The following is a 72,089-nucleotide window of genomic DNA, read 5'->3' on the forward strand; positions in this document are numbered from 1 at the left end:
CTGCCTCATCATCAGCCCCGACCCCATTGTCTCTCTTTCGGCCATCACTAACCTTTCTTTTTCTTCCTACCCTCTCTACTGACAACAGCAGTACCCCCAACCCTTCACCAAAAATGGGTGAAATAGATTATCACCGGGAACCCACTCATCCGTCGCATTCTCTCTTGGCACCTTAAACCTCTTGCATAGCGAAGTGATTAATGATATAAACATCAAGATGGCACTCCCGACCTTCAAGAACCCCATCCACTCATCAACCACCAGAGCACCTACATTAACAGGAATGTCCGCAAGGACACAAGCAACAACCAAGGCATGCGAAAAGGTCACATCGTGAACATTCTTAGACGGCCAAACTCTGCGGGAAACAATATTTAACCACCATTTCTCCTTCGTAGTAAAGTACTCGCTGGTAATCGCAACCTTACTATTAGCCCAAATATCATGTTTCAACTCGCTCTCCTGAACAAGTGCTGAAGCCAACCACCTCGAATCCTGCTCTGCCGCCTTAGCTACAAAGGGCGCCTCTGGATGGTTTTCAAGCTTGTACACCCTATTGATTGCTTTTGGCCCCACTCTGACCCTAGTACACCGAATTACAATCTATGGATTGGGAGAATACCTGTCCGCGCTAGGCAGCATGGCGTAAGATTTCTCTCACCCAGGTTTCATTACAAAACCCGGAATCCTCAACCAAGTAGTATGGCAGCTTGGTATGATTTTTCAGAGTGTTAATGGGTTTAGAGCTCCTGTGACTAGATATTCACTTCAGAAGCATATTCAGTTAGACAAGTTTATCAATGAGCCTTCAAGGGTGAGGGTCACATGTAGGGATGGTTGTCCTTGGTTAATTTATGCTAAATTGGACAATTCAACCAAGAATTTTCAAATCAAAACATATTATCCTAAACATAAATGTGTTCAGACCACAAGGAACTATATGTGAAATTCTAAGTACCTAGCCAGCCACTACAAAGATAGAATTACTAAACAACCAAACTCAAAATTTGCAAACTCTGAGAGGCAATTAGGAAGGAACTTGGTGTACATATTGGCAGGTCCACTGTTAGGAGAGCTAGATCTAAGGTTTTACTAGAGATCATGGGTGATCAAGTAAAAGATTTTGGAAGAATACTTGATTATAGATATGACGTGTTGAGAACAAATCCTGGAAGTACTTGTGTGGTGAAAGTGTCTACTACAGAATTTGCTGAAGATAGTAGGTCTTTCTTCTTAGGTTTCTACATCTGTTTTGATGGCTTGAAAAGGTCATTTTTGAATGGTTGTAGAAAATCCATTGGGTTAGATGGTTGTTTCTTAAGGAGTTGTAGCAAGGGTCAACTGCTAGTTGCTGTGGCTAAGAATGGCAACAACCAGATGTTGCCAATTGCTTGGGCTGTTGTAGAGTATGAGAACAAAACCACATGGACTTGGTTTATGAAAATATTGATTGAAGACTTGAACTTAGGGGATGGGACTGGTTACACAGTCATTTCAGATATGCAGAAGGTACTAAACTCTTGATTTATATTGTTTATGTTGTTACACTTTGCTGATTTAAACTATTCCTTTTTTAGGGGCCTCTTTCCACTATAAAAGAGCTGCTACTAGAAGTGGAGCAGAGGCAATGTGCTAGACACATCCTTGCAAACTGGTCAAAAGATTGGGGAGGCCTTGAAAGGAGGCTGATTTTCTGAAGATGTGCTAGAAGCACATTTGTGGAGATATTTGGACAAATTGGAGCTGCTTGGTGGTGACAAGATTGTTGAAGATTTACTCTACTACAAGGAACACACTTTTTGTAAGGTATACTTTAATACTGAAATTAAGTGTGACATCATTGACAATAATATGGCAGAAAGCTTTAATGCTTAGACCTTGGCTGCAAGACACAAGACCATTATAACTATGCTAGAAGAGATTATGATGAATGTAATGACTAGGATATGTGTGATGAGGTATTTTGCAAACACCTAGGTGACAAGAATATCTCAAATGGCATTAAGGACATTACAAGAAAACATGGGGAAGTCAATGAACTGTAATATTGTGTTTAATGGTGAGCATGGGTTTGAGATTGGTGAGGGTCCATATCAGCACACTGTTGATATTGTCAATGAGAAATGTAGTTGTAGGTCATGGCAGCTCAAAGGAATACCATGTCCACATGCCATTTATGCCATGTTGTACAAGAAGTATGAAACTATTGACTATGTCCATGACTACTTCAGCAAGGAGAACTAGTTGAAAACATATTGACACTACATTCAACCAATGACAAATATGGCAATGTGGCCTAGGTCTGCTAATCCTGCTATTGCACCACTAATCATCAAAAAAATGTTAGGCAGGCCCTCACAAGCAAGAAGGAAAGAGGCCAGTGAAACAAAGAAATCCGGAAAAATGCCAAGAACAGGCATGTTGATGACTTGCAGCCAATGTGGAGGTAAATGTTACACTACAAAAATTCTGTATGTGTTGCCTTGCGGATAGGCTAAGGTGAGAATAAGGAGATTATGAAATCCCTATGAGGTTAAGCAAAGGATTAGATAGCTTGAGGTGCATACAATAAGATTTCGAGGTTCTATGAATATGTGAATTTTAGTTTGTTGAAGGAAGCAAAATGTAAGTCGTGTTCGGAAAGGTTCCGCTATTATTGAGATAATGTTTATGTGATGATTTCTTGAAGGGATGATATAGAGCCTAATGTATGGTTAATGAAGTATTAAACAAGTGTTAAGAAGGTTGTATAAGGATTGGAGATCAAACGAAACGACGAGAACAACTTCGGAAAAGTTGTAAGTTCCACGGCCATGTTTCACGTACCGTGAAACCTTCCACGGACCGTATAATGGTCCGTGGAATACCCAGCAAAGATGATGGCTGGCCAGTGGTGAACCACGACCAGTTCCACGAACCGTGAAGTGTTCCACGGACCGTGAAAGTGTCCGTGGAAGTCCCGACGAACTGATTTTTCAGTGTTTGTATAAATGGATGCCTTGGGTTCTTTTATTTCATTTTTCATCTTCCACAAGTGTTGAGAGCTCAAAAACCCTTCTCTAAGCATATTCCACTCAAGTCTAAGAGAACTCAAAGATCAAAGACAAAAACCAAGTGTTTATGTGTTAGAAAGCTTCCAAGGGTTAGAGGACCACAAAAGATTCCATTGGAGAAGAACTAGGGTTTGGTTCAAGAGAAGTATTCCCACCCAAAGCTCGTTCCTAAAACATATAAGGTAAGTTTTATGGTATTTACATGTTGTTTAAGGTAGTTGAAAGTTGAAACACTTGGATTGTAAAAAGGATATAGAAAATGGGTCTTGAACGTGAGAATAGTGATGGTTGTGAGTAGTAGCTTGAATTGAGTCGTAATTCTTGATGTGTTGTGAAATGAATATGTTATAAATGACGTTAAGAACATGAGATAGACATTGTATGTGAATGAACGTGATATTACCATGGATATAGGTGATTGGAAGCGAATTGAGAAATATTGATAATGTGGATAAATAAAGACTATTGTTATGATATTGTGAATGTATTGTTGACGTTTGGAGTGGATTTACGATATGGAGGAATGTCGTTTAAACAAAGGAGACGCTGTCCGATTTTCTCTAGCTTTAGTCGTGTATGCTAGCCGTCGATTTCTAACAATAGTATGACATTAATGAAGGTAGAAACGTGAGCTTCGGAGAAGAACGTGCAAGTGTAGAATAGTTGAACGGAAAGGTATATATGGCTAACCCTATCTTTCATAAGGCATGGTTCTTTGGCCAATCATCTAAATCATCTATAATTCCATGACGTATTCCAAATGATTCTATCTTCAAAAGCTACTAAGCTTTTGACTCTCGATATGTATTACGATTTTACTAAGTTCCTCATATGACGAGTAATCCCGTAATGATAGTGATAACGATAATGATAACGATGGTAATAGCGATGACGATAACGATGACGATAATGATAGTGATGATGATAGTAAGATGCTTATGAGCTATTATGTAAGTGTGTCTATGTATGACTATTATGGAACCCCGAGCTTATGAGGCCGGTAGTATATGTATCTATTTGCGCAACGCGCGCACACCACTGCAGATGGTACGAATAACCCTGAAGCCTTGGTAGGTCCAGGTAGATATAACCTTGAAGCCTTGGTAGGGCCAGGTAGACATAACCCTGAAGCCTTGGTAGGGCCAGGTAGACATAACCCTGAAGCTTTGGTAGGGCCTGGTAGATATAACCCTGAAGCCTTGGTAGGGCCAGGTATGTGTAACCTTGAGCCTTGGTTGGCCAAGTATGTATGAAACACCGAACCTTCGTGGTCGGGCACGCTATGTAAATGCTATGTATATGCTATGGTTATGTATATGGTGTAAATATGTTCATGATATGGATATGTACATAATGTGGATACGTATATGGTATAGATATGAGTATGAATAAGGATATGTATATGAATACGAGTACGAATGTGAAACGGATACGGGTACGGATGTATGTACACAAATATGCGTTAGAAATGGAAAGTCCCTATGAAAGGCAAGTAAGTGCTTATAACGATGATACTACTGTCTCCCATCTTATGTTATTTCTCATGTTGCCTATTATGCTTCTATATTGATATTGATCATGCTTTACATAGTCAGTACATTCTTCGTACTGACTTCCTTTTGTTTGTGGACGCTGCGTCATGCCCACAGGTGCCCAGGGAGACAGACTTGATCCATATCTACATTTCTCAAGGACTACATTGCGGAGCTCCATTTCATTCGGAGCTATAGCTTTTGGTATTGATTATTTTGTGTATATAATTATGGGCATAGCGGGGTCCTGTCCCGCTTATATGTTATGACATGCTCTCCTTAGAAGCTCCTAGACATGTGTATATGGTTAGACGTGTTTGGCCTTGTCGGCCTATATTTTGTGTATCATTTTTTTTTAGGCTTGTCGGCTTATCTACATTGATATAGCATGGATGCCAATGATGATATAAAGGTATTGTTGTCTAATAGGACTAGTATGATTGATGATTAGGAATGTATGATTTAATATGTGGCTCACCTAGATGTAAGTGTAAGTGTATGATAAGGGGTGCCCGGGTGGGATAGCACCGGGTGCCCGTCGCGGCCCTCCGGTTGGGTCGTGACAAAAGTGGTATCAAAGCAGTTCTGTCCTATGGTGTGTTTACGAGCCGTGTCCAGTAGAGTCTTGGTTATGGGTATGTTGCGCGCCACACTTATAAACAAGAAGCTGCGGGCATTTTAGGAATGATTGACCTTCCTCTTCATAAGATCGTGCGATAGAGTTATGATATAAGAACTTATTTCTCCTTATCCGTGTATTGTGTATTTCAGAGATGCCGGTAAAGAGAAAGGCTACAACAGCCCAAAAGGGCAAGACAGTGACAGAAAAGCGGGCTGAAAAAGCACTGCCAACAGTTGTAGAAGAAAGTGAGTCCCAGAATGCGGCTCAATCTCAGTCCTCCCAGTCAGTGCCTGTCTCTGAGGAGCGTGAGAGAGCCTCATCCCCAGCTCCAGCACCTCCGGCTCCTCCACCGGATGCTTCAGGCCAAGATGTAAAAGAGGCCATTTATTTGCTTACTCAATTGGTTGCTGCCCAAACTCAGTGGCAAGGTACACAGCAAGGTGATAGGGCTGTTAGTGCAAGGGCCCGTGATTTCATTAGCTTGAACCCTTCGGAATTCTTTGGATCAAAGCCGGATGAGGACCCTCAGGACTTTATTGATGGGATGTTAAGGACGCTTCGTTTGATACATGCTTCGGACACCGAATCGTTGGAGTTAGCGCCATATAGATTGAGGGATGTCTCGATCCATTGGTACACAATTTGGATGGCTTCACGGGGAGCCAATGCACCTCCCCCGGTATGGCAAGAATTTATTGATGCTTTCCTCCGACACTATATGCCTCCAGAAGTTCGGCGAGCTAAAGCTGATAAGTTCTTGAATTTGAGGAAAGGTAGCATGAGTGCTTTGGAGTATAGTCTCCGCTTCAATTCTTTGGCTAGGTATGCTTCGGTCATGGTAGTGGATATGGGTGACCGAGTGCACCGATTTGTGAAGGCCTAGGGCCACATTTGATGGATAAGTGCTTGACTATATCCCTTCAGGGCAATATGGATATTGCACACATTCAGGCCCATGCTCAGAATTTAGAAGAAAGTCTACAACAGCAGAGAAGTGAGCGTGGGCATGATAGGGGAAATAGCAAGAGGGCCAGATCTTCGGGTCCGATGAGTGAGTTTAGAGGCGGGCACAAACAGCAGTTTTCTAGGCATTCAGGCCTTTCTATGACTAGTGCGCCTCTACGGTTTTCAGGCCAGAGATTTGATAGATCTACCCGTTCTGGGCCGAGTCAGAGTTTTATCGGGGTCTCAATTCATAGGTGATTCGGGTCAGGCGAGGCCACCGGTACCACGATGTTCCCAGTGGGGAAGTCACATTGGGGTCAGTTCCGATCGGGTTTAGAGGTTTGCTATTCATATGGTCGACTAGGCCATATTATGCGTGATTACCCCTCAGTTAATGGTAGAGGTAGGACCCAGCCTTCAGGGTCGGTAGCCGGATCTTCAGCATCTGTACGCCCTATGGGGCCAGGTTCACATGTGCCAGTCGACCATGGTAGAGACAGAGGGAGAGTCCCCAGTTCTAGCGGTCCTCAGCATCGTATTTATGCTTTGGCTGGACGCCAAGATCTTGAGTCTTCTCCTGATGTGATCACAGGTATATTATCGGTATTTTCTCATGATGTATATTCTTTGATTGATCTGGGATCCACATTGTCATATGTTACTCCATATATTGCCGGTCGATTTAGAGTCGAACCGGAGTCGATCAAACCTTTTTAGGTGTCTACACCCGTTGGTGAATCGGTAATAACTAGCCGAGTGTATAGAAACTGTATAGTTGTGATTTGTGATCATCGTACTATGATTGACTTGCATGAGTTAAAAATGGTAGACTTTGATGTTATTATGGGCATGGATTGGTTGGATTCTTGTTATGCCAACTTTAATTGTAGAATGAAAATGGTTCGTTTCCAATTTCTGGGAGAGCCAGTGTTAGAGTGGAAAGGGAATACTGTGTCGCCAAATGGTAGGTTTATTTCCTATCTAAAGGCAAGGAAAATAATCACAAAAGGATGTATTTATCATCTAGTTCGGGTTCAAGATGTAGAAGCTGAATCGCCAACTCTTCAGTCAGTTCCCGTGGTGAATGAATTTCCAGATGTGTTCCCGGAAGAGCTTCCAGGCCTCCCTCCCGAGCGGGAGATTGATTTTGCTATTGATGTGTTGCCATACACTAAGCTATATCTATTCCTCCTTATAGAATGACTCCCGCAGAATTGAAAGAGTTGAAGGAGCAATTGAAAGACTTGCTTGAGAAAGGCTTTATTAGGCCTAGTTCATCCCCGTGGGGAGCACCCGTATTGTTTGTCCGAAAGAAAGATGGCTCCTTGAGAATATGTATTGACTATCGGCAATTGAATAAGGTGACGATTAAGAACAAATATCCCCTCCCGAGGATTGATGACCTATTTGATCAATCACAAGGTGTCAAATGGTTTTCCAAGATAGATTTGAGGTCCGGGTATCATCAAGTAAGAGTTAGGGAGAAAGATATCCCTAAGTCAGCCTTCAGAACAAGATATGGCCATTTTGAGTTCCGGGTAATGTCATTTGGGCTAACTAATGCACCGGCAGTATTTATGGATTTGATGAATAATGTGTTCAGGCCCTTCCTAGATTTGTTTGTGATTGTATTCATCGACGACATCTTGGTATATTCTAGATCCGAGGCAGAACATGTTGATCATTTGCGTGCTGTCCTCAGAGTTCTTCAGACTCGAGAGTTGTTGGCCAAATTTTCTAAGTGTGAGTTTTGGTTGAACTCAGTGACGTTTTTGGGGCACATTGTTGCAGCCGATGGTATCCGAGTGGATAGCCAAAAGATTGAGGTCGTGAAGACTTGGCCAAGGCCCACAACTCCTACGGAGGTTCGTAGCTTTCTGGGCTTAGCGGGTTATTACAGGAGATTTATTAAAGGTTTTTCTTCTATTTCTACACCACTCACAAAGTTGACCCAGAAATCAGCAAAGTTTCAATGGACAGATGCTTGTGAACGTAGTTTCCAAGAGTTGAAAGATAGATTGACTTCTGCCCCAGTCCTGACATTTCCAGAGGGATTGGAAGGATATGTTGTTTATTGCGATGCTTCAGGCGTTGGGCTAGGCCGTGTGTTGATGCGACATGGTAAAGTGATTGCGTATGCTTCAAGGCAATTACGGAAACATGAGAAAAATTATCCAACCCATGATCTAGAATTGGCTGCAGTGGTTCATGCATTAAAGATATGGAGACATTATTTATATGGTGTCCATGTGGATATTTATATAGATCATAAGAGCCTTCAGTATATCTTCAAGCAGAAAGAGTTGAATTTGCGGCAACGACGATGGTTAGAACTGCTAAAAGATTACAATGATGATATCCTATATCACTCCGGAAAGGCAAATGTTGTGGTTGATGCTCTTAGCCGCAGATCTATGGGACGTTTGTGTGATGTACGACCAAAGAAGAGAGAAATGGCTCGTGAGCTCCAGCAGTTAGCTAGCCTAGGAGTTCGAGTAGTGGACTCAGGTAACAGGGGAACTACCATTCAGAACTCAGCAGTCTCGTCGCTAGTAGCGGAAGTGAAAAAGCGGCAATATGAAGATTCCATGCTAATGCATTATAGAGATACACTCCCTCAGAAAGAGGAGTCATCAATTTGTGATTTTAGAAGACGGAGTTCTTCGATGCCAAGGCAGATTATGTGTTCCCGATGTGGCAGGTTTACGCCACCAAATATTGAGAGAGGCTCATTGTTCCCATTATTCTATTCACCCCGGAGCAACGAAAATGTACCATGATCTTAAGTCTATATATTGGTGGAATGGGATGAAGAAAGATATAGCGGAATTTGTAGCTCAATGTCCCAACTGTCAGCATGTGAAAATCGAGCACCAAAAGCCGGGCGAATTGTTTCAAGCTATAGAAATTCCAACTTGGAAGTGGGAAGTAATTAATATGGATTTCATTACAGGCTTACCCCGTTCTCGACGTAAGTGTGATTCTATATGGGTGATTGTGGATAGACTCACGAAGTTAGCTCATTTCTTACCAGTCAGAACGACATATGTGGCGGAAGATTATGCAAAGCTTTATGTTAAAGAGATAGTACGAATCCATAGTGTCCCAGCATCTATTATCTCGGATAGAGGGACTTATTTTACGGCCAATTTTTGGAAGTCCTTCCAAGAGGGTTAAGGGACCCAAGTGAGCCTTAGCACGGCATTTCACCCGCAGACTGATGGACAAGCTGAGCATACCATTCAGACTCTTGAAGATATGTTGCGGGCATGTATGATAGATTTTGGAGGAAATTGGGATGATCACTTACCCCTCGTTGAATTTGCTTATAACAATAGTTATCATTCTAGCATTCAAATGGAACCGTATGAGGCTTTATATGGGCAAAAGTGTAAATCTCCAATTGGGTGGTTTGAGGCAGGAGAGACTAAATTGATAGGGCCAGACTTGGTCCAGCAAGCCATAGAGAAATTCAAGCTTATACAAGGTCGATTGTTGGCAGCTCAAAGTCGTCAAAAGTCCTATGTAGATAATCGTCGAAGGGACTTAGAGTTCCGAGTGAAAGATTGGGTATTATTGAAAGTGTCATCAATGAAGGGTGTAATGAGATTTGGCAAAAAGGGGAAGCTTAGTCCCCGGTACATTGGGCCTTATGAGATTGTGCGCTAAGTAGGCAAAGTGGCCTATGAATTAGATCTACCTCCGGATTTAGAGTCAGTCCATCCAGTTTTCCATGTATCGATGCTTCGAAAATATGTCGGAGATCCTACTAGGATCGTGCCAATAAATGATGTACAAGTGACAGAAAAGTTGACTTATGAAGAGGTACCCATTGCCATATTAGATAGGCAAGTACGGAGGCTTAGAAACAAATAAGTGGCCTCAGTTAAGGTTTTATGGAGAAGCAATAAACGAGAAGAAATGACATGGAAAGCGGAAGAAATTATGAAATCCAAGTATTCGCATTTATTTCAGCCCCTAGAAGAAACCCAAGACGAGGCGTCAAGATCATAAGGTATGCATGTTTTCCTTTTATGCTTTTGGGTCGTGTGTGGCCAAATTCTATTACTATTATGTTGGGGCCCTGTGAGGCATTGTTATTATGGGTTGTTGTGATAAGGTGGTAGTGCCATATTACAGGGGAAACGCTGGCGAAATTTTTATAGAATTCCCGAGGACCTAACATTCGAGGACGAATGTTCTTAAGGGGGGGAGAATATTACACTTCGGAAATTCCGTATGTGTTACCTTGCGGATAGGCTAAGGTGAGCATAAGGTGATTATGAAATCCCTATGAGGTTAAGCAAAGGATTAGATAGCTTGAGGTGCATACTATAAGATTTCGAGGTTCTATGAATATGTGAATTTTAGTTTGTTGAAGGAAGCGAAATGTAAGTCGTGTTCGGAAAGGTTCCGCTATGATTGAGCTAATGTTTATGTGATGATGTCTTGAAGGGCTGCTATAGAGACTAATGTATGGTTAATGAAGTATTAAACAAGTGTTAAGAAGGTTGTATAAGAATTGGAGATCAAACGAAACGACGAGAACAACTTCGGAAAAGCTGTGAGTTCCACGGCCATGTTTCACGGACCGTGAAACCTTCCACGGACTGTATATTGGTCCGTGGAATACCCAGCAGAGATGATGGCTGGCCAGTGGTGAACCACGACCAGTTCCACGAACCGTGAAGTGTTCCACGGACCGTCAAAGTGTCCGTGGAAGTCCCGACGAACTGATTTTGCAGTGTTTGTATAAATGGATGCCTTGGGTTCTTTTATTTCATTTTTCATCTTCCACAAGTGTTGAGAGCTCAAAAACCCTTCTCTAAGCATGTTCCACTCAAGTCTAAGAGAACTCAAAGATCAAAGACAAAAACCAAGTGTTTATGTGTTAGAAAGCTTCCAAGGGTTAGAGGACCACAAAAGATTCCATTGGAGAAGAACTAGGGTTTGGTTCAAGAGAAGTATTCCCACCCAAAGCTCATTCCTAAAACATCTAAGGTAAGTTTTATGGTATTTACATGTTGTTTAAGGTAGTTGAAAGTTGAAACACTTGGATTGTAAAAAGGATATAGAAAATGGGTCTTGAACGTGAGAATAGTGATGGTTGTGAGTAGTAGCTTGAATTGAGTCGTAATTCTTGATGTGTTGTGAAATGAATATGTTATAAATGACGTTAAGAACATAATATAGACATTTTATGTGAATGAACGTGATATGACCATGGCTATGGGTCATTGGAAGCGAATTGAGAAATATAGATAATGTGGATAAATAAAGACTATTGTTATGATATTGTGAATGTATTGTTGACGTTTGGGAGTGGATTTACGATACAGAGGAATGTCGTTTAAACAAAGGAGATGCTGTCCGATTTTCTCTAGCTTTAGTCGTGTATGCTCGTCGTCGATTTCTAACGATAGTATGACTTTAAGAAGGTAGAAACGTGAGCTTCGGAGGAGAACGTGCAAGTGTAGAATAGTTGAACGGAAAGGTATGTAAGGCTAACCCTTTCTTTCATATGGCATGGTTCTTTGGCCAATCATCTAAATCATCTATAATTCCATGACGTATTCCAAATGATTCTATCTTCAAAAGCTACTAAGCTTATGACTCTCGATATGTATTACGATTTTACTAAGTTCCTCATATGATAAGTAATCCCATAAGAATAGTGATAATGATAATGATAACGATGGTAATAACGATGACGATAACGATGACGATAATGATAGTGATGATGATAGTAAGATGCTTATGAGCTATTATGTAAGTGTGTCTATGTATGACTATTATGGAACCTCGAGCTTATGTGGCCGGGTAGTATATGTATCTATTTGCGTAACGCGCGCACACCTCTGCAGATAGTACGAATAACCCTGAAGCCTTGGTAGGGCCAGGTAGATATAACCCTGAAGCCTTGGTAGGGCCAGGTAGACATAACCCTGAAGCCTTGGTAGGGCTAGGTAGACATAACCCTGAAGTCTTGGTAGGGCCAGGTAGACATAACCCTGAAGCCTTGGTAGGGCCAGGTAGACATAACCCTGAAGCCTTGGTAGGGCCAGGTAGACATAACCCTGAAGCCTTGGTAGGGCCAGGTAGATATGACCCTGAAGCCTTGGTAGGGTCAGGTAGATATAACCCTGAAGCCTTGGTAGGGCCAAGTATGTGTAACCTTGAGCCTTGGTTGGCCAAGTATGTATGAAACACCGAACCTTCATGGTCGGGCACGCTATGTAAATGCTATGTATATGCTATGGTTATGTATATGGTGTAAATATGTTCATGATATGGATATGTACATAATGTGGATACGTATATGGTATAGATATGAGTATGAATAAGGATATGTATATGAATACGAGTACGAATGTGAAACGGATACGGGTACGGATGTATGTACACAAATGTGCGTTAGAAATGGAAAGTCCCTATGAAAGGCAAGTAAGTGCTTATAACGATAATACTACTGTCTCCCATCTTATGTTATTTCTCATGTTGCCTATTATGCTTCTATATTGATATTGATCATGATTTACATAGTCAGTACATTCTTCGTACTGACGTCCTTTTATTTGTGGACGTTGCGTCATGCCCGCAGGTGCCCAGGGAGACAGACTTGATCCATAGCTACATTTCTCAGGGACTACATAGCAGAGCTCCATTTCATTCGTAGTTATAGCTTTTGGTATTGATTCTTTTGTGTACATAATTATGGGCATAGCGGGGTCCTGTCCCGCCTATATGTTATGACATGCTCTCCTTAGAGGCTCGTAGACATGTGTATATGGTTAGACGTGTTTGGCCTTGTCGGCCTATATTTTGTATATCATTTTGTTAGCCTTGTCGGCTTATGTTCATTGATATGGCATGGATGCCAATGATGATATAAAGGTATTGTTGTCCAATGGGACTAGTATGATTGATGATTAGGAATGTATAATTTAATATGTGGCTCACCTAGATGTAAATGTAAGTGTATGATAAGGGGTGCCCGGGTGGGATAGCACCGGGTGCCCGTTGCGGCCCTCTGGTTGTGTCGTGACAGTAAAAAACACAATAAAAAAAGTTGTCTGATGGTATGTCCTTCCTATAATTCTCTTATATTTGCAGTGCACTATTGAATTTTTATAAATTTGCATTTTACTTGTAGAAAGGAACATGGGATGGTTTTGCTGCTTCTCAAACCACTACTGCATCTCAAGCATTTGATCCTTCTCAAACCTTTGCTGCTTCTTAAACAACTGCTGCTTCTTAAACAACTGTTGCTTCAAACAATGCCACAAGGCCAAGGGGAGACCAAGAAAAGCACCTGTGGTACCTGAAACTCCCTCAATACCAAGGGGTAGGCCAAGAAAGGAAGAAAAATGTGCCCAGTGATCCTCCAAGACCAAGGGGAAGGCCAATAAAAGAACCTGCAGTTGCTGCTAGTCCAAATCCTAGAGGAAGGCCAAGAAAGTTAACAGAGGTTTTGCTGCTAGTCTTGCCCCTGTTGTTTTCAAAAGAGTTGATTCTGAGGGTCCCCCTACTTACCCAAATAAAAGATCAAAACAGTTAGTATGGGAGTCTTTGTTGCTGAAAGTGGTTATACATCCCTGAATGTAAGTTTAATATTTTCTTTACAGTGGCATTGGTATGTGAAGTTGTGAAGTGACTAATTTTCAAAAAATTTTATTACAGCATAGCATGCCTACTAGCAGAGTGCTGAATTTTGGTGGTAAACATCAAGCAATCCAGCTTATAAGATCTGCTGAAGTCACAGGAGACCTTGGTCGCAAGGCAAGGCAAGGGATGAGGTACAAAAGAAAACCATGCTACTCAAGAAGCATGCTTGATGAGATTAGAAGGGACAAACTCAACAACGCCACTAGCAGCAAAGGAAAGGAGCCATGGAAGTGATGACCATTATTTGGATGACTAAAATTAAGTTGTTTTTAAATAATAAACACTTTGTATTATTTGGATTACTTGAATTAGGTAGTTTGGAAGACTTGAATTAGCTGTTACAATGACTTGAATTAATGTTTTCTGCTCAATTAAGTGTTAGAATGACTTATTAATCATACTTGTTAGTGTCTATAGTTTGTGCTCAATTAGCTGTGGTATTGCATACTGCATTTTGGTAAACATATTTGAGCAGTGATTTATGATTTGGGCAGTGTGTACATTGAGCAGTGAAGTTAGATGTGCAGTGTGTGCACATATAAATGTGGGCAGATTTCTGTGTAAAATCTTGAATTCATATACATTGACTGAAATGAATTCAGTCAGCCTTCATTGGACGATTCAATTCAATGTAATCGAATTCAGGCACGTTGACTGGTAGTTGGGAAGGCTAATGGGAATTGTAACCATTCAATATCATCAGCCTATAAAATGGCTATTAACCTGTCCATTTCAATTCATCCCTACAACATTCTTCCTTATTCAAACAACGAATTTCATAGCAAAAATGCCTTTTGGTGAAGATGAACTGGTTTACTTCGAGAAGAAACTAACCAAATCATACGTTGACAACGATGACTTTGTAAGTGTTATTTTTCAAACTTATTTCAATTGACGTGTTTCATTATGCATAATGCCTCATGTATTTTGTGCAGATCCTACCTTCTGACATACAGGATTTTCTTCCAAACACAAATAAACAAGTTGTTGTTTTCTATGAGGAGCGTGAATACAATATGACGTATAAGGTTGGCGTGCATACCCGCCTCTGCCAAGGGTGGAAGGATTGCATTGATGCAAACCTTCTAAGGGAGGGACATGTCTTATGCTTTAATGGTTGTGAACATAATGAGAAAGTAACCTTCTTTGTTAATATCAAGAAGGAGGTTATTGAAATAGATTAGGTTTCTCCCTATTATGTAAAGTTTATGAATTATCAATGAAATCTATATCTATGAACTTTATCTTTATCTATATATTTTGTTCTCAAATTGAATGAAGACAACTTGAACATCCATGACAAGAAACTCCTTCAACTTACATACATAAAGTGAATAACAATCACTTAAACATCCTTCAACATACAAACATGTAATCCTACTAGCGCAATCGACATTGGTAATGCTTGTTCAAGAACACCCAATAAACCAAATAACAACACCAAAAAACATACACAAAAACAAAAACTTGTTAATAGTAAAGCATCTACCCTTCTTCTCTTCTTCAAGCTTCATCAATTTCATCTTTTTTTCAAGCTTTGACATTTCCATTTCTTCTTCAACCTTCAACACTTTCATCTCTTCATTTGTAGTGACATTCTCATTACCGATGGCCATTTTACTATTGTCATTACCAATATCTCCATCAATGCAAGAAGACTCTCCTTCTTCCATTTCCTTTGTCAAACCAACTTCTTCCGCCATTTTCTTCTTCAATTCCACTGCTTGTTCTTCCATTTTCTTAATCAATTTGTGAATAACAAACTTAGACCTTTCATTAATAGGATCATCCCTCCATTCAAAGAACTTACATTTCTTAGCTTATATAAAAAAAAAATCAACTCACGTTAGGCACACTGTAATGTGTGGCAGAAATAAGGCACGAAACATAAAAAAAAATTATAAATTCATACCCCATAGAATGGGCATGTCCAAAATCTTCTTCCGGGATTATTACGAGACCAAGAAATCTGCATTTTTAATAATACTCCGTGCTGGCATCGCACTTGAGGCTTCATCTTTGGATCGTCATTTTCAGTACAAAGATTGTTAACTCCGATTTGAACTTTTTCATTAAGAACCCTAGAAAAAAAATAAGTGAAATTACAAGAAATCATTGAAATATAACATATAAATAAAAGATGAGAATAATAATTTAGAGAAAATAATACTTACCACTAGAATCCATTGCACATATTTCAACTTTTTTTTTTCTTCAATTTATGGCAACAATGGAGTCAATTTTCGAAAATGAAGAAAGGAAGAGAGGGGAAGGGGGGGGGGGGGGGGGGGTTACTGTTACTTTTGATCCACGTGGCAAAAAATAACAGGTCAAATACCCCCCCCCCCCCACGCGCTGCTTGGTCGTGTAGTCACGCACAGTGTCACATCAACACTTAAAGGTTACTAAAATACTGAAAAAATAAGACGGGGGGGGGGGGGGGGGGGAGGGGGGTAATAGGTCGCCCGCAAAGGTTGGGTGCGTCATAATTAATCCGAGTAGACGTTGAGGGTGTATTTGACTATTTTCCCTTAAAAATATATAAAATGTACCAATGCTCTTTAAACTTGTGGTCTTAAACATCCAGGTGGAAAGTTAGAATTAAAAGATTGCAGTAATAAATTAAGCATATAGTTTATCATAATACCAATTTTGGTTTATAAGTCTTAATGAACTTGAGAAATGATTTGGAGAATGAGTAGTTAACATTAAGATGTAACAAGAAAAAAATTATTTTTTCTCTTGATATGTTAAAGTGAACAAATAATAATGAAAATTTATTTTATTGAAAAGGGTCAAAAATACCCCTCTACTTTGGGAAAAGAGCAAAAAATCATCCTCTGTTACGAATTTGGGTCAAAAATACTCCTACCCTTCGTTACGATCTTCTAGGCTCACTTAACAATACTTAACCCAAATTCGGCAGGGGTATTTTTGACCCAAATTCGTAACGAAGGATATTTTTAGCCCTTTTCTCAAAGTAGAGAGATATTTTTGTTCTTTTTCCCTTTATTTTAATATAATGAACTATTAAAAGTGAACGAAGAAAATACTGTTGATCGGGACATAAAAGTTAGAAATTTTAATAAGGGGATCTAGATATTCAAACTCTAAACTCAAAGCAAATTTTGAATTGTCTTTATCATTACAATTAATTAAAACTTCCCTTATATCAAAGACAAGGAGTTCGAAAGTTTATATATGCGCATACATACGACATAATTATTTTTACCCTATTTATAAAATATAATTTTCTAGGATTTAATTGAAGTACCGAGCCCCTTTCTTGGCAGTGATTACATCACTAACCACTGAACTAGACAACAGTGGAAGATTTTGGTACTCCTATTTAGGACCAAGTTGTTGCATTTTTAATCAGGCTTAATTTAATAAGTATATCTTTGTTAATTATGCCAACTAACTGGAAAATTAATCTTTTTTTTAAAAAAAAAAAAGAAGCTTCACTTCAAAGTAATATATTTTTAAGACTATTAGGCCATTTAAAATTCAAGCGGTAATCTATATCTATATCTATATTTATATTATTATTAAATAGAGGATAGTTTGCGCTAGAATCTTGACAAGTGGCAGAGTAAGATTAAGACACGTGGTAGTTTTAGGACAAAAAATAGTTAATTAGTTAATAATTGGTTGTATTGGTTATTGTTTAAAATTTTGAATTTAAAAATAATTAAATATTTATATTTTATGGAACATATATCTAAATATTTTTCCTTGAAACATAAAAGATATGCATGTGAATTAGACGAGAAAGGTATTAAACACAGTTTATTAAAAAGTAAAAATCTGTTTTTAATTTCTATTTTTGAGTAATGGTCTAGAAACATATTTTTTTCCCTTGAAACATTGAACATGAATTTGAATTGCAGGAATCAAGTATAAGTATTCAACACAATTTATTAAAAAGATTAAAAATATAAGGTTAACATTTTTTATTTTTTTTTGTAAATTCAAAGTTTGACAGTTACTTTAATTTGTTTTGATAATAAAGAAACAGTTACTTCAATTTTAACTGAGAAAGAAACCTGGGCAGTAAAAGTATGAAACCCGCGATCTTGCAACTCATGTTCCACCAACCCACGTTCAAAATCCACGAAACACTTATAATTCACATTTTTTGTGATCAGATCGGCATAAAATATTTCCTTTGTTTTTGTTCTTCTGCAATCGTATCCCGTGGATCTCTTGGATTCTCCAAAATCAATTTATCATGCATGAAAGGGGCCTAAAATAGAGCGGGGCATAACTGTGTTGCTGTCTATCAGTCTAGGTATGTGATTGTGTTGTTCATTGGGATTCCTTTTTAAAAAAAAGTTTACTTTTGAATTGTGAAATTTTATGTTGGTGGAATTGTTTGCTGGTGGAGATTTTGCCGCTCTATTGTTTTTCTCTGCCATCGGAAGGTTCACTCATGGTTTCTCTGTTTTTGACCTGCTGATCCTTTCATCACTGGTAGGGGAATTGTTATGTTGTTCTTCTGTTTCAATTTTGTGTAATCTTGAACATAAAGGTTGAACCTTTTATGATGATTGTGGGTTTGTTAGGTTGGTTTTTGAGTGTATAATTCACTTAAAGTTATAATAGAATGATGGCCTTGACATAGTAAGGTTGAATTCATAGGGGATGAAGGATGTGAGTGATTGGCATACCATGGTATGAGTATAAATTTTGTGAACTATATCCAGAAAAGGTTCAATATAAGCATGCTGTTTCGTCAAAAAATGTAGCTATCCCGAAAGTGGACAAGAAAGGCTGTTACCGAAAGTTAAAAATTATAGAACCACCACTTTTTAAAGCTTTGTACATTTATTATTATAGTCCCTTGCTGCGAAAATCCTTTAATTCCATATTAAAATCACTGTAGACGACGGAGGACCACTGCCACCGGCGGCTAAAGCAGCACATGAACTTGGCTTCTGGTCAGGTTTGGTTTTTTCTCTTCAGTCCTTCATTCCACCAATTTCTTCTCTTATTACTCCTATTATGTTATATGTTTTCCCCTTGAATTGATTTCTTAAATTAATTTGTTTATATATCCACTGTTTAAAAGTATAAATTTATTATTATTCGTTATTTTCATTTTCAACTATTTTCTGTTTACTCGGTTGTTTGGGTATTTTCTTTGTGTTTGGATACACAGTGTTCGAAAGTGTAATTTTATTGTTTTGGTTAGCTCCTCACCTCTGCTTTGCGCTTCTTGAAATTATATGTAGTATATAATATGTAGTTTATGTGCACCACAAGTATTTGATATTGCTTTTGCTAATCATGTATTTGTAATGTGCAGTCTTTTGTGGATAGTTATTTATGTGCAGAGATGGCCATAAATCCCCCGCCATCAGCTCCACAGGTAATTTCTCCAAGTGTATTGCCTTTTGTTGAATTACATAGACAATTATTTTGATGAAAAGAGCATGGATTGCTGCTTACCATCTGGCAGGGAACTTTAATTTAGTGTTACTGGCACACACAGAATCACTCTAAAGAAGATGCCTACCCCCTGTTTGGATGGTTGTTTCCCGTGGTTCATTAATGTATGATTTTTTATGAAATCATGTTTGGATTCATTGTTTTTAAAATTATGTGGTATGGTGTTGTAAACTCATTGTAATTCTGTGGTTATATAACCATGAAAAAGTTCAATTTTTATAACCACGGATTTGGTGATTTTTGCGTGGTTACCTATTTCATTTCTCCATTATACCCCCACCCTCTACCACCCACCCCACCCCACCCTCTACCACCCACCCCACCCCACCCCACCAGCCATCCCACCCCCAACTAACCCCCAACTAACCCCCCCCCCTCTCTGCCTCCCACCCCATCCTACCACCCCACCCCACAACCACTCACCCCCACCCTCATCCCACAACCACCCACCTCACACCACCCACCCCTCCACCAACCCCACCACCCACCCAATGACCACCTCATCCACCACTTACTTATTTTTTAAAGTTCCTATTTTATTATTTACCTTAGTTTTATTGATATATAAATAAACTAATTTTCTAATTAAGAGTTAAGTGTATTTTAGTAAACTTAAGTTATTAAACAGTACCATACAGTCAAACCAAACAATACAAATGTTATTAAACTATAACAAATGATACAGTCTATCCAAACATTATGTTTATTAATATAGTACAATACAACATCATACTGTATCATATCATACTGTACATCAATGAACCACGAGAAACAACCATCCAAACAGGGTAACAAAAAGAATGAGAATGGAGTAATTGGAGGAAATGCATTGAAGAAATGAAAGTGGAATATACATTTTCTTTTTTGATTGGTAAAGGTATTGTACTAAGGTGTAGCTAACTTCGCTAACTATTTACCAAGAGAAGCCTCATTACAGATTGCCTAATGAACTCAAAAAGTCAATCATAGCTTCTGTGTCATTAGCTATTGCCATATTACACCAAAAAAATAAAAGGGTGAAGCAATGCATCTGTACTTTGTTACTCTCTCCGTCCCAATTTGTTTGAAGGTTTACTAGTTTGGGAGTCAAACAACTTTTTTTTTTTACTACGATTTTCTCCAATTATTTTCTAGATTGTGAATTATTAATTGTGCAGTCTTATAGTACTTTTTAGGTAGTTTTCAGATATTTAAATTTTATTATAAAATACTCGAAACATTTATGTTTAAAATTAAGTAAAAAAAAAAGTTGTTTGACTTCCAAACTGGTCAACCCTCAAACAAATTGGGACGGAGGGAGTACTAATTACAGGTTCCTTTTTGCTAAACCAAGTTCTAGAGTTTATTTCCTTCCAAATAAACCCCCAGCTAGCAGCAAGCATTGAGTTCCATATTTTCAGCGTGCTTTCCGGCGCTTCATATGCTAGCATCATAGGAGTTTATTGTCTTCGGCATTGCCTAGATAAACCCACAATTTTTAGAATGAGATGCTAGATTTGTGTGGTGAAGGAGCACTGTAGGAAGATATACACTTGAACATGTTCAGCGGACTGTTTGCAGAGTTCCGTCCTCAACTGTGAACTTGTGACTAAAAGAGCCTACTAACTTGGGCTCACTAATTTTAAGTCTTATATTACCATTTAGAAGAGATGTTCTGCGTCTCAAGGCGGTGCGGTTTTCTAAAGTATTAGGACTTTATTCTCTCTTCTTCCTAACTTATTTTAGTTGTTATATTCTTATGACTATATTCTGCAAATCAAATCTAAAGAAAATAGTGAGAAGTTCAATAAAATAGACTTCAATGTGTTGTGCTTCTTGAGTTGTTCAAAATATTCATTGGATTCTAATTTTCATCACAGATGATCATATATTATTGTTGATTTTTTCAATAGTTGTTCTTTTTGTTTCTTTTGCTAGATCTTTTAGCAATTATAAATATTATGTACTACTCTAGCTTCGAAAGCAAGACAATGAACAATACCTCTTTTCAGAGGTTCCTTCAGTTCTGAAGTACGTCCACAATAATCGCCAGGTTTAGTGGATTCTATCAATTTGGGATCATACTATGTTTTTAGTATTCCTCTAGGATATACTCTTGGTTATGTGGCTAACTCTTAATCTGAAAGCTACTAGTTCATGTGGTAAATAAACTCTTATTCTGAAAGTATATCAAAGTTGAATCTCAGTCTGCATTTGGAAGCATCTTTTCTGGGAAACTATTGGTGGTGAATAGGAAACACTTTGTACTTTTGAATCTCACAACTTTTTTTAACCTAAAAGAATTATGACAAAAATTTGATTTATCCCAATTTTGGATTTTATCATGCAGGGTCTATGGGACTTGCTTTGCAGACACCGCTTCTCTCATTTGTACACCAGCATATACTGCTATTGTATGATTATGTAATGAGGCTATAACTTTCTGACAGTTTCTTACGTAAATATTTTTTATGATTGAGAAATTCCTTCCTTTTAGTTAGAATTTTTTTTGTAGAATTCCTATGACAATGCTATGTAGGATAGCCAGATGATTGCAGTTATCTGTTTAAGTTGTTGTTGGCATTTAGTTATACAAAAAAAAAAAAAAAAAAATTGTGAAGGGCGTTGATTTTACCCTGCATATTAAACAACTCTACTGGGTCGAAATGAGGATGGGAGAATGGTTATGAACTTGTAGATTTACTGAATGTATCTCACTGTTATTGTGTTATAACTTGGTAAGTAGATGTCTAATTTCTTGGGAGTGTTTGTGCACTTACTACGACGTCAAAGCACTGGGTTTTCTAGAGGAAGATCGAAATACAGGGGAGTCACATTGCACAAATGTGGACAATGGGAAACTCGGATGGGGCAGTTTCTCAGAAAGAAGTGACTAACCCCTTATCACACCATAGCTTGAGAATATCATAATATCATTGACATAGCTGTTAAAAAGCTTTCTTGGTATATTATGATGTCATTATACAAATTTATAAGAGTAGATACCAGTATCATTCTCACATTTAAGGTATACTCTTTGTCAAATTTGGTGAACCATTTTGAATTATTGTCGAGTCGTAAATGTAGATTAGAAGTACAACCATATCTATGAGGGATTTGAAGACATATAAAGGAACTATAGCTCTTATTAATTAACCTCGACATGGAGGACAACAAACTAGGCTTACAAGTGGAGAAGTTGTCCACGACGCAAGGCTCGCCACATATTTGAACTCAAAAGATCTTTACTCTTTGACACAAGGTATAGTGTAAAATTAATATATGATACTTGTGTACACAAAAATAGAGAAAACAAAGATTGATTATTTCACGATGTATCATTCAGTATGTTTATTTCTTACAAGAATAAACCTTTATGTTATTTTATTCATGAATATTAGCTAAGCATCATTTGTATAAGACTGATTCAGAAAAATGAGAATATAAAATCTGTAATATTTCACACATGGTTTATATACATTTGTTCTATTATCTCTCTCCGCTCATTTTCTTTTTGAAATGATCCGCACATCGCGTCGGTACGTATACTAGTTGTCTATGATATGTATAACCGTAAGTTGAAAATAACGCTAAGTAACATGTTATTGACAATTAACTACGGAGTATATGTTAATAGTGTACAGAAATTTTACTGTAAGGTTAAAATGAAAAATAATGTTTTTCGAGCTACTTTGGGATGGACAAATTCCACCAAAAACTATACTGTGCTACTTACAAGTTTAGTGAATTGTCTGACAGATATATTATAGGAAGTAGTGTGTTGGTGTAAGCACAAAGCTGTATAATAAACCGCAAAAAGATTTAACGTTCTCCAATACACTTGACGGTGGGTTCAATTAAAAAAAGTGGTACATTATATGTGTCAAAATCGATTAAACAATATCTCTTCTAGTGTTTGAAACGGGAGAAATAGATTTTTTATCATTTACAAACGTTTTTTAGTTTTATGACCTTTTTACAAGAGATTTTTATTTTTTACACATGAGAGATCTGAAAAAAAAAACACATAAAAAATCTGAAAAAGACATTTTCTTCTAATCAAATTGTAAGAGGTCAAGAGATTTTATTTACTCGTTTGAAAAATTGCTATCTTCGAAAGTTTAATTAGGTATTCCCCTAACTGGGGCGTGATTGTTACTCAACTATACTCTTAATAGAGACAGATCTAGGATTTCTAAAATATGAGTTCACCGCTAAAAAAAGGAAAAAAAAAATGTGCTAAATGGGAATCGATCCCTATTCCTCTAGGTAAATAACGAGGACGCTGAATTCCAAGGGAGGCATGACGTCAATGACATAAGACGGGTAACATAAAATGACTGATAGACTTCTAGATTGGCAAACCTCTGAAAAAGGGGTTTACATAATATCTTAGGTGAACCTTACATCAGAATGAGAAAGAAAAGTGACGAGCTTTATAAGTCATAACACAAGTTCACATGGTATGCGAGCTCTTGGACTCAATGATGGCGTAGCCCAAAGGACGAATTTGTTAGGCCTATTGAGTCAAAGCAGACCATTCGTGTCATGCACTTGGATCGTGACATTTTCAAAATATTACACTACCTCTATTTTAGCATTTTGGAATATTACACTCCCTTTATTTCGAATTCTTTGTGACCTAACCTCTTACGCCATAATCAAGCTATTCTCGTTGGTTAATTTGCGAAAATTCGCCATTATATTAACATGAAAGAATATATCAAAACGAGGCGATCGAATAAAGTAAATATAGATTATCTTAATTTGATAAAGAGAGGGAACAAATCAAATTTGAATTATAAAAGAGATTAAACTTTTCATTTACCGTGAAGAATATTGACCAAATTTGTCCAATATTAAATTGAAAATCAAATTTCGTCCAAAAGATAGTACGACTTAAGTCTCTCTCAAATCCAGACAGAAACTAATTCTTAACAATAATCTAGAACTTCCAATCTATTCGGCTTGCATCTACCTGTTGTCGCCAACATAGATATATCTTTCAACATCGTTATGGTTTCAACAATTCAACCTGCCTTATCCATCAAGAACCTGCAACGTTAGCCACGACCAGCCCCTGCCGCATATCCATCACATCTGGCTAATGTCACACAATTATCACTATCAGTATCAGCCACCTCTAAAATGTAATCATCAAAGCCTACAACCTTACAAGCTCACTTCCGACGATCACTACCATCAATTGCCGCTGCGGCTAGCTTTTAGGATGTGTTTTGTCTACAATAATTTTTACAATAATTTTCCGTCTCAAAATAAGTATGCTTTACTTCATTTCAAGCTCATTAAGAAAAATAATAAATACAAGTTATAATTTACTAAATTAGCTCTATTTTTTAAATGTTTGATCATAATTAAGAAAAAGTAGTTCTTTAATTTAAGGATATAATTAAAAATAATTACTATATTTTGTCTTGAATTCCTAAAGTAATAATTATTTGGGATAAAAAAAAAATTATGGCTAAAGTTAAACTTATTTTGGGAAGGAGGAAGTACCATGTAAATTTACAGTCAGGCATATCATATTCTTCGTGAATTGTGTCATGTCAATTTTTATAGTGGATTTCTTACGTATCCACTTATCTAATATTTTGTGTATTTAATTCGATATTTGTTATTTTTTTGTCTCAATTTATGTGATACAATTTAAAATTTAAGTCAATTTTTTTTTTATTTTGACCGTGAATTTGAACATGGAATCATTTAATTTTTTGAAATAAAACTTACACATTTAAAAATTATGTAAAAATTACTATGAGTCACCATAATTGTCAATCCAATATATTTATAAGGCATATGAAAAATCATGATTAAAGAAAAATTTATTTGTCTTTCGAAATCTGAAATGTACCACATAAATTGGGACGGAGGGAATAGTAACTTTTAAATAGAGATAATTTATACATATTTAATTTTTTGGAAAAATAGACTTAATTATTCTATATTAAATTTAGAGGCAATATCTTAATATTCAGACACGTATTAATATTTAGATTTTTTGAATCTTTAAAAAACATAGCCTAATTTAGTAAAAAGAAAATTTAGTAGCTTAATGTAGTCAAAATTGCTTCTTCATCCGTCGAGCTTATGTAATGGTATTTAACATGACATAAATGGGGTTTGACGACGCATAGAGTTTAAGAATTTTCTTTTTTAAGTTGTGGTCTAAAAATATGCCAGAGACATTTTATGGCTATAAAATGAAATATTTATAATTAAATTATTTTTAAAGATAATAACAATTTTTATTTTTAAAAAAAGAGTCACAAAAATGAGGCAGATACTTTTTTCTTGTGCTCGTTCACACTCTTTTAAAAAACAAAGAGAAAAATCAGAAGTAGCACCAATTTGATATTTCCATAATAATCAAGAATACAAGACCAAATGCCTAGAACACACAGTACAAAGATACTTCCTCTTGAATCTATAACAAATTGGCAGAGACCAAAACTTTGAAATTCCTTCAACATCTATTGCTTCTACTTTTCCTTCACAGTGAGGACAAACACCTGATGCTATTTTTCTTCCTATCTCTTTTTCTTCTTCTTTACAAACACATTTGAAAAAACACATTCTCTCTTTTGTTTCAATCAATTTCCTAATGATATGTTTTATCACTAAGTTAAAAAATGAGTCTTTTTAAAGAGGGTTTGGAAGAAGAGGGACGTGGTTTATACACGGTTTTTAGCTTAGTGGCTATTAAACTGTCTAAATTTAAGTAAAGCCAATAGGATAAAAAAGAGGGTTGTTTTTAAGTATTTGAATTCTTTTGACTCACTTACTTACTAGTGGCTGTGTCAGATGTGAACGTGGAAAAGGTAATACTAGGTTGTTGCAGAATTTTATTTTATTTTGTTTTCATGTGATCTACTCGTTAACTTTTTTGCACATTCTTTAAACAATAACAATATACCCAATGTAATTTTATAAGTGTGATAAGGAGGATGAAGCGTATGCTGACCTTACCTTTACCTCATGCAGATAGATAGATTGTTTCCGAAAGACTCTCGGATCAAGTAACCCATATCAAATCATATTAAAAGAAGAAACAAAAGTAAGAGCCCGTTTGGATTGGCTTACAGCTTAAAGTTGTTTGCAGCTTATAAGCTGAAAAAAATAAGTTGGGGTAGTCCAACTTATTTTTTTTGGCTTATAAGCTGTTTTCAGCTTATAAGCTGCTTTAGATAAACTAAGTCAAATGGGTCCAATTATTTTTTTGAGCTTATTTTAAGCATAAAATGACTTTAAGCTGGCCAGCCAAACACTCAAAAAAGCTGAAAACAGCTTATAAGCCAACTTATAAGTCAATCCAAACGGGCTCTAAGAGCCTGTTTGGATGGGCTTATGCCTATAAGCTGTTTGCAGCTTATATATAAGTTAAAAAAAATAAGTTGGGGTAATCTAACTTATTTTTTTTGGCTTATAAGCTGTTTTCAGCTTATAAGCTGCTTTAAATAAGCTAAGTCAAATGGGCCCAATTATTTTTTTGAGCTTATTTTAAGCACAAAATGACTTTAAGATGGCCAATCAAACACTCAAAAAAATTGAAAACAGCTTATAAGCAACTTATAAACAACTTATAAGTCAATCCAAACGGGCTCTAACAACGATAGTAAATAAAGAGAAACAATATAAAGCATACAGATAAATGAAATAGTAACAAGTGATAACTAAAGTACAATACACAACAGGTAGTAGCTGTAATATAATGATTACAGCTAGTCACAACGGACTTGAGAAATATAATGACTTGGAAAATGAATAATTAATGTTAAGATGTAAAATAGGAAAAAATTATATTAATATAGTGGAATAGTAAAAACATTCATTGCTATTAATTATGCTCTTATATTGAAGACCTACTTCTTAATAGTGTCCAGTTTTCAAGAAAGATCTAATGAATAGGATAACTTAGTAATTATACTTTATATCTATTATTTTTTTAAATGAGCGTGAAATGAGCTAAAGTAACACTTATTTAGAGACGGAGAAAGTATAAGCATATACTAACATAAAAATTATTTTTAGCCTATTTATAGGGTATAATTTTCCAAGGATAGGGTTTAATTCAAGTATTGAACCCCTTTCTTGGCAGTGATTACATCACTGACCAATGAACTAGACGACAATAGTGGAAGAATTTGGTAATCCTATTTTGGACCAACTTGTTGCATTTTTAATCATGCTTAATTTTAGTATATCTTTGTTAATTATGCCAACTAATTAGAAATTTAATTATTCAAAAAGAAAAAAGAAGCTTAACTGACAAGAGGGTCGCTCACATGATAAACACCCATCTCCTTCAACCCGAACGCTGTGGGTTGAGTCACCAAGGGAGCAAAACAGGGAGATGGGTATTAAAAAAAATTAAAAGGAGAATCTTACTAGCTCAGTTGGTTAGTTACCTAAACTTTCACCTTGATTGTGAGGATTTGATTCCCCACCTCATAATTCCTACCCCATTTTTCCTTACCCTACCCCTATTTTTTTTTTTTTTTTTATAAAAAAAGAAGCTTAACTGCAAAGTAATATTTTTTTAGATTATTACGCCATTTAAGATTCAAGTGGTTATTGTCTATATTACGTACGACCGTATGAGTTGGTATAATAAGTTGAAAATAACGCAAGTGAAAAACGCTCAATTTACTTTAAATTTGTTTCTCTGATTCTAACTTTACACGGAGTTTAAGAAAGTTCAAAAGACTTTTGAATCTTATGGTTTTAAATTAAAAATATGCAAAATGTACTAATGCTCTTTAAACTTGTAGTCTTAAACATCCAGGTGAAAAGTTGGAATTAAAGGATTGCAGTAACAAATTAAGCATGTAGTTCATCATAATACCAATTTTGGTTTATAGTCTTAATGAACTTGAGAAATGATTTGGAGAATGAATAGTTAACATTAAGATGTAACAAGAAAAAAATTATTTTTTCTCTTGATATGTTAAAGTGAACAAATAAAATGAAAATTTATTTTATTGAAAAGGGTCAAAAATACCCCTTTACTTTAAGAAAATAGCTAAAAATATCCTGAATTTGGGTCAAAATACCCTACCTTTCGTTACGATCTTCTAGGCTCATTGAACAATACTTAACCCACATTCTGTAGGGGTATTTTTGACCCAAATTCATAACGAAGGATATTTTGAGTCCTTTTCTCAAAGTAGAAGAATATTTTTGTTACATCCCGTATTTTTGAACGTCGGATTAATTGTAAGTTGAGGTGGGGCCCACAAGTCAAGATTTTTTTTTGGGACATGTGACAAATTATATGAATCATATATGTGAAGTTAAACACAACTCAAGAAGGACCCTTGGGCCAAATCAAAGTGGAAGTCCTCCAAACGAATACTTTTAAGAAAACGTTTTCGGGTGACCTGACTTTGGGGCGAAAAAACGGTATTATAAGTTTGGAATTTGGAAAAATACCAAGAAATAGAAGTTGTAGATAATTGAATTAGCTTTCCAACCATAGGTTGTGGGCCCTCATACGATATCAGGATCAAGAGTTATGACCGTTTTACTGAACGAAGGTCCAGGCAGAAAAAAGGTCTGCGCGAACGCGCCTGGGAGGGCCGCGAACGCGCAGAAGGAAAATCTGTAACACAGCGCGAACGCGCCAGAAGGCGGCGCGAACGCACTGAGCACTCTTCCAGACAGTTCTGGCAGATTCTAAAATGTTATATAACGGGGCTTTAGCCCCCAATCAACAACAAAACACCCTCTAAGCCTCCCCAAAACCTCTGAAAACTTCCACCAACTTCCACCCATCAATTTTCACGCAAATCAAAATATAATTTTCCAATTCCGGTCCAGACAGCGCACAGTTGCAACTACAAAATTGTGTAGTAATATGTTGTGGCCCAAGGTCAGGGTGAAGAAGTGAAGATACAGAAATATTATCGCGATATAGGTATGAATCTTTCATTATTAACATTAATCTTGGTTGATTTACGGAGAAGGAGTTGTTTAATTGCTGTAAATTAATTTGGTTGGTGGAAATATGGTACAAACACCCTATGGGATGTTTTATGGAATAATTTGATGTGGGAAATAATACTATTGATTCTGGTATTGTTATTGTTGTGCTGGTTGTTGAATTGAGAATTCGGGCTAGGCATATAAACAGGGGAGATGCTGCCCGATTTTTGGCAGAACATAAAATAGTAAAATTTGAAGTGTGGCGTAATTGTACGATGAAAGGACTAACATTAGTGTGAATCATCTTAAATGTAGATTTACGAGCTCGGACATATAAGCATAGCTAATAGGACGTGGATAAGGTATGTAAAGCTATCCCGATTCTTCTCTTGGCATGTCCTAGGTGTACTAGGATTGGATTTGAACTTCGGAAGACATTCTGCCCATTGGAATCCGCAATTGAAAATGCTCCTTTTTCGTTCAATAGAATTGAACCCTCTAAGCAGGCTTACTGAAAAATTATGCAAACTTCTCCAAACTGCCTAGAAAGTTATGGAATACCCCTAAGAGCTCTGTAGGTGACCCCATAAGCTTAATATACGTAATTTGAGCCCGCCGCCTTGTTTGTCCCGAGGCGGGCCCACTATTTCCGATTTTACCCTTATGGTCCTTTGTAACTTGATTTCAAGCAATTTTTAAGGAAACGTCTTAACTACTTTTCCGACTACTAATGATACTTATTCTGGATACTATATCGAGTCTCTGTAAAGGTACGATATTTTGTATTACGTTTAGCTCCACTATTCCCGCTTTGCCCTCTTATTGTACTATTGCCTTATTTTCGAATAATATAAAATAAAATGTTTTAACTATCCTTTCAACTACTAAGGAAAATCGTTTGCTGACTCCCTCGAGTTTGGTAAGCTATTTTGGAATATGAAAAAGATTTCAGGAGGATTATTCTTCCGTAACTCATTATGACATATGACATACACTTGCTATGATTCCGTCCGACTTCATCGATTTGATTTGTCATTCGATATGCCTCATTGAGTCTATGGAAATCTATGATATTTTTATTGCATTTAGTTTCTCACTACTCCATTCGTGGATGCCTCAATGTTTCCCACACTGAGCCCGGGCCAGGATATGTTGTCAAGCGTATTCCACTGCATTGTTCGCCGTGCCTCGATGTGAGGGGGCAGGTATATATGTACATGGGTTTTGGAGTATGCTGTGCCATGTACACACATTCTGATATGCTATGATCTGATATGGCCATCTGATATGATATGTTATGTTACGGGGTTATCCCCTACTCTGTTCCGTATGTATGGTGGCACCAGCGTCGGGGGGTGGCCACGTTCTGTTTGTCGAGCCCTTGACAGGGGCCGGATATGATATGCTGTATGTTTCTGAACACACTCCTCATGTTTTGAAAATATGCATTTGATACTTCAGATGTCACACTCACTTCTCTGTAAGTCCTGTTTCGGTTATGATCTTGTTCCGTATTGGGACCAGGTACGACATATGTTTTCAACAAATACTATTTATGCTTTATGATCAATATTTTGCTAATCTGGATATTCTGTCCATTTTCTGTACCTTCTGTTCTGATTATGACTTTGTTTACTACGTTCTATGCTTTACATACTCAGTACATATTTCGTACTGACCCCCTTTCTTCGGGGGCTGCGTTTCATGCCGCGCAGGTACAGAAGACAGATTTGCTGACCGCTTGCCTAGGACATCTATTCTGCTATATTGGGAGCGCTCTTTTGTTCAGAGCCTGTATATTGGTACAGTTTGCCGCTATTATATATATGTATGTTATTCAGGGGTATGACGGGGCCCTGTCCCGTCTTATGATTATGTTATGATCTGTAGAGGTCTGTAGACATACTTGTGTGGGTTCTGTATATGTTCGGGTATGATACGATCTGTGACAGCCTCATCGGCCTCCATGTACTGTGTCGGTTCTTTTATGCTAATTACTAACGTCAAGTGACTTTTATATTTGAAATATTCTGTCATTTTGCTAATTTGGGTTATCGGGTACGTCTGGGTGTCCAGCACGGACACTAGTCGCGGCCTACGGAGTTGGGTCGTGACAATTTTTGACCATTTTTTCTTTATTTTAATATAGTGAACTATTAAAAATGAAGGAAGGAAATACTGTTGATAGGGCCATAAAAGTTAGAAATTTTAATAAGGGGATCTAGATATTCAAACTCAAAACTCAAAGCAAATTTTGATTTGTCTTTATCATTACAATTAATCAAAACTTCTCTTATATCACAAGACATGGAGTTCGAAAGTTTATATATGCGTATACATACGACATAATTATTTTTACCCTATTTATAAAGTATAATTTTCTAGGATTCAATTGAAGTACCGAGCCCCTTTCTTGGCAGTGATTACATCACTAACCACTGAACTAGACAACAACAGTGGAAGATTTTGGTACTCCCATTTAGGACCAAGTTGTTGCATTTTTAATCATTGCTTAATTTAAGTAGAGTCAAACCTCTCTATAGTAGCATTGTTGGGTCCGAAATTTTTCAGCTGTTATAGAGAATAACTGTTATACACCTATAACAATATTGACATTTAAATAATATTTCATTGTTATAGGCAAAATAGATGTATAAAATCTATTTTTCATTTATTTAATTGGCAAATTCTAAGCTTAATCACACTTTGTATAACGAAGGAAAACCGTTTAATGATGAAAATATATATATATATATATATTCATATGATATTTTTTGTGATAAATAGTGTATTAAATGATCAAATATTTGGTGAAAATCTCTACTTTTATTATTGGTAATCATATATATTCTATTTTTATGAAGATGGTTAATTATTATATTACCAAAAAAAAGAAGATAACTGTTATATGGGGGGTAATTTTATAAAGAGCGTACTGTTATGAATTTGATTGTTGCTGTCATAGGTGAATATAGAGAAGTAAAAAATATAACATAAAAAATCGGTTAAAAAAGAATTTGACTGTTATAGAGAGATACTGTTATATGCCAGTGTCGTTATAGAGAAGTCTGACGGGAAGAAGTTTCACTACAAAGTACTATCATAGGTAGTATAACCGTATGAGTTAGTAATAAGTTGAAAATACCGCTAAGTAACTTGTTATTGACAATTAACTATATGTTAATAGTAATTTACTGTATTTAGTATATAAAAGTTAAATGAAAAATAATGTTTATCGAGCTACTTTGGGATAGGGCTGCTTATCGGGCGGATTGGGCGGATAACTACGTTTAACGGTTTGGCTTAACGGTTATCGGCTTTGAAAAGTACTAATCTGCTAGCCAACCGATAAGATATCGGTTGGTTCGGTATTGGGTTAGCAATTATTGGACGGTTATCGGGCGGTGTATCGGTTAAATTACGTAACTACTATTTTTTTTTTTTTTGCCTTGAAAGACAAACGTTTTATTCATAATTTAACAACTAGGAAGTCAATTAAGCCCCATAGCCATAGGGCAGGACTTAACAGTTAAGAATTCACAAGTTTAATCTCAACCCTTCCGATGGTGATCACTTCACCACCTTTCTTTGGAACCACAATTATTGCAATAGTAACTTCCAACACAAAATAATAATAATAATAATAATAATAATAATAATAATAATAATAATAATAATAATTTATGGTTAATGGAAGAGTTTACCGAAGATAATTACTGATGGTTCAGACTTTTCACTTTAGTGCTTTAGCTTTAGATTTTAGTGTTTTAGGTTTACAATACATATTTTATATGTTTAGGGGTAAAAATATAAATATGATAAATTCTTAACGGGTTAACGGTTTGCCCAATAAGAAAATTGTGTAATCCGCCCCCGTACCGATAAGCCATTAACTACAAAATTTTAATCAATTCCCCAACCGCTAATCCGACAGTCCACTACCAATAAGCCAATTTTATGGTTGGATTATCGGTGGCGGTTCGATTTTAAACAGCCCCTACTTTGGGATGGACAAATTCCACCAAAAACTATACTGTGCTACTTACAAGTTTAGTGAATTGTTGTCTGACAGATATGTTATAGGAAGTAGTGTGGTGGCCATGTAAACACAAAGCTGTATAGTAAAACCATAAAAAGATTTGACGTTCTCCAATACACTTGATCGTGGGTTCAATTAAAAAAAGTGGTACATTATATATGTCAAAATCGATTAAACAAATGAAAAATATCTCTTCTAGTGTGTGAAACACTATAACAACAACAACATCATAACCAGCATAATCTCACCAGGATCTGAAAAGGGTTGTGCAGAACTTATCCCTGCCTTTTGACGGGTAGGGAGGTTATTTTCGATAGACTCCCGGCTTAAGAAGAGATGAAAAAACATCAGTAATAGTACACAGTAATAATAAACATTAATAGCATAAGTAATAGGACGACGTAGTAAAAAATAACAAAAAAGCCAAAGCAATATAGCAAGGCAAGGCAAACTACTATCAAAGACAAGGGCCTACAAGAGTAATACTACGACTACCCGTATGCAAGGATAAGTAAGACCACTCAATTACTAACTAACTCTCTACCCTAATATGTGTTCTCCATAATCTCTTGTCTAAGGTCATGTCCTCGGTAAGTCGGACCTGCGCCGCGTCCTGTCTAATCACCTCTCCCCAATACTTCTTTGGCCTACCTCTACCTCTCCTAAAACCGTCCATTGACAGCCTCTCACACCTCCGTACTGGGACCTCCGCGCATCAATCTCATTGCAATAACAGCCGTTGGGAAAAGTTTATGCAACAACAACAAAAAAAAAATGTTTATTGTCAAAAGTAATTTTTGCAACAATAGTCTATCTATGGCAACAAAAATATTTTTGTTGGCAAATGTCTTATTTCTTGTAGTGGCTAAATGGGAATCGATCGCTATTCCTCCAGGTAAATAACGAGGATGTTGAGTTCCAAAGGAGGCGTGACACGTCAATGATAGAAGACAGGTAACATAAAATGATTGATAGACTTCTAGGTTGACAAACCTGTGAGGAAGGGGTTTACATAATACCTTAGGTGAACCTCACATCAGAATGAGAAAGAAAAGTGACGAGCTTTATAAGTCATAACACAAGTTCACATGCTATGCAGGCTTCTGGACTCAATGATGGCGTAGCCCAAAGGACGAATTTGTGAGGCCTGTTGAGTCAAAGCAAACAATTCGTGTCATGCACTTGGATCGTGACATTTTTAATGGGAAAATAACATAAGATACCCACTTAAGACTCTTTATTACAAAATATAATGATACTTTTCTTTATTTACAAAACATAACAAAAAATAATAAAATATAATAGATTTTTATTTTTCATACTTTTTTTAAAATTTTTAAATTTTTTATTTAATTTTAAAAAAGTTTTTTTTTTTTTTTGCCCAAGGCTTAAAAAATTCACTCAATTTTTTTTTATATGATAACTGTATGAAATGTGTATATGTGAGCTAAACTTTTAATACAATTTTCAAACACAATTTTGAGTAAACTTTTTAAGCCTTAAGCGAGATATACACATTTCCTACACAAAATTTTGAACGATTATTTTAAGCTGCCTTATATATTGTATGAAAGTTGTATATAATGTTGTAGTAGTTGTATTACTTTTCCGGAAACCTAACATGAACTTTATACACGTAAAAATGTGAGCGAAATTCTAAGCCTTGAGCAAGATATACACATTTCTTACCGTTTTTATACACAAAATTTGAGCGAAATTTTTAAGCATTCAACCAGATATACATAATTCAAACAATTTTCATACACAATTTTTTTAAGCGAACTATTTAAGCTTTGAACGAGATATACACATTTCATGCATTTTTTATAAACAAAAAGTTGAGCGATTTTTTAAGCCATGAGCCAATATATATATATATATATATATATATATATATATATATATATATATATATATAAATTAATTTTTATGAAAAAACTTAAAAAATGAAAAATATTTTTTGAAAAAAATATTTTTTTTATAAAAAAAAAAATTGAGCTAAAATTTGTATATATTTTGTAAGAAATCTGTTGTTATGTTTTGTAAATTGAAAAGTTTCGTTATATTTTATAAATACTTTTCTTATTATGTATATATAGGTCAATCACCCATTTTTAAATATTACACTACCTCTATTTTAGCATTTTGGAATATTACACGGGCAATTAGCAGTAATGTCCTTATTACGGGGTGGTCTTTAAGTTTTGCCCTTCAAAATGGTGGTCTTTAAAGTTTGCCTTTCGCTAGGGACCGCTTGGTCACGGGTTCAAATCCCCACTCGGGCGAAAATTTAAAAAAAATTCACAAGGCATAAGTTCAGAAAAAAGGCAGAGTTATAACTCTGCTTAAGACAGCCCAGCAGATTCTGCCTTTTTTTACAACTTCTGCCTTGGGAAAAAAAATTAAATTTTCACTGAGCGGGAGTTCGAACCTGTGATCAAGGGGTCCCTAGCGAAGGGCAAACCTTAAAGACCACTAATTTAAAGGGCAAAACTTAAAGACCACCCCAAATGAAGGGCAATCCGCGCAAAAAAAAAAAAGATATTACACTCCCTGTATTTCGAATTCTTTGTGGCCTTAATTATTGAATGCTAAATTAGTAATTAGTAACATAAACAAGCCAATCCCCACACCACCACCACCCCCCCCCCCCCCCTACCCAAAAAAAAAATCAAAGAGACAATTTCCAGCTCCAAAAAACTAATTTCTATTGTAAATCAATGTCAAGAGCATACCATGCATCATTCATCAATAGAGAACGCATCTGACATGAAAGAATTTCGACAACAGCCAGAATTAAGAAAAGCAAATAAATATTAAAATAGGTTTATAAAAAAGAATAAATTTTCTATGAATATATATGCCCAAAGAATTAATAGGCATGAATCAGTACTTCCAAGTCTATCAAATATGATTATCTACTTTGTTTTTTTCTCAATGATTTTCTGTTTCTACCCAGGAAAGAAGAGGCAAATCTTCTTCAGTAATTTAAGAACTATAACAAGATAATGACAGGAGATCATATTTCAAATAAATTAACACTGGGCTTTCCCACTTAAGCCCATGCATGCAATTTCAAAAGAATAGAAATTCAAAAGGAAAAGACCAAAAAGAACAGGAAAAAATTACTTTGCCTTGGCTTAAAGCTTAGAAATATGAAAAATAAATACATTTTTCATATTTTATTGCGTTCGACGACTTGCCATTTGCTTTTTCAAATTCTATCAAGGGCAATCGACAAAAGAGTAGCACTAAAGAAAACTAGTTACAAGTTACAACCTGTCTGCATAAATCTCAAAACACAAAGTACTTTGTTATATGGTGGATGCAACATGTAAACTGCATTTGTTTAGTTTAATTAATAGACACTAACAAGTAGATAAAGGATAATTAAATCAATATGGTAGTCATTGTATAACTTTGTTGACGTGCATAGCCATATAATATTCTTTGTTAGAATAATACTTGAGTAATTAAGTGTGGAACCAAGGCAATTGATTTGGGGATGATGAAATTCGTAATTAACTAGTACATAGATACGAGTAATTACTTACTACGGTTTATAATTTATTCACTAGATAATAATTGGAGTTTAACTTGCAATATTTGGGGAACTATAGTAATTCTCTGTTGGTCTTGGTTCGTTTATATGGATTACTATCGGAAAGTTAGACGTTTCTTTCAAAGGATCGATTTACTATCCCCGAAATAACTCAACTTTATAATTCTTTTGTTTATAATCATGGGCAAGTCACACGAATGCCCTTATTTTGGGGTGGTTTTTACTTTTTATCCTTCGCCTAATAGCATGAGATTTAGGGTTCAGACTCCGCTCAGTCAAAAAAAAAAAACGTAAGGCAGAGTTTTATAGCAAATTTAGGCTTATTCAGGCTACAGTTAGGCCTGCAGGCAGAATTTAAATTCTACCTTGTGAATCTAAGTTCTACCTAATAAAATTTTACTGAGCAGTGGTTCAAATCCGGAACTTAAGAGTTTTAGGCGAAGGCCAAAAATTAAAGACCAACAATTTGAGGGGTAAAAATTAAAGACCAGTGCATTTGAAGGGAACTCCGCACAGAAAAATGTACTGTATCCTATAATCATTACCAACTCAAGACACAAATAAGGTTGCAAAATCAGCCCAAAATATCATATATAACCCGTCCAACCCGTTTAGGTTAATGAAAGTAAAACTTACACAAATAACTACCTTTTAATAGACTCTAACAAGTTATAGCTATAAGTTGAATATTTACTTTTCGTAGCTGGTTTTTTATATATTTCAGAAGATTCTCGGCTGGTTGAAATATAGTGAAATACACTGATATATAGACAACTGTTGAGTAAAAAACGCCTATATTTATGGCAATAAGAATCTTTTCCAAATTAAATGTTAATTTGTATTTATGGTTCCATGATTCACGCAAACCTCATGAGGTTCCATTACAGCTAACGTCTGTCAATCAAATTGAGTCCATTCAAATAGTTTTTGAATTCAAAAAACAAAATCTGCATCTTATCTTTCCCAAAAAATAGCTAAAGTTCCTTTCGTTCTTTTTTTTCTCTTCAACAATCTGCTTTGCGATAATACAGCAATAGTTCCTTTTTTTTTTCAACAATCTGGTTTGCGATAATACAGCAAAATCCATTTCGTTTATTATTTTTTTCAACAGTCTGATTGAAGATATGTTGTTCTAGTATCGCTGTATTTGTAATGATATAAATGGCCACCGTAACCGCTTTGATCCGACATTTTGGTTTTTGGAACGATCAAAATTGTTACGTTAACTACAAAATAGATGCAGTTGTATTCTGTGATTATTGCAAATACGATGAACTGGTTGCTATGATTTCAACTCAACTTGGTCTGGATAGTTGCAGAAACAAAATCTCAATAAAATATGTTGTTGAGGGAGATACTCAACCAATGGAAATACACAACGATATGGGAGTTAGGGTGTATGTTGAACTTAAGAGGGAAAAAAGTGTTGTGGGGATGTATCCATTATGTGTCAGTATTAAAGATAATGATGTTGAGGAGATTGCAACTGGTGAGTGTGTTTTTGGAGACGATGTGCTTCAACTTGGATACGATGATAATTTGGAGTATATGGATGCGTATGATTCGAATGAATTAGATCTGTCTAATTGTGGAAAGGCTGTTGTGTTCTTAGATGAGGACAACAAATTGATTATTTCCAACACAGAACAGAAGGACATTTTTGTAGATCAAATTTACAAGGATAAGGATACATTGAAACTGGTAATGGCGAATTATGCTATCCGAGAACGATTTAACTACAAAACTGAGAGATCAAATGCTATAAGGTATGTGCTTTCCATATTCTAACTTTGCGGGAGATAATAAATGCATTACAAACTGCTCGTTACTGAGAATGACTTCATAATGATATATGTTTTTTTTTTTGTTAGCTATACAGTCGTATGTATGTCGCCTGAATGTGAATGGAAATTACGAGCGTCAAGTGTTGGAAAATCTGAACTGTTCAGAGTTAGGTATTTCCATGACCAACATACATGCCCTTTGAAGGACAAGGTATATTCACAGAGACAAGCAACAAGTTGGTTTATTGGGGAATCGTTTGTTATGCCAAAAATAGCGAACCACAAGAGGAAAGTTAGCCCTGGGGATATAATGGACGACGTAAAAAATGAATTCGGCGTAGATGTTTCTTACATGCTGGCCTGGAGAGCAAGAGAAAAAGCTATGAATGATTTGAGGGGGGATCCTGTTGCTTCATATAATAAATTGTCGGCATATGTGTATATCCTAGAAAAAACATATCCTGGATCATATGTTAAAATGCATAAATCATGTGAAAATGAGTTCCTGTATTTCTTTGTTGCAGTCAAAGCATTCATAAAGGGATTCGAGTGTTGTAGACCAATAGTGGTAGTGGATGGTGCACACCTTAAAAGCACGTATAATGGTACATTTGTATCCGCAAGTACTTTGGATGGTGCAGGTATGTGTATTCCTGTGCGTTTAATTTCAATAATATAAACTGAAAATACATTGTATATACTGAAATATACTGTGAAATATAGATTACTTTACTCTTATCTTGACTTAAAATATAGACTGAAATACAATACACAGTTTATGGATTAACTTTTTACAATGCAAATGTATATACAGGTAATATTCTACCACTGGCATATGGTTTGATAGATTCGGAAAATGATAAGTCCTGGACTTGGTTCTTTGAGCAGTTCAAGCAAGCTTATGGTATTAGGGATAACATGTGTGTCGTATCCGACAGACACGAAAGCATAATCAAAGCTGTGTATCGGGTGTATCCTACTGTTCCTCATTTGGCCTGCATATGGCATTTGTGGAAAAATGTGACTAAGAAATACAAGTCGAATGATGAAGTATTGAGTCCTGTGTTTTATTCACTTGCCAAAGCATACACACAGGATGAGTTCGATAAACTGATGGAAAAGATTGAGAATGTTTATATACGAGTAAAGGAATATCTGGATGATGCTGGAAGGGAGAAATGATCTAGGCTATATTCACCTGTTAACAGAGGTTGGACGATGACTTCGAATATAGCGGAATGTATTAATGGAAAACTAGTAGCGGCAAGAGAGTTGCCTGTATTTGATTTCCTTGAAGAAGTTAGGAGGATGTTTGGGAGATGGAATTACACAAATAGGAAAAATGGTACATACACATTCTCCACACTTTCGAGACGATACCAAGAAATGCTCTCAATGAACGAGTATAAATCATTACGCATGAGGGTAAGTTTTTTCTTCATGATAAAACTGGTTTGTTTATTTCTCAGGGTATACTTCTCTGTATTTTTCTATATTTTGTTGTATTTAGCTAACTGCCTTAAGTTTTCTTTTAAGTTTATGGAAACTGACATGCAATGTATTTTTGTTGTTGAATGTACATGTTCCTTAGGTTGAAGCATCAACTGAATATGTTTATACGGTTAATGATGGACCGCGGCGTTTCATAATTGATTTGAAAAGGAAAACTTGCAGTTGCAGGATGTTTCAAATGGACGAAATACCATGTTCACATGCCTGGGCTGTATTAAAGAGTAAAAATCTAACGGCTGATGCATATTGTTCAGAATTATTCAAGCCAAATACAGTGGTGAATACGTATGATGTGCCGATTGATCCACTTCCCGACGAGAGTGAGTGGAATGTTCCAACACACATATTGGATGAGGTTGTTCTGCCACTGAGATACAAGCGACCTCCTGGTAGGCCAAAAAAGAAAAGGGATAAGCCATTAATGGAGCTGATGATGTAAACGTAGGAATGCTTGTAGTACATGTGGACGTCTTGGTCATAACAGGCGTTCGTGTGGCAATGAGCCACTTAAGAAGAAGAAAAAAAATGTCTAGTGTTAATTTGTATTTTATTTCTAGCACATTTGTCCGATGATGTTTAAAAAAAATAAAAAATCAGATGTATTCCATCTTGAATTCATTTTTTCTTTTCTTTGATCTATTTCACTGTTGTTATGTCATAGAATTGAACTGATTTTTTCAATAATAAAATTACAAAGAAATTAACTTGGAAAACATTGGTCAATACTTGTGCCTCAATAAAATGACTTTATATGTGCAATGATTGTTGTGGGAATACATTTGATTCATTCAGAACAAATTGGCCGAATTATTATACAAAGAGAAAGCATTCAGCAGTTTTGTAACTTTTTTATATTTCTTTGTATTTCACTGTATTTTAATTTATTTCCTTGTATGTCAAAATAGTGTCATTGTTGGGGAATACATTTTAAAGAACACTTGTGAACTTATGAACCAGATGACTTTTATTGCAAATACATACAAAGGGAAAGCATTCAACAGTTTTGTAACTTTTTTATATTTCTTTGTATTTCACTGTATTTCAATTTATTTCCTTGTATGTCAAGATAGTGTCATTGTTGGGGAATACATTTATGAACTTATCAACTAGTTTACTTTTATTGCAATACATATCACATGGTTGTTGCATATCTGGTTTTCCAAATGTATTGCGTACTTATAACAAACAAACACGAAATGATTGCAGACAGCATATGAGTGTATTTAATAATATCCGAGAACACTAGACAAAAGACAACACCATAGTCGTTTTATTCTGAAAGAAAAACATACTGTCTAAAAGTAATATTAACTGATCCAAACACTAATGTTCAACATAAAAAATACATGAAAAAATGTCTTGAACTAAACAACATCTACTCTACGTCATCTGCTATATTCACTGCATCGTAATCAACTATAGGCCTGACTGGTCTTGGTGGTTGCTCGTTATCACTTTCTGCATTCTGGTTTGCCTTTCCCCAAGCATAATCGCAAAGAAGTGCACCATATCTCTGACGGTGAAACTTTGCATCAATAATGACTGGAATGCCTTCACCCGAGCTCAAGAATTCAGCAAAAGCTGCCACATATACACCACAATCCCTGAATCAAAATTTATTTGTGTTTTAGTAAAATTTTAGAAGAAGAATAATGTTATTGAATCTGTATTTCAAAGATTAAAAGAAAAAAAAAAACATACATGCTTCCAGATGGTTGTTGTGGTAGATCGTCCACATTAACGACATCAAAATCTTCATTTAGTGCTCTGTTTTTGTAAGCGGGGTGATTCTGAAAATCTATATCCTTCTTCTTTTCATAAAAACCGGACATTTGTAGATGATGTGGCACAAGGGCAGCCATCATGTTAACTTCTCTCATAATGATGGCATCATGCCCTGCTGCTCGATATGAGTCGTACACATACAGACATCTGCGTAAATATCATAAACAAATATAAGAAAATAACAAAAAGAAATATTATAGAAGTGTATTTCATTATTTCTATTGCGTATGTTTAATAACAAATACACACCTGTCAATGAATGATATAACCACTAAAATCCAGTGATTTTCCTCTTTCACATTGACAGGGATTAATATGTTGTCAACTGTATGCCATGGTACATTACCCATCAACCTGTACCCATTTATGTACTCACATACGTCAGATTCCTTGCTAGCAACACTTGTGGATGATTCCGGATTTTTCCAAGCATGGTAAATCTCTGTGATTATGGTATGTAGTATACAGCTGACGGTGGTATATTTGTATGTGCTGTTATCTTCATATTTGCCTTTCTTACGGAGGTAGTAAAAAATAACATCAAGATGCTGCAAAATAAAAAATAGGGGCAGTCAGTCATCTCAGTTGTTACTTCATAAAAAATACAATGAAATATATTGAAAAAAATATAGCAAAACCACTGAAAAAAACAGAAGCATATCACATTAGGAATATAACAGAATGTTATAACAAAAAACAAAACAGTGAAATACATCGAAAATATATGATGGAGACAGTGAAATACATGTAGAAAAAACAGTGAAAATGAGGAATATTTAACGAAATAGATCGTAAAATAAACATTCAAACATGCAAATGGAAAAAGGATATTCTGTAAAAAAAACGAACCTCATCATTCCAAAGTCTCCCTTCCATTGATAACAAGTAGAACCAATTTTTGTCTTTAACAAGTGTGACGCCTAACTTGAGTGACATATCTGCATGCATCATCATGATCCACTAATTCCTTGTTTTTTCTATAGTGGTTTTCCTTGTCTCTTCTATATATCAACAGACAAAAAAGAAACATATGATTAGAAATCTTGTATAAAAAACATTTTCATAGTTTAAAGAAATGTAATCTTAAAAAACTTACTTTTTATCATGCCTTGATAACAGACCCTTCTTGAGCCAAATTTCATATTCTTGAAAATACGCCATGTCCGCAGGGGCATTTATTGGATGTTCTACAAAGGGGTGCTTCTTCTCAAATTTGATAGGGACAGAAGACCTTGCAGAAGAACTTGCTGAGCTGTAATTTGGCATGAAAGGGGACACAGTGTATTTGCTGGGTTTCCTATCTCGCACAACGCTAGGGTGGACAATTATTCGGCGTTCAGTATTTTCGATTGAAGGTTGTGGTATTTCAGCAGCTAAACCTTGCCCCGTTGTTGGTTGTACTCCAAGTTGGCTGGGTAATTCATCATCAGGAATTAACCATTGAGAATTTGGTACAACGTTCTCAACTTTGCTGCTCTGAGGGGTCTTAAACATGTAGGCATCAGCTTGATCATTAACTTGTATTGCAGGGGGACCAAGAGGAATCACGGTGGCAAGAGGACACTGGATTAACAACTCTGCTACCATTTGCTCTGATGCACTAAATTCTGCATCATCATTTACCCCACCTTGTTGCACTGCCGGATCGGACACATGTGTATGCACAATGACTGCCTCGCCCTATACCAGATATAAACATTCAGTGAAACAACAAAAATACAAATACAAAATGAATTAAAAACATCACCGGGATATATAATAAAAAAATCAGTGTAGTGTTCATTGCACAGTAAATACACTGGAATACAAAAATGAGTTAGACAACAGTGAAATATAATTTGAAGTATAAAAACTCGGCTTAGGAATATAGTGAAATACACTGGAAAGTGTTAGAGATGCAGTGAAAATATACTATAAAAAGTTACAGTGAAATTCAGTAGAATACAAAAAAAATGTTGTGACAAGTGCATTATACACTGAAATATAGTAAGAACAATTAGAGATATAGTGAAATATATTATGAAATATACTATAAAGGATTAGAAATACAGTGAAATATATAAATTATTGATAGAAATACAGTGAGATATACTAGACTTGTTATGTGAATACAAGTAAACATGTGTGTATCACATCCTTTCACAGAACCAAAGATGGGATTCTTAAAAATCAAAAAAACTAAAAAAAAAAAAAACAAATTTTGTTCTTAGGTACCTGTGGTTGTGTTGGTTTCGGGGGTGTTTCACCGCTACCTTGAATCTCTTCAGTTGAAGCCCTTAAAGTATCCCCACTATGTGTACTTCGGAGCATTCCAACACCAGAAACATCGCCAGTTAACATTGTGCCTGCCAACTTCATATTTTTTTTCCAATAATATATATTATTGTGAGTTCCTATGTGTATAAAAAAATAAATTAAAAAAAGTACATATTGTTAAATGGTAGTTTTTACCTTATTTTCATCCATACCAACTTTGACAGTTGATGTCTCTTTGGCATATTGTTGTTCTTGATTGAATTCATGCGAGTATTGTATGCTAACCTCGTATTGATTTACCGGAGCTTCGCTATCAGCAGCCTTAGAAATATATTTAAATGTTATTCGTAAAATTATGGGAACAGTTTTCATTCAAAAATCTGTATTTTGTGAATAAACTCAATTTTATTTTGGATTTACCTTTTCTGAGGTTTGATTTCCCTTTATTGCCTCAACAACCTTTTTGAATTTGTCATCGATGCACTTGCGAATATCATCCATGGACTTGCGAATATCATTCATGGACTTGTTAATCTCAGTAAGCTGAGCAGATACCTACGTGTTTTTGACAGAAAAATACGTCAAAATTTTCAAAACCCTTAACAAAGCAAAAAATTACAAAAAAAAAAAAAAAGAGAACAACACACTTACATCGTTCTTAAAAGCTTGAAACTCCTGTCTGAGCAGTTTCACCTCATCGGATTTGGTGGCTGTTTGGACAACACGATGCGTTGATGTCGAAGCGTCCTTCGATGCTGTGAGTGGTTCGTTCCGGGCTGGTTGTTTCCTAACAGTAGAATCTGTAACTGAAACCGGTCTGCGTTTCTTATGAGGCAGTGAATCAGATACGGCAGACCGCTGTTGCTGTTTACCCCTTACATTGTGTGGTGGTGTGGTACTGAAGTCATCATATTCATCATCAACCATCTCGTTGCCTTCAGCAATTTCAACTCCATGTGTTAAGTTGGGGATAGCTTGTGAAACAACAGGAGGCAAATTAAGTCGTTCCAACTCAACAGTGGTTGGAACAACATCATGAAAAGTACAAATCTGTGAATAAAACAACTACAAACAGTGAGATATACATTAAGTACATAAAAATAAATTGAATAAAATATATTTGTATGGATACATATAATGGTGTCAAAAATCAGATATGGAAACATTTATGATATTTGGAGGCTATAATGAGAAAAGCAGTGATATAGATGACGGAGTCGATGAAAAATATAGTGAAATACATATGATTACCCCACTCTGGAAAGGTGATGATCTATATTACAGTAAAAAAGAGTGAGGAATATACTGAAATACAATAAATGTATGTGAAAATACTAGCGATATACATTTAAGTACATGAAAGGAAATTGACTGAAATATATTTGTGTAGATACATTTAGTGGTTTCAAAATTAATATATGGAAACATTAATGATATTTGGGGGCTACAATGAGAAAAACAGTGATATATAGGGCTGAGTCAATGAAAAATATAGTGAAATACATATGATTACCCCCCTGAAAAGGTGATGATCTACATTAGAGTAAAATAGAGTGCGAAATATACTGAAATACAATAAATATGTAGGGGAAACTACAAGTGATATGCAATGGGATGCAACTGAATAAAACTTTGATTCAAATACAGTTAGAAAAAACACAAGGAATGCATGTGTAAAATTTACCGAGTGAATGTCATCTCTAAACATGCCTTCCATCAAAGCATCAAATTTTGGCCTTTGATCAATAGTCCGCCAATTCAATATTCTTGGAATTAAATTCCCCGACTTAATTGCAATATTTGATGGGACTTTTGAACAAGATTCATACAGCCAAACTTGCATGGCAATTGGCATTCCGTGAATCCTATAATATTGCTTGAAATCGGCATATTTCTGACTGATGCTTGTAACCAACTCTTTGAAGGACTCTTTGCCCCAAGGATAATCAACATATCTCCCATCCTCTACAACGTCAAAATGTATCCTAGGTATGTTCGATCGAACAGGCTCACCGCAGAATACGAAAGTATTTATAAAATACAATATGGCCATCTTTACTGCGTCCTCGCCTTTGTCCTTCCAATCTGTATTGTTGAAACACTCAATCAGCTGCCCCCTTTTGATGTGATCAGATGTTCCACCCAAATAATCATCCATAAGCCTATTGTTTTCCCCCTTATCGTATACAAACTCATTTGCGTCGGAGACACAATTCAATCCAGTGATTAGTGCAAATTCTCTAATGCTAAAACACAATACTTTTCCATTAATTTCAAATGTAAAGCACTCGTATGTACTTCCCTTAAGTTCTTTAACCATGAAGCACCTGAACAACTGTGCTTGTACATCCATATGCTGCATTCTGAGATATTTCCCAAAAATAGAGTCTGCAAACTTGTCCATCTGACCAGCCCCCTTTAGTTTAGCCCTAATGTCACTGATTACATTGACGTTCGTGTATCCTTGCATAGATGGGGCCACGGCAGGTTGCTTCGTGACCAAAAATCTTGAATCCTGCACCAAAAGACATGTAAAACACAGTCAATTTTCCCTACGAAACTAAGATACAAAAATTTAAAAACAAAAAATCACAACTAGAAAGAAACACAACTGCTAAAGTCTTAAAATCTATAACAAACATGCTGTATTTTTTACATTGACTGAAATACACTGAACTATAATGAACAATTATACTGATAAAAATGTCCAACCCGGATTAAAAACACAAAAATAACTAAACTCAAAAACATAACTACCAGTTGTTAAAATGTATATATCAAATTGAAAAACACATAAATAATTCAAAACAAAAGAAAATACGAAAAAAAATACACATAAAATATATGGGAAATATAGATATGGTGAATTGAAATACATTCATGAAAAAGGGGGAAAATACCTCTCCAACGTCTTCTACATCAATTGAAGGTTTCTTCCGAACTACTTTTTTGCCCTTGCCTCCAGGAACATTCTTGGCAACCTTTCTCTTCTTCTGTAGCGGCACTTGAGAAACTTTCTTATCTGGTGCTGACTGTTTCCTCTTTATTTCTTTATCATCATGAGAATCATGATGTTGTTTGTTCCTTCTTGGATCATTGATTTTTTTGCTACGCATCTCAGCATAAGATGACCCTCCTGCAATGGGGTTTTCTTGTTGAGTGAATCCCAAAGAGAAACTAGGAGCATCTATTATATTTTCTATACCTCGAGTTCTCGTGCCCGGAGAGCCAATTTCAGCCATTGAAATGGAATCTGTGAATCTTGTTGAAAAACAACACTAAGAATGAATGATCTCTGTATCTGAGAATGATGAAATTAAAGCAACAGAGAATTTTTTTTTTTAAAAAAGGAAACAACATGCATCTACACAAAAATATACTGAAATACAATACACAAAATAAAAAACGGGCAGAAACTTACCTATTTTTGGTAAATGTTTTGCTTAGAAACTGTAAAAATTAATGTGGTGTTATGTGAGAGTGAAAAACGGAATTGATAATTGAAGAGGTGGAAGAAACTGATTTGAATTATGGAAGAAATGGGGGGAATTGGGAGTTAATTGCGTGTATTTAGGTGGAGATAGAGAGTATATTTGGGAACTAAGCGTGAAAAGAGGGATATGGTGTTGCACGGTTATTTTTACAAAAAGTGGGGTAGCTATGAAGTGTAAAATTTGAAAAATATATTTATGGATCATAAATATTAAAAATGTTAGATATTATCCATAAATAAGTCTTAGGGGTAGTTACACCAAGTAAATTTTACTTAATGAAAGTAAAATTGCACGATTTGCTCTGCAAATGGGCTGGTCTTTAATTTGTGGCCTTCAAATGGGTTAGTCTTTAAATTTGGGTCATTTGCACGATTGGCCTTCAAAGGCACTGGTTTTTAATTTTTGGCCCTCAAATTTGTGGTCTTTAATTTTTGTACTTCGCTAAAATTTCTTGATTTCGGGTTCGAATCCCCGCTTAGTCAATTTTGTTTTTAAAAAAATCGCAAGGTACAGTTTGGATTCGCAAGGCAGAGGCAATTTTTTTTATTTTTTTTATTTTTTATTTTTATGGCTATGCACATCAACAAAGTTATACAGTTTACCCTTATCTATCGAACATATGCCTAGCGGGGCATAAGTTCTTTAAGGACATAAATTATGCAGGCATAACTTGTGAAATATTGTGATGCAAAAATATAAACTTATACCCCGCGAAAGAATTGAAAGTGAGGGTTGGGGAGGGGGGGGGGGGGTGAATTGTAATTTTTCGTTTAGTTAGTAGACTGTCTTAGATCACTAGTCCACTAGTAGCAGAATAAGTGCGGGAATTAAATTGCTGAAAGTAATTGACACTAGATAGTTTATACTGGTTCGGATTCAATGTGAATGATAATCAAGTTCCCTTAGATTGCAAGGGTGTTCTCTGTAGCTCTTTGAAAGTATGTTTGGTACAATAGTTTGTTTGAATGGAGCTCCTACGTTTACACTCAAACACTCTTAGTCTTTTGATACAAAACCTCGTCAACTATACTATATCTCTCCTTTCTTTTTGTTTATACTATAAATCACTCAGGATTACAATGCTTGTGAAAAGTAAAGCAGAGAGCTTGAGAAGTTGAGACGAAGGTATATCTTTTCTTTGTCTATGAAGCCGCCTTATAAAGCCTTCAAAGTAGTCGTTAGGCTCTTCACGCAGAGATGGCAACCCAAGAGATTTGATCCTTGAAAAAAAGAAATTAATGATCCTATTTCCATGAATAAAGCTAGAGTTGCTTAATACTTCCTTGATATCTTGAATCTTCATGATGTTCTTTCTTTGAGCGATGTAGATGTGTTAGCAAACTTTGAAAATCTTCATCCTTGATTGAATATTGATTGCATAGACTTCCTTTAATTAAGAGGATCTCAATATTCTTCCCTTAACTGAGTCTTATTTGTACTTGCTTCCTTAATAGCGTAGATTGACTGCATTGAATAAGATATATGTCATATTCCTTTGCTACGAGGCAGTGTTACCGCCCTTCTCCTGATGGGCTGCTGCATATTTTGGTCATAACTCCTTTGTCCATATGGGACTTGTGGACTGCTCAACTGCTTAATGTTTGCGGGCCTCGTCAACTTTGGGTTTACCCTACACATTAAATATAGTCATCATTAAAATCTTAACACTAACAATCTTCCCCTTTTTGATGATGACAATTTGATGAATGTAGTCAACTTCCTTGAGTGGAGTGTTTCTTGATCTGTTAGAGCTCCCCCTGAATAAGTAGCTCCCCCTAACTTCATCATCCATTTTCTCCCCCTTTGGCATCAACCAAAAGACAAGAACAATAAACTACACGTCGACAAAATAGACAACATAGGCAACATAGGCAGAACAAGATAACTAACAGTCAAACCAAAACTAAACAGTCAGTTGGATATCAATCCAGACACAAGCAGTCAACTGGATAGCAATCCAGACACACAAGCATAGTTTAAAAGTTACAGTCATCCAAAACATTCAACAAAAATAGGGGCAGTCAAGAAGCATGGGATTTGAGAAAATAGGTAAGAGTCTTCACAATATCATCCTTCATAGCCTCAAGCTTTTCTGTGACAACTGCTGTGAATTCCCCAATGATGTTCTGAATATGCATGGACACCTTAACCGCTTCTTGGATAGTTTTGTCCAATTTGAGGCAAATACGAGTAACACCGGCACCGACTTCCTTGCCGACATCCTTGACCTTTTCCATGTGAGTTTGGACTGAAGTTAGAGTACTACCAAAGGAGTCAATTTTGGAATCTAACAAAGCCAACTTAGCCAGAATTTCAGAGGGCAAGGTGGAATCAATAGGTGCAGAGGATGAAGAACGCTTAGATTTTTTAATCTTATGGTCTTACTTATGTGTATCTTAAACATGCCAGCTGTAATTTATATCGAATGTATCAAAATGCCCTTTAATCTTGTGATCTTAAATATGTCATGTGGAAAGTTGAAATTAAAGAGTTGCCAAAAAGAAAAGAGACATTCTTTCTCGAAACGGACAAAAAAGGAAAGTAAGACAAATAAATTAAAACGGAGAGGGTAATAACGTGTAAATAGAGATAATTTATGTACACATTTAAAGGTTTGAAAAAATAGACTAATTAATAATTTTATAGTAGAGACAATATCTTAATATTTAGACACGTATTTAAATTTAGATTTTTTCATCTTAACAAAAAAATAGAGCTTAACTAAGTAAAAGGGAAAGTCTATAGCATAAAGGAGTTAAAATTATTACTCCATCCGTCCTGATATATGTGATGTGTTTAATAGGGGATAGAGTTTTAAGAAAATGGATTTTTGAAAGTTGTTACCTAAAAATAAGCGAGAGACATTGTTATGGCTATAAAATCTGTCATTAAAGATAAAATTAAATATTTAAAATTAAATTTTTAATTAATATAATAACAAAATAAAAAGAAAAGAATGTAGTACAAATTGAAGCAAATGTCTTTTTTCTTCTTCTCATTCATACGCTGTCAAAAACAAATAGAAAAATCACAAATAGTATCAATTTGATTTTTCCATGATAATCAAGAATACAAGACCAAATGCCTAGAACACACAGTACAAAGATAGTTCTTCTTTAACCTATAACAAATTGGGAGAAAGCAAAACTTTAAACTTCCTTCAACATCTACTGCTTCTACTTTTCCTTCACAGTGAGGACATACCCCTGATGCTATTTTTCTTCTTATCTCTTTTTCTTCTTCTTTACAAACACATTTGAAAAAACACATTCTCTCTTTTGTTTCAATCAATTTCCTAATGATGTATTTTATCACTTAGTTAAAAAATGAGAAATGGTTCTTTCACTTTTAAAGGGGGTTTGGGAGAAGAGGGACGTGGTTTATACACGGTTTCTAGCTTAGTGGCTAAGTTAAACTGTCTAAATTTAAGTAAAGCCAATAGGATTTAAAGAGGGTTGTTTTTAAATTATTTGAATTCTTTTGACTCGCTTACTTACAGTGGCTGTGTCAGGTGTGAACGTGGAAAAGGTAATACATTATTTTATTTTTTCTTTCATGTGATATACTCCTTTGTTGACTTTACTTGTTCAGAATTTATTATTTTCCTTAAAAATAATACTCTTTTCGTTTCCATTTATTTGTCTGGTGTTGACTTGAAATCGAATTTAAGTAAAAAAGATTTTTGAATCTTATGGTCTTAAACTAAATATATGTATAATATATCAAAATATTCTTTAAGCTTGTGGTATGGAACTTGCCATGTGGAAAGTGTGAATTCAAGATTTTCAAAAAAACGAAAGAGACATTTTTTCTGAAACGGACTAAAAATGAAAGTATGACAAACAAAGTGAAACGTAGGGAGTATTAAGTTAAGCATATAGTTTATCATAATACCCATTTTAGTTTATAGTGTTAATGGACTTGAGAAATGATTTGGTGAATGAGTAGTTAACGTTACGATGTAACAAGAAAAAAAAAAATTCTCTTGATATGCTAAAATGAACAATTAAAAAATTTATTTTTAATATATTGAACTAGTAAAAGCGAATGAAGAAAATACTACTTAATATAAAGTATAATTTTTCAGGATTTAATTAAAGTATTGAGCCCCTTTCTTGGCAGTGATTACATCACTAACCACTGAACCAGACGATAACAGTGGAAGATTTTGGTAATCCTATCTAGGACCAACTTGTTGCATTTTTAAACATGCTTAATTTAAGTATATCTTTGTTAATTATGCCAACTAACTGGAAAATTAATTTATTTAAAAAAGAAAAAAGAAGCTTAACTACAAAGTAATATTTTTTGAGACTATTAGGCCATTTAGAATAGGTATGTCCGCATGAGTTGGCAATAAGGTGAAAATAACGCAAGTAACTTGCTATTGTCAATTAACTATAGTAAAGCAATTTTACTCAATTTATTTAATAATATATATTCCTTGTGTCCCAATTTATGCGATATAGCTTGACTAGGCACGGAGTTTAAGAAAAAAAAATGAAGACTTTTAAAATTAATGCTCTAAAACAAGTCACAGATATTTGTGTGGTTGTAACATTCATTAAGGGTAAAAGAGGAAGTTTTGAGTTAAATTATTTTTAAATATAAAAATGTGTTATTCTTTTTGAAATAGATAAAAATGAAATTATATCACATAAATTGAGACAGAGGGAGTAAAAAAGTTAAAATGAAAAATAATGGTTGTTGAGCTACGTTGGGATGGATAAATTCCACAAAAACTATACTGTGCTACTTACAAGTTTAGTGAATTGTCTGACATATATTATAGGAATTGAAGTAGTGTGCTGGTGTAAACACAAAGCTGTATAATAAACCATAAAAAGATTTAACGTTCTCAATACGCTTGATGGTGGGTTCAATTAAAAAAAGTGGTACATTATATATGTCCAAATCGATTAAACAAATGAAAAATATTTCTTCTAGTGTTTGAAACACTGCTGTCTTCAAAAATTTAATTAGGTATTCCCTAGACTGGAGTGTGATTGTCACTCAACCATACTATCCGTCAATAGAGACGGATCTAAGATTTTAAAATATGAGTTCACCACTAAAAAAAGGAGAAAAAAGAATGTAGTAAATGAGAATTGATCCCTATTCCTCTAGGTAAATAACGAGGAGGCTGAGTTCCTAGAGAGGTTGTACGTCCATGACATAAGGCGGGTAACAGAGAATGATTGACAGACTTTTAGGTTGGCAAACCTCTGAAGAAGAGGTTTACATAATATTTTAGGTGAACCTCACATCGGAATGAGAATAAAAGTGAAGAGCTTTATAAGTTATAACACAATTTCACATGGTATACGTACGGGCATCTGGACTCAATGATGGTGTTGCCCAAGGGACAAATTTGTGAGACCTGTTGAGTCAAAGCAGACAATACGTGTCATGCACTTGGATTGTGACATTTTTGAAATATTACACTACCTCTATTTTGGCATTTTTGGAGTATTACACTCCCTCTATTGCGAACTCTTTGTAACAAGTGTCAATTTTTATTATTTTTGGATAATAATATTTCTTTGTGGCCTTAATTATTGAATGCTAAATTAGTAACATAAACACCCCAACCCAGTGGCGGACCCAAAATTTAAGGGTCGTGGGTGCAACTAAGAGATAACTACAGTTAATATTGTTATTACCAAAAATGAAATGTTGACCAACAGGTTCGAACACAGGTCCCCTTCCACCCAAGCCTTTAAGTTCCACTTGGAAATCAAAGCACCCAGCTGTCTTATTCATTTCCAGGGTGCTTTTTTAACATTTATACTCAAATTTCATATATTTCTTGTATAACTATACCTAGCCTACGTTGGATTTAACGGGTGCTGGAGCACCACGAAAAAGCACATAGGTCCGCCCCTGCCCGAACCCCCACCCCACTCCTTATCTAAGAGACAATTTCCAGCTCCAAAAAACTAATTTCTATTGTAAATCAATGTCAAGAGCATACCATGCATCACTCATCAATAGAGAACGCATTTGACATGAAAGAATTTCGATTTAATTGCCAGAATTAAGAAAAACAAATATATATTTAAATAGGTTTATAAATAAAGAATATATGTTCTATGAATATAAATGCCGAAAGACTTAATAATCGGCATGAATCAGTACTTTCAAGTCTATCAAATATGATTTTCTACTTTGTTTTTTTCTCAATGATTTTCTGTTTCTACCCAGGAAAGAAGAGGCAAATATTCTTCAATAATAATGACATTAAAAGCCTAATGAAGAACTATAACATGATAATGATAGGAGATCGTGTTTCCAATAATTTCTTAACACTGGGCTTTCCCACTTAAGCCCATGCATGCAATATCAAAAGAATAAAAATTCAAAAGGAAAAAGCCAAAAATGAGAGAAAAAAATTACTTTCCCTTGGCTTAAAACTTAGAAATATAAAAAATAAATACATTTTTCATATTTTATTGACTTCGACTTGTCGTTTGCTTTTTCAAATTCTATCAAGGGCAATCGACAAAAGAGTAGCCCTACAACAAACTAATTACAAGTTACAACCGCATAAACCTCAAAACTCAAAAGTATTTTGTTATGGTGGATGCAACATGTAAACTGCCTTTTTTAAGTTTAATTAGTAGACACTAACAAGTAGATAAAGAATATCTAAATCAATATGGTAGTCATTGTATAACTTTGTTGATGTGCATAGCCATATAATATTCTTTGTTAGAATAATACTTGAGTAATTCAGTGCGGAACCAAGGGAATTGATTTGTGGATGATGAAATTTGAAATTAACTCGTACATATATACAAGTAATTAATTACTACGGTTTATAATTTATTCACTGGATCGTAAGTGGAGTTTAACTTGCAATTTTGGGGGCAATATAGTTCTCTGTTGGTCGTAGTTCGTTTATATGGATTATTCTTTTAAAGGATCGATTTATTGTCCCCGAAATAACATTTTTTGCACGGATTTCCCTCCAATTACCTGGTCATTAATTTTTTTCCCTAAAATTGTTGATCTTTAATTTTTGTCCTTCGCTTAAAAAAGTGGTCGAAAATACCCCGAGGTTTTGGATTCAAACTCTCGCTCATAAAAAAAAACAATTTCGTAAGACAAGGCTTCAATTAAGGCAGAATTTGTCGGCAAAAGTTTGCCTTGCCAAATTTTGCAAGGCATAATGTTTTCTTTTTCACTATGCAGGAATTCTGCCTTGCAATATTTTTTAACTGAACCGGGTTCGAACCTAGAACCTCGGAATATTTTTGGCGAAGGACAAAAATTAAAGACCAACAATTTGAGAGACAAAAATTAAAAACCACCCCCGAATAAGGACAATCGTGCAAATTGCCCACGAATAACTCAGCTTCATAATTCTTTCGTTTATAATCGGGCAATTCGCAGAATTGCCCTTTTTTTGGGGTGGCATTTAAATTTTGCCGCTCATATTTGTGGTCTTTAAATTTTGCCCTTCGGCTAAAACTCATACGTTCCGGGTTCGAACCCCCGCTCAGTTAAAAATTTTAAAAAAATTTGCAAAGCAGAGTTTCAATTTCGCTATGCCCCCTCCGGCAAACTTTTAGTCATGTTTAACTAAAAGTCTGCCGGAGGGGGCAGACTTTGCCTTGAAGCATATATACGTATTTTTTTTTTTTAACTTTTCAAGGTAAACTTTTAGTAATGCCTTAACTAAAAGTGTGCCCCATAAAACATAACTAAAAGTGCGTAAGTTTTCCTTAAGGCATAACTAAAAGTTTACCTTATAAGGCAAAGTTTAAATTTTGCTATGCCCCCTCCGGCAGACTTTTAGTTGTGTTTAACTAGAAGTCTGCCCCCTCCGGCAGACTTTGCCTTGAAGCGCACACACACACACACACACACACACACACACACACACACACATATATATATATATATATATATATATATATATATATATATATATATATATATATATATATTTTACTTTTCAAGGTAAACTTTTAGTTATGCCTTAACTAAAAAGTGTGCCCCAAAGACATAACTAAAAGTATGCCCATAAGGCGGAACTTTTCCTTAAGGTATAACTTAAACTTTGCCTTATAAGGCAAAGTCTATACCTTAAGAAAAGTTCTTGCCTTATGGGGCATAATTTTGTTATGTCTTAACTAAAATTCTGCCCCATAAGGCATAACTAAACTATGTCTTAGGAAAAATTCTGCCTTATGGGGCAGACTTTTAGTTATGCCGGATCCGGCATAACTTTAGCTTTTCCTTAAAGATTGTATGCTGGATCCGGCATACACTCCCCCAGTACTGCCTTACGAAATTATTTTTTTATTTTATACCTGAGCGGGGGTTCGAACCCAGAACTTCATGTATTCGCCCACCTTTCCAAGCAAAGGGCAAAACTTAAAGACCACAAATATGAGGGGCAAAATTTAAAGACCACAAATTTGAAAGGCAAAATTTAAAGACCACCCCAAAAGAAGGGCAATCCGCGCAAAAAAAAGTTTATAATCATTATTAAGTCAGGATACAAATAAGGTTCCGAAATCAGCCCCAAACATCATAACCGGGCCAACCCGTTTAGGTTGATGAAATTGCACTGATTTGCTCTTCAAATGGACTGGTCTTCAATTTTGCCCTTATCAATCGAACATATGCCTAGCGGCGCTTAAGTTCTTTAAGGGCAAAAATCATGCGAGACATAACTTGTCGAATATTGTGATGTAAAAATATAAACTTAAGTCCTGCGAAAAAGTTGTTTGATCTGAGAAGCAAAAATTATAGACACAAAGTAGGGGCTTAAGTGCCAATGGCCCGCTTAGGTTTGGGAGAAATTCGCAGGAATGCCCCTATTTTGGGTGGTCTTTAATTTTTCCCCCTCAAATTGGTAGTCTTTAATTTTTGCCTTTCGCCAAATACCATGAGGTTTGGGGTTCGAACCCTCGGCTTAGTAAAAAATAAAATAAATCGCAAGACAGAGTTTCGTAGTAAAGTTAGGCCTATTCGGGCCAAAGTTAGGCCTGCAGATAGACTTTCAAACTCTACCATAAGGTAGAGTTTTGGGCAGACAGAGTTTTGAAAGCAAAAATTCTGCCTTGCGAAATTCCTTTTTTTTTTTTTTACTGAACTGGGTTTCGAACCCAGAATCTTGGGGTATTAGGAGAAGGGAAAAAATTAAAGACCATCAATTTGAGGGGCAAACATTAAAGACCACCCCAAAAGAAGGACAATCCGTGCAAAAAAAAAAAAGGCATTTCCGCTTATTTTATTAACTTAGCCCACATTTTGACTCGTCCAATTCAGCTCATCTAAAAAGTGAGCGAATATGCGGTCCTAATTTGCCAATGATAAACTTTATCCAAATATTTTTATGGAGACATTTTTTTAATTGGATATGTTGTCTTTAGCCATAATAAATGAAAAAACACTATATATTAGGCACTTAAATAAATTATAAGAAGACAAATGAAGAATTTCAAACTTAGTAAGAGTTGGACGGATTGGATTATAACTCGATTTTTAAACCATTCACCCCAACCCACACTACAACAGACAACACTCACTAATATCAATTGCTTACACTCATTTACATAGCTCAGCCTTAACAATTTGTTTACTTAGTTATTCTTTTTTGCGCTGGAATACTTTGCAAGGCCAGAGCTCATTATTGTTCCACCGGAGGGATTCAGATTCCCATCAGAGAATTCATTCTAAGGATCAAAGAAGCACAGACTTAATTATTTCATTACTGCATTTTTATTTCATATTGATTTTATTCAATTGATTTCTATAATTGTCACATGCTATTTATTCACTATTCATAACAATCAAATCACGCATCCTTTAAACCTCAAACAAATTCAACTGTTCTGTTTTTAGGGTAAATAGTTTGGCGCCCACCGTGGGGCTAAAGATAATAGTGATATTGTTTTGTTGCTCTAATTATTCTACTTATCACTTTTAAATCTCTATCACCATGTAAATTTTGAAAATGACAAACACTGACAACCAAGTTGATGGTGTTAACAACTCAGATGCTCAGGAGAGAAATCCAGCAGCTGGAGAGGACAGGGCGAGGAACCAACAGGCCCCGATTTCACCTCCCGGATCCAAGAAAACTGGAGATGATTTGATCCCTAATGATGATCATGAAGGAGAAGTAGTTGCGAAAGTGGACCAAAGGATAGAAAAAAATACTAGACCTGCTGGAAAAGCAGCAGAAAGCTATTGTGGACTTGCAAGCAGGGAAAAATAATGCTGGAGTTAATCTACCCAATGTAGAGGCAGAACACAGAGAAGACAACGGTGATGCTCGTAAAAATACGGCGGCACCTGAGGTTATGCAGTACTTGGAGGCTCTTTCTAGTCGGTTGGATAAAAATGAGAAAGAATTAAACAGACAGTTGGATCGAAATGAAAAAGAATGTAAGGCGTTCAATTCCCGGATAGATCGGATTCCAGGAGCCCCACCAGTACTGAAGGGACTGAACTAAAAAAGATATGTGCAGTTGCCATACCCGCCGAGCACAGCACCTGAATTAATCCCAAAGAGGTTCAAAATGCGGGATCAGCCCAAACATGATAGGACCACAGATCCTTAAGAGCATGTGACCTTGTACACATGTGCCATTAAAGGAAATGATATGCAGCCGGATGAAATAGAATCCGCTTTGCTCAAGAAATTCGGCGAAGCATTGTCCAAAGGGGCAACGACTTGGTACTTGTTGCTTCCGGAGCATTCGATCCATTCTTTCGAAATGCTTGCAGATACCTTTATTAAAGCACATGCTGGAGCAAAAAAGGTGTTAGCAAGAAAAGCGGATATATTTAAAATTTTCCAAGGTAATGACGAGTTGCTCCGTGAATTCATTATAAGATTCCAAAAGGAGGGGATGTTGCTGCCGGCTGTCCCGGATGAGTGGAAAACGGAGGTGTTTACTAACGGATTAAACCCTAGAAGTTCTAGTGCTTCGTTAAAATTAAAAGAAAACCTATTAGAATTTCCTGCTACAACGTGGGCAGTGTTCATAATAGGTATGAATCAAAAATCCAGATGGAAGATGAGCAATTTGGACTGCCGGCTGGATCAACTGGCCAGAGTCGGAACCAGGACAAGAAGAGGAGTGCTGATTATGGTTTCGAATTGTGAAAAAAAAGGTACCAGCCTTATGGTTTACCGGAGAGGCACCGTCTGGGGATTGAAGGATGCTGTGGTAACCAGTTCAAGAGAATGAGCTTAAAAAGAAGCGGTTCTGGAGATGATCAATTTGTATCAAAGGTCGTTTTGATCAACGGTGTTGAGAACCCTAGTTTGGCAGATTATTGTTTCAACCTCGATGCGACTAGGCTGGTTGTGGCTCTTGAAAAGATTGACGATACTAGGTGGCCTGAGCCCATACGAACGAATCCTAGTAGGAGAAATCCAAATTTGATTTGTGACTTCCACGGGACTCATGGACACCGAACTGCAGATTGTCGGCATCTTAGAGATGAAGCCGCACGGCTACTGAAGAATGGACATTTGAGGGAGTTCTTGGGTAACAGAGCCAGGACGGTTATGGTAAAATCCAGGGTTCAGGTAGACATGCTGATCTGGGTGAACCAAGCCAGGTGATCAATATGATAATGGGAGGAACCGAGAGCGCGGGGACACCTTTCATAACTAAAAGAACTAAATTCTCGATAATGTGAGAAAAAAGATCGCGGAACTTTGTCCTAGAGGAAGCGATTGTGTTCACTGATGAAAATGTGGATGGCGTTACTCTTCTACATAATGACACCTTGGTAATCTCTGGTATGATTGTGGATTGTCAGGTTAAACGTATTTTGATTGATCCGGGTAGTTTAGCAAACATCACCGGTGGAAAGTGGTAGACCAATTTTTTATGCTGGACGGATTAACACCATCGTTCAGGGTGCTGAATGAGTTCAACATGGCAAGTGAAACGGTAAGAGGGGAAATTATATTGCCAATCAAAGCGGGAGAAATGCTATAGCATACCAAGTTGTATGTCATAGAGCTACAATGCGATATTTGTAAGGCCATAGATATACGATATGAAGGCAGTACCTTCGACATTGCATTTGCTTCTCAAATTCCAAACACCGGATGGAATCAAGCAAATTCGGGATGAGCAATCGGCAGCAAAAGAAATGTTCACTATTGAATCACATGAGAGAGAAAAACCAAAGCACGAGAAGTAAGGAGCATCTTCAGCGAAAGAGAAGGGAACTGAAACTGAAGCAAAATAGCAATTACAGCAAATCGACTCACTAGCTACACAGATCGAGGGTTCGCGAGAAGTAGAGATTACTGAGCCGAATATGGAAGAACCTAAGGAAGTGGAAAATTATGGGGTACCAAGGTCATTCATAGTCCCGGACAAAGCAGACGCCACAAAATCCACCATAGAGGAGCTGGAGCAAGTCATTCTTTTTTAGTAGCAGTCGAAAATGAGGTATAACTGGGCACCAGATTATCCCCGGAGCTCAGGCTTAACGTTATTAAATTTCTTAAAGATAATAGCTTGCTTAGTCCCACTTAGAAATGACAGGGATTTCGCCGGAGGTGATGACTCATAAACTCAGCTTGGACCCAAGCTTCTCTCCGGTAAAGCAGAAAAGGAGACCCATAGCTGATTACAAGATCATGTTTGTTAAAGAAGAGGTAATAAACTGTTAAATGTATGATCTATTAGAGAAGTAACGTATCCTGACTGGTTAGCCAATATGGTAGTAGTACCTAAAAAGGGAAATAAGTTAAGAATGTGTATAGATTTTAAAGATTTGAATAAAGCGTGTCCGAAGGATTCATTTCCTTTGCCGCAAATTGATCGAATGATTGATGCCACGACAGGACATGAAATGCTAAGCTTTATTGACGTTTATTTTGGGTACAATCAAATAATGATGAACCCAGATGATCAAGAAAAAACCTCATTTATAACTAAATACGAAACTTACTGCTATAATGTTATGCCCTTTGGTTTAAAGAATGCGGGGCTACTTATAAGCGTTTAGTTAATCGTATGTTTGAAAATCAAATTGGTAAGACCATGGAAGTATATGTAGTTGGTATGTTGGTTAAGTCACTCTGTTCGAACGACCATTTGAGTCACTTGCAGGAAATATTTGAGGTGCTCCGGAGGTTCAATATGAAGTTGAATTTGGAGAAATGTGCTTTTGGCGTTGGCTCAGGATAATTTCTGGGATTCCTGGTGTCAAATCGTGGAATTGAGGCCAACACGGATTAACTAAAGGCTATAGAGGAAATCCCGGAGGTGTTAGAAGATGTAAAGGCAGTGCAAAGGTTAACCGGAAGATTGGCAGCATTAATCTGTTTTATTTCTCATTCCTCTGAAAAAAGTCATCGATTTTTCTCACTGTTAAAAAAAGAAAAAGGATTTCGAGTGGACACCAGAATGTTAGCAAGCTTTAAGGGACTTCAAAAAATATCTTTCAAGTGGGCCCTTGTTGTCCAAACCATTGGAGGGTAAGCAGCTCTTTGTGTATTTAGCCGTGTCCGAAGTGGCAATAAGTGCAGTTTTGGTCCGAGAAGACAAATATACATAATTTCCTATTTACTATGTTAGTAGGACCTTGGCAAGTGCCGAGACCAGGTATCCTTATCTTGAAAAATTAGCTTTAGCATTAATAACTGTCGCTAGGTGTCACGACCCAATTTTGCCTAGGTCGTGCGGGCACTTACCTTCCCACCTCGGTAAGCGAACCATCAACCCAACAATGAATAAAGTCACGAACATAACTAATCAAGCGGAAATAATAGATAAATAGATATATATATATAGTAGAATGGTGCGGAATGACAATAACACCCCCAGGGTCTAGTCTGAATAACACAAGAGCATCTAAAAGGGAAATAATACAACCTGGAATACTAATACATAAAGTGTCTATGTCTCTGAATAAAATAGGACATAAAGATAGAAAAGTCTTCAAGGCAGTGGACGACCATCTTCACCCTGGAAACTCGAAAAGGAAGCTAAAGAGACTATTAGCCACGCGTCACAGAAGTGTATCCAATCTAATACTCTGCATTCATAAAAGAATGCAACAAGTGCAGGTCAGTACAAACAACAGTATTGGTAGGCATCATCGGCCGACTAAGCATAACTAACACAACTCAGTAAATAAAGCAGATAAGTAAATAATCCAACAAGTATAAGTCAATATAACCAAATCCAAGTATCCATCATTGCCTATGTAAAGCATCTAATCCTAAATATGCCAAGTCTGAATATATTCAATCTAATCCAACATCATGATACAACACCAAACATCTCAAGATCAAGCCATAATGCAATGCAATGCAGTAGTGTATGAATGCAATGCAATGCCATGAAAATGCGGTGTTACACATGTACTCCGGACGGAAATATCGACGTCTTGGTAGCACAACCCAGCGTGACTCGCGAAGTCTAAGTGGCACCGGTCCCCGATCTTTGCCCAACAGACAGATGAGACCCCGGATCTTTGCCCAAGGAAGGTTCTTACCGGCACCACCCTGTGGGAGCCGCGGAGTCCATGCACTAACATCGATTCCAGAGCTAACATCGGATATCATCCATGCAAACAACAATTCCAAAATTAATATCAGCCATCTCACGTCACTCAAGTAAAAGAGTTTTATCAAGTATCAATTTCACTCAATCAACGATTCCTGGATGAACATCGGATATCGGCCATCTCACGTCACTCAAGTAAAAGAGTTTTACCATTGTCATCAGTATCTCAACATGTATCATAAAAATGAGAGTGCGTGCAATGCATGTACCAACATCAACAATCATGCTCAATATCACAAGTACCAACGATGGGCATGCCAACAATATATCCAAATCACAAATACCAACAACGGGTATGCCAATAATATATCAGAATCACAAATACCAACAGTGGGTATGCCAACAATATATCCAAATCACAAATACCAGCAGTAGGTATGCCAATAATATATTCGAATCACAAATACTAACAGTGGGTGTGCCAACAATATAGTAATCAAGACGATAAACAGAATCCAATATCTATCAAGAACTTACGGCGTCAAACCAACACAATAAAACAATCAAACAATCAAACACAACACAACGGGGTGGCTAGTCCCTACACACAACAGGGCCCAACCTAAGGCAATATCCAACCCAACTTCATACCCGAAGGTTCATATGCTGTCCCCGACAATATAATCTAAATATGCGCTTCGCTATACGAAGTCTCACCAAGGGTAAGACATAACCTACCTAGATGGCCGAACCGCAACACTAACAACTCACTCCTTTGCGTTGCCTTTCCGCTGAACCTCAGAACCAAAGTAGTCTAAGCATAATCGAATTCTAGATTAGAAATCATGAAGAATGATACTAATATTGCGACTATTCAAATTAGGTCAATTCTAGCCCTAGAAATTGGGGAAACGGGTGCACAAGGGCAAAACTGGAAATTCGAAAGCAAAATGCCAAATTATGTACTATGTGATCATAACCCAATCACTAATTATTGATTTAACTCAAGGATTAGCCTAATTTCTGATTTCAAGCGAAACCCCCAAATTGGGTATAAACCCTAACTTTTTGATTCCGAAATTCAACACTAGAAAGAGAAGATATATGATTAAAAAGCTTAGATTAATCAAAATCTAACATAAACATCATCAATTTATCATTAATAATCCTAGGGACAATGTTCATCAAAACCCTCTTCCAACTTCCATCACTACGAGCTTATTAAAGGGAAGGGGGAAATAAGATGATATGACTCAAGAAAGAGTAAAGGAATAATCAAGATTTATCTCCAAGAATAGCTTTAAAATATCTCCAAGAACTGTTCCCCAAAGATCAAATTTCGAAATGGAAAATAATGAGGGTCTAAAGGCTTTTAACACTTCATTAATTTTATAAACTGCCCGTCACCCGCTTTAGTGGCACCGGGACTGCCCTAGTGGTGCCGCTTCAGCTAGGGGTGGGCATGGTACGGTATTTGAAACTTCGGTTCGGTAACTTCGGTATTCGGTTTTCAAAAATACGATACCATTACCATACCAAATTAATTCGGTACGGTTCGGTATTTTTAAGTTCGGTTTCGGTATTTCACGGTACGGTAATTCGGTTACGATAGTTTATTTGACTTCGACTTACGTATATACTCATGTAATAAAGGATTATGACTTCAAGATTTCTCAATTATATTAAACTAACACCATACACAAATAGACGTATTTAAAAGAAAGTACAAGCAATTTTCTTCGTTAATCAATTGCACAACGGACATTTGAATCACGATAGAGTAGTCAAAGTTTCAAAGTCTAAACAACATTAGCCAAAATTAAGCATAATCTTCGGTCCTAAACAATTTTACACCAAAAATTTCATTCAGCAGCAGAGAGAATAGGCCATTTCCACCATTTCAAGTCTTAATGTATTGAAAAAATAGCAGAGACAAATTAAAGGCTGCTTCTAGGCCTCAGCATATGTGAAAGACTAAAACCATGAAAATATTGGATAAAAAGTTAGCTTTGATGGTACAATTTTCTATTAGATACAAATTGGCATTAAATGAGATGTGATGTAATTTTTTATACGAAAACTAGTCTATATATTTAGCAGTAGTAAATATGATATATATGGATTGTATATATGTAGTATAAACTTCGGTATGGTATACGGTATTTCGGTATCCATTTTATAAATACCAAATACCATACCGAATACCAAAGAAAATTTAAATTCATACCAAATACCATAATACTAAAACCGCGGTATTAAAAACTTCGGTATCGGTATGGTATTCGGTATATACCATACCGTGCCCACCCCTAGCTTCAGCGGTCAAGACAGAAGGCCTTGGACCGCTCCAGCGGCAGGGCTACCGCTCCAGCGGTGCCGCTGCCGCAGTGCTGGTGCCGCCAAAGCGGGCACCAGACACCAGAAATCTCTCAAAGTTTCGCCAATTGATCCGATTTTCCGTCTAGTTTTTTAGGCCATCTGCCCACATACCATACACATAGACATATATAAAAATGCACTACGAAGGCGCCCGTGGCCTCCGAATTCCCAACGGAGGTCTCATGGACAGAGTCCACCCCCGATGCCTTAGTTCCAATTTTCAACCCAAGTCCCAAAATGCATCCGAGTGCAGTGGGAACCGAACCAAATATACACGCAAGTTCTAAATGACCATCCAGACCTCTCGAAATCGACGGAATTCCGAAAAAGGTCTATTTACCCAAAATTCAACTTCGGGTCAACTATTTTTCACTTTAAGCCTATATTTCACAAAAGTTGCTCGAATATGATCTAGACACCCTGGGAAGCGTGCCAATGGCTAATCAATGCTCGGGAGCGGGCGAAAATACCGAAAAGACTATAACGACCAAGCGGGCCGTTTGACTAGGAAACTGAGTCCTTACTTTCAATGTCATCCTATTTGTGTCGTAACAACGTATCCATTATGGAATATATTGCATAAACCAGAACTCTCAGATAGGTTAGCAAAGTGGGATATTGAAATTAGTGGTTATGATATAGAATATAGGCCACGAACAACAATAAAGTTTCAGGTGTTAGCTTATTTTTATCGCTGATTTCAGCCCTGGAATCGTACCTGAGGTTGAGAAAGAATTTATAATTTCTTTTGGGGCATTGCCCGTGGTCTGGACCTTGTTTACAGATGGGGAAACTAATGTAAAAGGATCTGGATTGGGTATAGTGTTAAAAACTTCCTCCTAGGATATAATTAGACAGACAATTATAACTGTTCAATTGACTAACAGTGATGTCGAGTAAGAGGTAATGATTGCAGGTCTGGAGTTTGCTCGGAGCTAGGGGGCTGAGGTTATTGAGGCCAAAAGCAATTCCCTCTTGGTGGTCAATCAAGTCCATGGTATTTTTGATATAAAAAATGACAGGATGCAGAAGTATTTGGATAAATTTCAAATACTTTTACGCCGTATCAAGGAATGGACCATGGAGTATGTTTCGCGAGAGCAAAATATTGAAGCTGATGCCCTAGCAAATTTGGGGTCATAAACTGACGTCGAAGGAATCACCTCTGGAAAAGTTATATAGTTGTTAAATTCGACATTAGATCCTAGCCATGATGAGGTGAACTCTACCAGCTTGACGTGGGATTGCCATAACAAATATATAGATTATCTTTGCGATGGCAACCTACCCGATGATGTGAAGGAGTCCCGAGCACTACACGCAAAAGCATCCCGATATTGCATGGTTAATGGAAAGATGTATAAAAGGTTTTTCTATGGTCCATTGGATAAATGCTTAGGACCGGGAGAAACAGATTACGTAATGAGAGAGGTGCATGAAAGAGTCTGTGGGAATCACTCCGGTACGGACTTATAGGTAAGAAATTTGATAAGGACAGGATATTATTGGTCCCAAATGGAAGTAGACACAAAAACATTTTTTCAGAAGTGCGACAACTGCCAACACCACGCCCCAATAATTAATCAACCGTCAGAACTGTTACACCCGTTGGTATCACCTTGGCCATCCATAAAGTGTGGGATGGACATTGTGGGGCCGTTGCCCACAACAACGGGTCAAGTTAAGTTCCTACTTATTATGATGGATTATATTTCTAAATGGGTGGAAGCAGTAGCTTACAAGAAGATAAGAGAAAAGGAAGTTATCGATTTCAATTATGATCATATCATTCGCCTATTTGGAATCCTGAAGGAGATAGCCTGTGAAGAAGAAAATAATAAAGCATTGTTAGTTAATTTGGACCTACTAGTAGAATACAGAGTGATGGATTTGTTTAGGATTGTTTCGCAAAAGCAAAGAATGGGTAAATATTATACTTGCCGGATCCAACTCAAATGCTTCCAAGTAGGAGATTTTGTCCTTTGGAAGGTAATTGTCAACACCAAAGAATTTAATGCTGAAAAGCTTGGTCCGAATTGGGAGGGGCCTTACCTAGTAGCAAAGATAACGAGGAAAGGTTCATACCAACTAGAAATGGAGGACGAGACTAAATTGCCAATAATTGGAACGTCGATCATTTGAAGCGGTATTATTGTTAACAGGTATGTTTTGTTCAATTATGTTTTGCTTATACTAACGGGGTTTTCAGGTGCAATCATGATGGTTTGAGAAAATGAAAGTAGATAAGAAGTGGAACCCATTCAATGAATCCTGGAAACACGTGCTGCATTTTTTTCCCTTAGACCGATTTTTATCCCAAGAAGGATTTCATGCTAGGTTTTTAATGACGCAGCAATGAAAAGAGTGTTACTTTTTTTAGTTGAAAGAATGGGAGCTTGTTTTGAAAAATTGCACTGGGGATTGTTGAGATGAGGCTTTCACTGTTCGAGTCCTTATTTTTTGCACTCAAACACGGGGGAGGATATTCCATATTGTTGTGCAATTAGAAGAGAGAATATAACATTCATAAAAAGAGAATGTAGGTTCTTGAAAACACTAGGGACTGTTGCCAAGAGTTGATCCGTAGAGAGCATTCGTAACTCCCGGAGGAACCTTGGCAGCCCTTTTTAGGTTTTTGAATTTTGTTGTAATTGTAAATTGCAATGGAAAGTCCAAAAGTCAATAAAAGCCTAAGACTTCACAAAAAATGAAAGCTTCATTTACAACTCATTTTACATAATTCTTGAAATGAATGGGAGACCTCCTATTCATAAGCATAAATGCAAGGTCCTTGTTAATAAAAATTTATTCGAAAGTGTTATTGCCCGGATAAAAGTCGGATGGAAATTACCCGACAAAAAATTCAAACTAAAGGATGAATTCAAAATTCCTTAATAGTTAAATCAAAGGTTGAATCCATGTCAAAAACCACCAAAAAAGGTCAAAGCTTGATAGTAACATAATAAGAATATCATTGTCTTAAAGGCCAATCAGGCTAAACCAAAACACCATTGTCTTGAACGCCAATTAGGCCGAACCAAAAAGGCAAAAAAATGGATACTTAAATTTCTAGGGATTCACTCCCCTCAACAGGATCAGTTGCACCGAAGGTAGCAAGGTTAGTTGGTGGTGGAGAAAGAGTTGGGCTCAAGGGATTACCTTCTTCGGCCTCAGCGTATTCATCATCGCTTCCGGCGTCTTTATTTTTGCCGTCGAGGTCATCGAAGTCAAGGTCTGGAGTTGGAGGTAATGCTGCAGAGGCTTTTGATTGAAGCCTATTAGCTTTTCTCCTCAAGGTTACCGATTCCTTGTTTGACTTGCTCAAGGGTGTACTTCAGACTTGCTATGTGGTGTACTCAACATGGAGAATGATCCGGGACTCTTAAGCTTTGACAGAAACATGAACCTAATCCCGTTGAAGAAAAGCTTCATCATGCTCAGCTTGGAGAATATTATTCTCTTTGATTCGAACATCCCGTTCAGCTTCTAGCCTTCGAATCTCTAGAGATTGTTGATAGCTTTTCTCCTTCCATAAAGCAAGTTGATGATTGTGTTCATTTTCCATCGCAGTCTTTTCATTATCAATGATTGAAAGCTCAACACTCAATCTCCGAACCTCGACATCCAAGAAGGATTCATTCTGAACACTACGCTACAGGGCTTTATCTTGAGAATCAAATTCGAATTGGAGCTTGGCAAGATGTTCCTGGTGCCCGTTGGATTGTTGGCTGAAAGCTTCTTTGTCATCCTTCATTTGTTTGAGATCTTGGTTAGCTTTTTGAAGGGATTCTTTCGCCTGCTTAAGCTCAGCTTTTAAGGTCGGGATGTCACCGGTCAGCTGAGAGTCCCTTCTGTTGAGCTCAGACTTGTAGAATTCAACCTCGCGATTCTTTTCCTCCAGGTCGGTAGTTAACCTGTTAAAATCCTCGATGCAGCGTTTCAAACCTTTACCAACTAGGACCCCGGAATAGATAAAGTAAGAAATAAAGAGTCAGCAATTTTCATTGAATGGAAATTAACACGGTAGATAAGTAAGATGGGAAAAGTTTTACCCGGGATGAAGCATGCAAAAGGAACTTCCAAGAAACGCCTTCCATTTTGTCCTTATCCCACTCCAAGACCAAATCTTTCAAATAGTTAGCCACGCCAACGGGCTTAAAAAGAAGGTTGGTATCCTCAGAACCATTATGGTAATGGTTTAACTCGGTCCGGCTTGACACTTGGAGCAGGAAAGGTGTCAACTAATCGAGCCTGAGAAGAGGCATGATCCCTTGGTGCACGAGCAGCTGCTCTGTGAGACAAAAGCCTTGTTGGACTGTCACGACCCAGCTAGGGGCCGCGACAGGTACCCGGGGCTAACCACCGAGCACCACTCATTCTGCTACTCATTAAACTCATTAACCCTTGTTTACCGAATCCATGTACAAACCATAATAGAAATCACACTTCATTTGGAACGTAACCACTATTATATACATAGGCCTCTCGGCTGTCAAAATGATAATACTACATATACATGAAAACTGTGAGACCATACTATACTACCTACACTGCGTATCCACGAGCCTCTACTGGAGTAGAAGACATATGTCACGACCCAACTAGGGGCCGCGACGGGTACCCAGGCTAACTACCGAGCACCGCTCATCTTACTATTCTTTAGTCTCATTACTAATCAATCTCCAAATCATGCTTAATTTATAAAGAAAACCATCTTTCATTTAGAAACAAAAATACTATATATACATGAGTCCCTTGGGCTAGCAAAATAACATATATGTGATCGTATATACATCAACCCTGCCATGAGACCATACAACCCACATCGAGTATCTACGAGCCTCTATGGAACGACATATACAATTATACACAAAATATCATCATAGGCACCTCCAGAGCAATGGAGGGCTTTCAATCAACTGGCAACTCTAAGAATCTGGAGCAATGTCTCCTCCCTGTCTACCTGTGGGCATGAACACAACGTCCAAAGAAAAAGGACGTCAGTACGAACATTGTACTGAGTATGAGAGGCATAAACAGTGAAAGAATACATCAATAATATAGAGAAGCATCAACATAAACATCTGGATCTGACTACTGATCATAAAAGAAGTAATGCATGCTGTCTTACTCATACTCATCATCATGGCATATATGCATCATACACAAGCTGCCCGTTCATATCGGAATGGTGTAATAATGAATAATAGTAGCCCGCGTCCAGGCCTCCCGTGTCCGGGGTACCATCTCATGCCGCCCACTAGTGGTGTCTGCCCATGCCCGAAGGTCATGGTGTCTCCGTATAGCTGCCCGCCTTGGCGGTGACTGCCCGGTCAACTAGGCACGGTGTAAAATGCTCATGACATGCTCAATGAAAAATACTCATAATAATATGGTCATCGTAAAATACTCATCTTATCATGATATGTGTATAAGGCTCAAGATCAACTTTATTCTATCGGGGTGACGTAAGGTCGTAATCCCCCGGTTACATTATGGAACCATTATGGACATTCTGCCTCACCTTGAAAGGACTAGTACATAAGGTGAGTGTAGGCAAGGAATATCATCCTCATATCGTATAGCTTATCTCATATAGACATTCATAGGCATAGGCTTTTAACTTCTTAGAAGGTGAGAGCTCATGAAAGGAATGGGGATTAAAGCTAAGAGATTCATGCCATTAAAAGGAAGGACTAGCCTCACATACCTTTGTCGTTTAGCTAAGCTATCGGTCACTCGTTCCCCTCCGATGTCACGTCTTCACCTTCATTAAAGAATGCGAAATACATTAGCTAATTAACTATAAGAACGCGTCGCTAGTTCTAGGAAAAATTGGGCAGCACTTCCTTTGTTTATTCTAATTTTCCTATGTTCTATGTCAACTCCCAATATTCACAATACTACTCACAATATCACAATCAACACTCGTCATTCATATGCACTTAGCAAAATCCACCATTTTCTTCCAATTAACTCACATTTAGGGTTATAGCTCATTATCGTGTTTTTCGCATACATAAAGCTCATTGCATAGCCTAAACATCATTCAAAACATGTTCATAATTACCACATTCCAACATCCGTGATTCAATCCCACTATCATCCAATTGTGTCACTATTCACTCAAAATACCCCATTTTCTATGTTGTTCTACATTTCAAGCATCTAAGCTTTCTAATACCTTAAACAACATGGGATGATCATAAAACTCACCTTGGATGATGGTTGAACAAGCCTTGAAAGAGAATACCTCTTTAGCACCAAAACCCTACTTCACTCTTTCTTGAATTTCCTTGAAGAGGATAAGCTTTACTTGAATCTACACACTTGATTTCATGTAATTGATGTTGTTGATCTTGGTTTGCTTTTGATATCTCTTATAGATGGATGTTGGAGAGAGTTCTAGAGATTTCCTTAGCCAAAAAGATGGAAAAAATGATTTTTGGACGAGTTGGGTACATTTAAAAGGGGTCCAGAATTTTCTGGACTGGCACGACATGCGACACACTTCGCGAGTCGCGGACATGCTCCGTGAGTCGTAGGTTGTGTCGCGGATCTTGCCAGACGACCGACCCTCACTGGTACAATCCGCGATGAAGTGGTGTGGTCACGAGTCGTGTCCGCGAGTCGCAGGTGGTGTCGCGGAGTGTGCCAGAAAGTGATATTTTTGCCCCGAAACCATCTGTCGTAGAATGACCATAACTTTTGATCCCGATATGCTGTGAGGGCCCACGACCTATGGTTCGACAGCTCTTTCAGTTATCTACAACTTCGAACCTGAGGTGTGTTTCCAAAATTCCAACTTTAAAATGGAGTTTTGGCCCCTCCAAACCAGATCCTCCGAAAATGTTTCTTTAACTCGCCCTTTTGGATGGCTTATGCCCATATTTGTCTTATGGGTCCTTCTTGAAACTTACTTGGCACTTAATTACCAACATAAGGGGCATTATAATTCTTCTCTTAAATATCTTTAAGACATCACCAGTTCGATACTCAAAATCGTCCTTCGCCAGTCCATTCACTGTGCACGAACGAAAATTTTCCTAGGTGTAACATTCTCCCCCCCCTTGGGAACATTCGTCCTTGAATGTTAAACTATTCGGGATTCTACGAAAATTTCGCCAGAGTTTCTCCTGTACTATGACACTACTAACCTATCACAACAACCCATAATATCATCGCCTCACAGGGTTATATCACAATAGCAACATATTTGTGGCGACACACGACCAAAATCATAAAAATTAATGTATACGTACCTTATCTCATTGGCGTTTCGCCTTGGATTTCTCCTGGGGGTTGGAATAAGTGCGGATACTTTGACTTCATACTCTCTTCCGCTTCCCAAGTCATTTCTTCCCGATTGTTGTTCCGCCACAGGACCTTAACTGAAGCTACCTCTTTGTTTCGAAGCCTTCACACTAGCCTATCTAAGATGGAAATAGGCACTTCTTCATAAGTTAACTTTTCCGCTATTTGCACATCATCTATTGGGACAATTTTTGTGGGATCTCCAACACACTTGCGGAGCATCGAAACATGAAAGACTGGATGGATTGATTCAACCTCTGAAGGCAACTCT

The 72,089-nt window shown here is 36.6% G+C and overlaps 5 protein-coding genes across 6 annotated transcripts; 3 read left to right on the forward strand and 2 right to left on the reverse strand.

Annotated features, from left to right (window-relative positions):
* Nucleotides 1-17,897: 17,897 nt before the first annotated feature.
* On the forward strand, nucleotides 17,898-21,938 carry LOC132603188 (uncharacterized). 2 transcript variants are annotated; one of them, XR_009567994.1, is made up of 4 exons: nucleotides 17,898-18,108; nucleotides 18,703-18,762; nucleotides 19,126-19,188; nucleotides 21,598-21,938. XR_009567994.1 is itself a non-coding variant. In XM_060316127.1 (4 exons), the coding sequence occupies exons 1-4, from the start codon at nucleotides 18,177-18,179 to the stop codon at nucleotides 21,673-21,675; spliced, it is 315 nt and encodes a 104-aa protein (XP_060172110.1). In that variant the 5' UTR covers nucleotides 18,150-18,176; the 3' UTR covers nucleotides 21,676-21,938. The 2 variants fall into 2 exon arrangements, 1 of the variants encoding a protein (XP_060172110.1); XM_060316127.1 differs by lacking the exon at nucleotides 17,898-18,108 and adding an exon at nucleotides 18,150-18,290.
* A 16,013-nt stretch (nucleotides 21,939-37,951) lies between these two features.
* On the forward strand, nucleotides 37,952-39,756 carry LOC132601303 (uncharacterized). Its single transcript, XM_060314404.1, has 3 exons — nucleotides 37,952-38,556; nucleotides 38,662-39,215; nucleotides 39,389-39,756. The coding sequence occupies exons 1-3, from the start codon at nucleotides 37,952-37,954 to the stop codon at nucleotides 39,754-39,756; spliced, it is 1,527 nt and encodes a 508-aa protein (XP_060170387.1).
* A 36-nt stretch (nucleotides 39,757-39,792) lies between these two features.
* Nucleotides 39,793-40,525, forward strand: LOC132601304 (uncharacterized). Its single transcript, XM_060314405.1, has 2 exons — nucleotides 39,793-39,999; nucleotides 40,166-40,525. Exons 1-2 carry the CDS (start codon nucleotides 39,793-39,795, stop codon nucleotides 40,523-40,525), a joined length of 567 nt encoding a protein of 188 aa, XP_060170388.1.
* A 936-nt stretch (nucleotides 40,526-41,461) lies between these two features.
* On the reverse strand, nucleotides 41,462-42,774 carry LOC132601305 (uncharacterized). The gene is made up of 3 exons (XM_060314406.1): nucleotides 42,121-42,774; nucleotides 41,788-42,018; nucleotides 41,462-41,690 (listed from the first exon to the last, which is right to left on the reverse strand). Exons 1-3 carry the CDS (start codon nucleotides 42,219-42,221, stop codon nucleotides 41,462-41,464), a joined length of 561 nt encoding a protein of 186 aa, XP_060170389.1. The 5' UTR covers nucleotides 42,222-42,774.
* A 1-nt stretch (nucleotide 42,775) lies between these two features.
* Nucleotides 42,776-47,369, reverse strand: LOC132601306 (uncharacterized). Its single transcript, XM_060314407.1, has 8 exons — nucleotides 47,028-47,369; nucleotides 45,812-46,642; nucleotides 44,779-45,177; nucleotides 44,548-44,682; nucleotides 44,323-44,448; nucleotides 44,086-44,223; nucleotides 42,968-43,551; nucleotides 42,776-42,872 (listed from the first exon to the last, which is right to left on the reverse strand). Exons 1-8 carry the CDS (start codon nucleotides 47,367-47,369, stop codon nucleotides 42,776-42,778), a joined length of 2,652 nt encoding a protein of 883 aa, XP_060170390.1.
* Between the last annotated feature and the right edge of the window lie 24,720 nt (nucleotides 47,370-72,089).

Source organism: Lycium barbarum, chromosome 7 (assembly GCF_019175385.1).
Source record: "Lycium barbarum isolate Lr01 chromosome 7, ASM1917538v2, whole genome shotgun sequence".
In the NCBI taxonomy this organism is placed as follows: domain Eukaryota; kingdom Viridiplantae; phylum Streptophyta; class Magnoliopsida; order Solanales; family Solanaceae; genus Lycium; species Lycium barbarum.

What these genes read in the sequence shown, in the direction of transcription:
- LOC132603188 (XM_060316127.1), top strand. Translation starts at nt 18,177, where the DNA reads ATGTTGGTGGAATTGTTTGCTGGTGGAGATTTTGCCGCTCTATTGTTT. An exon ending in TGCTGATCCTTTCATCACTG is followed by an intron (nt 18,291 to 18,702) that starts GTAGGGGAATTG and finishes AAATCACTGTAG; the next exon opens with ACGACGGAGGACCACTGCCA. An exon ending in TGAACTTGGCTTCTGGTCAG is followed by an intron (nt 18,763 to 19,125) that starts GTTTGGTTTTTT and finishes TGTAATGTGCAG; the next exon opens with TCTTTTGTGGATAGTTATTT.
- LOC132601303 (XM_060314404.1), top strand. Translation starts at nt 37,952, where the DNA reads ATGGCCACCGTAACCGCTTTGATCCGACATTTTGGTTTTTGGAACGAT. An exon ending in GAGAGATCAAATGCTATAAG is followed by an intron (nt 38,557 to 38,661) that starts GTATGTGCTTTC and finishes TTTTTTTGTTAG; the next exon opens with CTATACAGTCGTATGTATGT. An exon ending in AAGTACTTTGGATGGTGCAG is followed by an intron (nt 39,216 to 39,388) that starts GTATGTGTATTC and finishes ATGTATATACAG; the next exon opens with GTAATATTCTACCACTGGCA.
- LOC132601304 (XM_060314405.1), top strand. Translation starts at nt 39,793, where the DNA reads ATGACTTCGAATATAGCGGAATGTATTAATGGAAAACTAGTAGCGGCA. An exon ending in ATAAATCATTACGCATGAGG is followed by an intron (nt 40,000 to 40,165) that starts GTAAGTTTTTTC and finishes CATGTTCCTTAG; the next exon opens with GTTGAAGCATCAACTGAATA.
- LOC132601305 (XM_060314406.1), bottom strand. Translation starts at nt 42,221, where the DNA reads ATGGGTAATGTACCATGGCATACAGTTGACAACATATTAATCCCTGTC. An exon ending in GTTATATCATTCATTGACAG is followed by an intron (nt 42,019 to 42,120) that starts GTGTGTATTTGT and finishes ATATTTACGCAG; the next exon opens with ATGTCTGTATGTGTACGACT. An exon ending in CAACAACCATCTGGAAGCAT is followed by an intron (nt 41,691 to 41,787) that starts GTATGTTTTTTT and finishes ATTTTGATTCAG; the next exon opens with GGATTGTGGTGTATATGTGG.
- LOC132601306 (XM_060314407.1), bottom strand. Translation starts at nt 47,369, where the DNA reads ATGGCTGAAATTGGCTCTCCGGGCACGAGAACTCGAGGTATAGAAAAT. An exon ending in ATGTAGAAGACGTTGGAGAG is followed by an intron (nt 46,643 to 47,027) that starts GTATTTTCCCCC and finishes CTTTTGGTGCAG; the next exon opens with GATTCAAGATTTTTGGTCAC. An exon ending in GAAATCAAACCTCAGAAAAG is followed by an intron (nt 44,449 to 44,547) that starts GTAAATCCAAAA and finishes TATATTTCTAAG; the next exon opens with GCTGCTGATAGCGAAGCTCC.